The 72,089-nt window shown below is 41.7% G+C and overlaps 3 protein-coding genes across 6 annotated transcripts; all 3 read left to right on the forward strand.

Moving 5' to 3' along the window:
- Positions 1-15,920: 15,920 nt before the first annotated feature.
- Positions 15,921-47,180, forward strand: LOC110488020 (ubiquitin-conjugating enzyme E2 E2). Of its 2 annotated transcripts, XM_021559979.3 has the most exons (6): positions 15,921-16,285; positions 18,233-18,418; positions 20,590-20,640; positions 44,273-44,405; positions 45,798-45,945; positions 46,434-47,180. In XM_021559979.3, exons 2-6 carry the CDS (start codon positions 18,240-18,242, stop codon positions 46,529-46,531), a joined length of 609 nt encoding a protein of 202 aa, XP_021415654.1. In that variant the 5' UTR covers positions 15,921-16,285; positions 18,233-18,239; the 3' UTR covers positions 46,532-47,180. The 2 variants fall into 2 exon arrangements, with proteins under 2 accessions (XP_021415654.1, XP_021415660.1); XM_021559985.3 differs by lacking the exons at positions 15,921-16,285; positions 18,233-18,418; positions 20,590-20,640 and adding an exon at positions 26,609-26,860.
- Positions 47,181-47,426: 246 nt separating this feature from the next.
- Positions 47,427-54,294, forward strand: LOC110488035 (ubiquitin-conjugating enzyme E2 E1). Of its 3 annotated transcripts, none has more exons than XM_021560004.3 (6): positions 47,427-47,692; positions 49,407-49,584; positions 49,864-49,914; positions 51,414-51,546; positions 53,510-53,657; positions 54,073-54,294. In XM_021560004.3, the coding sequence occupies exons 2-6, from the start codon at positions 49,436-49,438 to the stop codon at positions 54,168-54,170; spliced, it is 579 nt and encodes a 192-aa protein (XP_021415679.1). In that variant the 5' UTR covers positions 47,427-47,692; positions 49,407-49,435; the 3' UTR covers positions 54,171-54,294. The 3 variants fall into 3 exon arrangements, with proteins under 3 accessions (XP_021415679.1, XP_021415671.1, XP_090054125.1); XM_021559996.3 differs by having other exon boundaries at positions 49,448-49,584; XM_090197999.1 differs by having other exon boundaries at positions 47,661-48,523; positions 49,448-49,584.
- A 3,304-nt stretch (positions 54,295-57,598) lies between these two features.
- LOC100135954 (nuclear receptor subfamily 1 group D member 2) lies at positions 57,599-66,434 on the forward strand. Its single transcript, XM_021560024.3, has 8 exons — positions 57,599-58,136; positions 62,192-62,419; positions 62,652-62,740; positions 62,904-63,048; positions 63,223-63,947; positions 64,206-64,382; positions 64,658-64,868; positions 65,291-66,434. Exons 1-8 carry the CDS (start codon positions 58,118-58,120, stop codon positions 65,485-65,487), a joined length of 1,791 nt encoding a protein of 596 aa, XP_021415699.2. The 5' UTR covers positions 57,599-58,117; the 3' UTR covers positions 65,488-66,434.
- The last annotated feature ends 5,655 nt before the right edge of the window (positions 66,435-72,089 follow it).

Genomic DNA, 72,089 nt, shown 5'->3' on the forward strand with positions numbered 1-72,089 from the left:
TACGAGGCTAAATCTCTTGCCAACGACATCACTTTGTTGACTATGATTATCATTTTGCAGCAGACATCCATTGTCAGATTCTCTAGCTATTATCCTTGAGGTAATGCTCTGCGAATCCTTTCTCAGACTCGTGCACTGCCATGCGGAGTACTTTGAAGTCATATTAAGTGACTTTATGAGAAGCCCTCGACTTCCAAGACAGACCAATAAAATCCAGCCAAAATGAGTGATGTATTTGGCCCCTTGCAATTCCAGGACTGTGACTGGCATTTAATTGGACGTCCTGCAAAGCTCTCTGCTATAGTTTGAACAGCTGTATGTCAGCCCATTGTTTATTAAAGTGATCCAACCCCCTTGGATAGCGTAGAGTACATCTCTAAGTATAGTGTCTGTACAGGCGCCTCCTCTTGTACCCTGTCTGGCAGGAACAATAAATCAAAATCACATTTTATTCGTCACGTGCTTCGTCAACAACCGGTGTGGACTAACAGTGAAATGATTACGGGGCATTCCCAACAATGTAGAGGGAAAGAAAATCCAGACATAATAGAAAAGTAATAATAGATACACAATGAGTAACGATAACTTGTTGTACTAGTTGTGCAGGGGTACGAGGTCATTGAGGTAGATATGTACATACAGCTAGTAATAAAGTGACAGATAAGAAACAGTAGGAGCAGCGTGTGTGATGAGTACAAAAAGTTTGTGTGAAAAGGTTCAATGCAAAAAGTGCATCCCCCAAAACACTCACCTCATCTGTCCCTAATGTGTTGTGTTGCTGTCATGCTACAGTACTTTCCTGTGTCTTAACTCTAATTAACACACTGACTCCCTCACACGCTGCATGATGATGTCCAGCAGTTCAATGTGAGAGTCGTTTTTAAGTCCATATAAACTTGTCATGAAAATGTCTGCTTTGTGTATAAATAAAAGAAAACACTATGTCACCGTTTTAAATACTGAAGTGAATAGTCAGCAAAGCCATTTCCTTCTCTTAGTGGACGTGTTAAAAAGTTTTGGGAGTGAGGTAAAAACTGAAGGGAAAAAAACGCTCCAGTCAATTCTGAATTGGCCCGCTCAGCAGTTCAAACCACACGGAGACATTATTGGAATTGTACAGAACTGTGAAATAAATGTCCCCACTTTGAACCAAATGAAAAAAAAAAAAATCTAATCCATTTTTCACTTGAGTGCAGATCTGCTGATAGCTTCCTTTTTGGAGACGGACTGCTCCTCAAGAAAAAAATACCTCATACCACTGTTTAAAAGTAAGGGGACATATTGCACTGAGAATGAGTATGTGTATGTGTGAAACCTTCCTTTTGCTAGTGAGGGAACATGAATCAAATAAAGCGTGTTATCGTAGACTGCAGTGCAGGTAAGGGAAGTCTTCTGAGCTTCCTTTTAACCACAAAAAGGCTAAACAAATTCAGGAGAATTTCAGGATAGAATAAGAAAAGTTTGATTAAATTGGAGCAAATGCCCTTCTTGATACATTATCAGTGTTTTTGCTCTTTGAGGGTATGGTATTTCAGAGCATGTTTCAGATTATGAACCAATGCCTAGCAGTATACTGGCCTATAGCCAAGTAAAACTCAACTCCACAATGTACTTCACATCCACGGAGTTGAGCGGCGACTAGTGTGGGCTGACTAGACCTCCGACATTGTTCCTTTTAATTGCGGGCTATTCTGTGGTTGCTGCTTTTTGATAAAAAAAAAAAAAAAAAAAAAACATTTTATGTGACGCTGGAGCTCCAGTTCCCCCACGCTAGTCGCCTCTGAACTCTGCTGATGTGAAGTACATCGTGGAGTTGAGTTTTACTTGGCTAACTTGCCTACCGTTATGTTACGAGCATGTTGTTGCTGTCATCTGCAGGTCACACATGGAACTGCATAAACCATCCTCTCCTCCCTCGTGTAATGATGTTTCCAGTGAACTATCAATTATGTCCCTGTAAAGCAGGGTTTCCTAAACTCGGCCCTCAGGACTCCAAGAGGTGCACGTTTTGGTTTTTGCCCTGGCACTACAAAGATTCAAATGGTCAACTAATCATCAAGCTTGGATCATTTGAATCAGCTGTGTAGTGTACGGGCAATAACCAACATATGCACCTCTTGGTTTGGGAAACCCTGCTATGAAGAGTATTTCTACTCTTATAGCAAATAACTTTGTGACAATGCATTTCAGCATCACACATTGAGAACAGCTTACAGTTGTCCTGCCTGCTGAGTGTTTCTCCATTGGGTTCTCCTAACGTGAGACATATCCCTGTGGGACACTGGGTACCTGGGGAGACAAGCTTAGGGACACACAACTGACATGAATACAGCCCTCTTTAGATCTTCTCTCATGTTGGGGGGGGGGGGGGGGGGGGGTTCATTCAAGTAGATTTTTTTTATGGTTATATAGTAAGGTGTATTTTAAGGTACAGTATGAAGTAATATATAATGTTTTAATTTAACCTGCTAGACATTTCTGGGCTACCAGTCTGCTAGACAGTGCCACTGACATATGGTGTTCTATTATAAATAGATTATAAAGACGTTGAGTGAATTATAGATGAAAATGTCATGTCATGAAAATATCATTTTGAAGAGAGTTGTGCAATAACTTACGGGGACTACAAAGAAAGAAGACTGCACAATCCATATCACTTCATTGGCAACCCTCACTTTAGTCACTTGAAACTTCTAAGGACTCTAAGGGGCGGGTTTGCAGACATAAATTGAGCCTAATCCTAGTCTAAATTACTCTTTAAACTGGACTAACTGAAATTGCATTTCTCAGACATGGTTTAAAATAGTTTCAGATTTGCCCTAGTCTTGACTTAAAAAGTCTGGTTTTGAGAAGGACGATTAGAGTTAATCTAGATCCACACTGAACAAAAATATAAACTCAACATGTAAAATGTTGGTCACATGTTTCATGAGCTGAAATAAAATATCCCAGAAATGTTACATACACACACAAAGCTTATTTCTCTCAAATATTGTGCACAAATTAGTTTACAACCCTTTTAGTGAGCATTTCTTCTTTGCCGAGATAATCCATCCACCTGACTGGTGCGGCATATTAAGAAGTTGACAATAAAGGGCCACTCTAAAATGTGCAGTTTTGTCACACAACATAATGCCACGGATGTCTGAAGTTGAGGGAGCGTGCAATTGGCATGCTGACTACAGGAATGTCCACCAGAGCTGTTGCCAGAGTAGTGCATGTTAATCTCTCTAACATAAGCCACCTCCAACGTAGTTTTAGAGAGTTTGGCAGTACATCCAACAGGCATCACAACCGTAGACAATGTGTATGGCGTCATGTGGGCGAGTGGTTTGCTGATGTCAACGTTGTGAGTAGAGTGCCCCATGGTGGCGGTGGGGTTATGGTATGGGCAGGCATAAGCTACTGACAACGAACACAATTGCATTTTATCGATGGCAATTTGAATGCCCAGAGATACCGTGACGAGATCCTGGGGCCCATTGTTGTGCCATTCATCTGCCCAGGTACCCTAGTGGTTTAGAGCGTCGGCCTAGTAACTGAAAGGTTGCAAGTTCAAATCCCCGAGCTGACAAGATACAAATCTGTCGTTCTGCAGTTAACCCACTGGCAGTTAACCTACTGTTCCTAGACCATCATTGTAAATAATAATTTGTTCTTAACTGACTTGCCTAGTCAAATACAGATAAAAAAGGTTTCAGCATGATAATGTGTGGCAAGGATCTGTACACAATTCCTGAAAGCTGAAAATGTCACTGTTCTTACATGGCCTTCATACTCACCAGGCATGTCACCGATTGAGCATTTTTGGGATGCTCTGAACCGACGTGTTCCAGTTCCCACCAATATCCAGCAACATCACACAGCCATTGAAGACTAGTGGGACAACATTCCACAGGCCACAATCAACAGCCTGATCAACTCTATTTGAAGGAGATGTGTCGTGATGCATGAGGTAAATGGTGGTCACACCAGATACTGACTGGTTTTCTGACCCATGCCCCTACTTTTTTTTAAAGGTGTCTGTGACCAACAGATGATTATCTGTATTCCCAATCATGTGAAATCCATAGATTATGGCTTAACGAATTCATTTAAGTTGACTGATTTCCTTATATGAACTGTAACTCAGTAAAATCTTAGAAATTGTTGCATGTTGCGTTTATATTTTTGTTCAGTTTAAGTGAAGGCTTAAATGAAACCTTGCCAGAGGCAGATTTAACTTCAGATTAAATGGATGTTGGTCCCCAGGTTGACCTTGGCAATGGAGGAAAATGGATTAGCTGGACTATTTCAACGATGATCAAAGAGCACCACCAAGGCCAGACAGAATGACAGTTATAGACAGGAGCAACCCACAGAATGATTTTGATTAAATCGATTTCCGTGACCATTTCTGTATGTACAAAGAAAATGCAGCTGACATTTTTTTGCTTGAGCCAAGGCTTTCATCTGAATCTCTTCGGGGAAGTCCCATCCCTCCTTCCCTACAAGTACTGATCACCTTGAGGTTTTTGGCATCTGGAACCTTCCATCGTGAAATAGAAAATGTGTGGTGTAAGTGAATCGACTCTATGCAGAATAGTCCAAAGTCTGCAACCCTATATGTGAACTAAAAGACAATAACATCAAGTTCCCTGATGCTGCTGCCCAAGCCAACTACAAGGTATAGATGGATGTCACATTCCCATCAAGTGTCCCTCGACAGCAGATGCTGAGGGGTACAGGAATCTTAAAAACTGGTTCTCAATAAATGTACAACGTGTGTGCACTTCCAATCCAATTTGCAGTTCTCCGACATTGCACATTGAAAAGGTGCATCCAATGACTCAAGGATCCTCTTTGTATGCTCAGCTTGAAGGAGGACAAGAGAGTTGAATCATACTTGGTGACAGTGGGTATGCACAAACCAACTATGTTCACACAAAAGGACCTGAGCAACAACAGTACATTCAAGCTCATATGCACACCAGAGACGTAGCGGAGCGCATGTTTGGTGTATGGAAGAGCCGTTTCCAGTATCTCAGAAACACATTTGCCCTTTCAACAAAGACGCTGCATTGTCATAATTGCAACAGCAGTGCTTCACAATTACCTCAAACATGGCTGCCCAGATTCTCGCATTGAAGATGAGGATGACCCAGATGTTCCAATAGTTGAGGCAGACAATAACAGAAATGGACAAGCCTACAGAGACGATTTTGCTATGCAGCACTTCTCACAACAAAGATAGCATGTGACTGAAGCAAACAACACCCATGTATTGGTAACAAAAATGTATTTAATTCACAAATGGAAATGTCGGGACCCCGAACTGGTGCTGAATCAAGAATAACATTGGTACTGCTGCTGCTTCCTGTTTCTCTCCTCCTCCTTCATAGCCGACTCAACATGAAGGGTTTGTATCTTCCTATCGTGCTCTTTTAAATACATAAGTTTGAGCTCATGAAATTCCATGGGCAGTTTCTCATGCATGCACAGCCTCTTTGTCTTTGTCCTCCGGCACCGGATTAGTGACACAATCTTCCCTCCTGGCTGCTGCAGATGTAGCGAACTCCATTCATTGTTTTGTTTAGGTGACTCGCTCCAATTCCACACAATGCTTATGTATTAGTGTCCCATCTCTGGTTTTTGAAGCATCCTCAGGTCAGCACCAAGTGCACATCGTTAATCTAATCAGGCTTCACAAAGATGAACTGGTTAGTCCTTAATTATCGTAGTCTGGGACGCCCTCGTCTAGAGCTAATTAATCTGAAGTTAAGCATAGTCTAATGAAGCCATTTTTAAAATCTGGATTTATTCAAGTAGAATTAGCCTAGTCCTGATTTAAATTAAACTCTGTGTGCAAAATCGTCTCATAATGCACAGCAAATGCAAAAAAATCATTACTCTGGACCCACAGAAAGTAGCATTATGCCCATAGACCAACACAAGTTTTTTATTTTCTAGAATTTTTTTATTTTTTATTTCACCTTTATTTAACCAGGTAGGCTAGTTGAGAACAAGTTCTCATTTGCAACTGCGACCTGGCCAAGATAAAGCATAGCAATTCGACACACATGGAGTTAACATGGAATGAACAAAACATACAGTCAATAATACAAAAGAAAACAAAAAGTCTATATACAGTGAGTGCAAATGAGGTAAGTTAAGGAAATAAATAGGCCATGGTGGCGAAGTAATTATAATATAGCAGTTAAACACTGGAATGGTAGATCGGCAGAAGATGAATGTGCAGGTAGAGATACTGGGGTGCAAAGGAGCAAAATAAATAAATAAATACCAGTATGGGGATGAGGTAGGTAGATAGATGGGCTGTTTACAGATAGGCTAAGTACAGGTGCAGTGATCTGTAAACTGCTCTGACAGCTGGTGCTTAAAGCTAGTGAGGGAGATGTGAGTCTCCAACTTCAATGATTTTTGCAGTTAGGGGTTCAAAGGTTAGGGGGTGGGATGACCTGAAATATTCTGCTTTTACAAACTGTTATGTTGTTTTCAAATGAAACACAATACCTTGCTCTTGTTAAAGCTTTTTAGAATGTATTAGTTTTTTAGGGATTTTACCTAGCAACGACTTATAGATGACCTGGAGCCAGTGGGTTTGGCGACGGATATGAAGCGAGGGCCAGCCAACGAGAGCATACAGGTCACAGTGGTGGGTAGTATATGGGGCTTTGGTGACAAAACGGATGGCACTGTGATAGACTGCATCCAATTTGCTGAGTAGAGTGTTGGAGGCTATTTTGTAAATGACATCGCCGAAGTCATGGATCAGTAGGATAGTCAGTTTTACTAGGGTATGTTTGGCAGCATGAGTGAAGGATGCTTTGTTGTGATATAGGAAGCCAATTCTCGATTTAATTTTGGATTGGAGATGCTTAATGTGAGTCTGGAAGGAGAGTTTACAGTCTAACCAGACACCTAGGTATTTGTAGTTGTCCACATATTCTAAGGTATAAGGTAGTTGTTATGAAATTGTTAGATTATTCGTGTGTGTGTATGTCCCAGGGAAAGGCTAGTGGAATGTAAATCCCTGTTTGGGGTTCTCTTTGGCAGATTCATCTTGGTAATTGTGGCTGACATGAACCTGGTAAACCCCAACCTGAGTATTATGGTATAGACAGGTATGCTCTCGGCATTTTATTTTCCAATATCTATGTCAAATTGAGAAGTTTATAAATACATGTTTTAAAAAAAAATCATATTGCCAATTGCATCTATGGACCAAAATTTTCAACAAATTAAAGCATAACTACTGTGCCTGATCCTGCCTGCCTCCTGCAACATTTCCACCCTTACGACTGCCACAAGGTCCGTATTTTATAGGCTGCTATGGGAAAACCAATACTCTGCTTTTCAAAGAATAGAGTTACTGTCCTATCGTGAGTTTGGATCATTTATTGAGAACTGATTCCATTATCAATACATACAGTAATATTTACGTTCTGTAACAAATCCATATTGATGCATCTTTACATTTGATACCCTGTTATCACTTAAAAGATTGTGGAACAGGTGTTCTATTTCAACATTTCTCTCTCCTTTCTTTGGAGGAACCGAAACCGTGTCAGTGCCAATGAGAACTTGAACTCTTTGGATTCTGACCAACATACACTGTACCAATCAGCTGTGATTGTATTAGTAATTTGTGTGGAGTTGTCATTCCAAAACAAAACACTGTTGGTTGTGTTTGAATAGTTAGTGATTGATATGTGACGACTGCCAAGTTGTGCATTATATGCTGCCAGCTGCTGACGTGGGCGCATAAAATAATGTTTTGCCCGCGCTTCAGACGGCTACATTGGTCCGCTAATACAGGACTAGTATAGGCCCAGTGCACTACCTTCTCCCCCGATTGCTCAGTTTGGCCGGGCGGCCAGCTCTAAGAAGAGTCTTGGTGGTTCCAAACTTCTTCCATTTAAGAATGATGGAGGCCACTGTGTTCTTGGGGACCTTCAACTCTGCAGAAATGTTTTGGTACCTTTCCCCAGATTTGTGCCTCGACACAATCCTGTCTCAGAGCTCTACGGACAATTCCTACAACCTCATGGCTTGGTTTTTGCTCTGAGATGCACTGTCAACTGTGGGACCTTATATAGACAGGTGTGTGCCTTTCCAAATCATGTCCAATCAATCAAATGTACCACAGGTGGACTCCAATCCAGTTGTAGAAACATCTCAAGGATGATCAATGGATACAGGATGCACCTGAGCTCAATTTCGGGTCTGAATACTTATGTAAATAAGGTATTTCTGTTTTAAATTTTTAATACATTTGCAATAATTTCTAAAACACTGTTTTCATGGGTATTGTGTGTAGATTGCTGAGGATAAGAAATAAATACATTTTAGAACAAGGCTGTAATGTAACAAAATGTGAAAAAGGTCAAGGGGTCTGAGTACTTTCCGAAGGCACTGTATGCTTTCATTTCCCAAAAATATACTCTTACCTTTCATTTGACACCCAATTTGATATACTATGTACTTCACATGTTGGTGCTCATGGGTCATTTTAGATGGAAATGTCCATACATAGATTTAGCTGCTCATTTAACATTCAATAATAATTGTGGATATCTAAAATCAAGATTATTGGACAGTTCAAAGTATGGATGCCTTGGATGCACATTTCTGTTGTGCTAAACCTAATTCGAGATAAGAAGTGTTTTATGGCATTCCCATGGTTGGATTGATGCTTAGATAATAGAAAATCAACCAAAAATATGTATTGGGTCAGATGCACAAGTATAAACCCCTGAAAATGTTTGTCGATTGTTTTTCTTCTTCTGAACAGAGGCAATCAGTCTTGAGAGCTGAGTGCAAAAGGAACAAACTGGCAGGTGTCCAGCTCCATTTTGTGGCTGAGAAGAGAATCGGTTTCACACAATTCGCCCTGAAATAGGACAAGACAACCACAAAAGAGCACTCTTGCACACTTGGCTGATTTCTACACAGTCCAAGGCCTTATGTGATTATTGGAAAAGTTTGTCTCTCTGTCTCGGAGAGGCTCTTCTTGGTTTCAGTGGGCTTGGGTGTGATAGCTAGGTGTGCTTGGTGAAAGTTTTTTTTAAAGGAATTCTTTGTGGCTCTCACAACAGGAGCAGCCAACTCTGAAATGAGAAGGCTGTGATGTCTGCAGGCTTACTGATCAGGTATAGGACTAAACCACCGGCTTCAGTCAATCTCCTGAACAAGGACGAGAATCTATCTACACTGACTTAATCAGGATCAGGATTAGTTCAAATGGGGTTATAGTGGTGCCTGATGTGAACAAAAGAGCTGAATCTGTAAGACCAATGTTGGCATTGTAATGCTATAGGAGAATTGATCAATCAACATGTGGATAATAGTCATGTCATTCCCTTCTTTAAGAGTTAAAGGAGACTCTCAAAACACTTTACTCTTGGTCTGGGTTCCCATAATAAGATAATAAGACTACATTTCATTGCCTTTGGATGGGCAAAACAGATGCCATTGAATTGATTTCTGGTGAAAAGTGTCAAAATTCAACCCCTGATTATAATCAATGAACAAAACACCAAAACACCTTGGTCTATCTGCTTACAGGTCCTTTGATAATAGAAACCCCTCGAAGCTCCTATTGATAGTCACCCTCTGAGTGAAGAAGATGATGTGTGCTTGAGTGACCTTGGCATGTCCCTGGCTTCCTGTCCCAGTGTTGCCCCTGTCCAATCAGTGTCTCTCAGCCTGAATTGCTGCCAGTCCCTGGGATGGAGGAGTAGCAGACAGACAGACAGACAGCCCCCTGGCCTCCTCTCCCCTTGTCCTCACCACATCACCATGACATTAAAATGACAGAAATGTCACGGATGTCAGTGTGGCATCAGACCACAGAATAACATGGGGATAGACAGGCATGAGGAGAACAGTACAAAAGACAGTGAGAAAGTGCAAGAGAGGAGAGTTGATTAGGCCCAAGTGGCAGGTGTCATAGCCAGTGTTCAACACCAGCAAAGGATTAATACACCCTGAATCTCAGGATGCTGAGCCATTTCAATGCCTTTTGTCAGACAGGATCTGATCACTGTGTCTGCCATGGGATAGGGCCTTCATATAGATTCAACATATAGATTCAACATTTAAATGTTGGATAACAACTGACGTGTGCACCATCAACATAAATCCTTTATAATACACCCATATGCATAGTGCTTAATTGAGCAGCTCTCAGGTCAAATCTTGGACAATTGATGACACAATACTTACTTATTCCTCATGCTTGGCTGCGGATGGTATTGAATATGCTGTAGCTAATACTATGTTGAATATGTTGTCGCTTTAATAACTCTCTATAAAGATGTTGTGTCGTTTTTATTTAATTAAGTGTTTGTGTTATCAGTGGACCTGTAGCCTATAACAAACTACAATTCAATATATCCCATTTTGATTCTACTTCTAAATAGGCCTAGCCTACATTTGCTCAACAGTTTTAGTCGTTAAATACTACTTACACCCCATCCAATCCACTGACACATTCGCCCAGATGGACCTAATTGAATGTGTTTCTCTCAAGCAGCACAACATCTGTGTTGAATTTGTTGAATCTAATGCCACTCCACTCCACTCAACTGCTCAACGCACCAGCCACGAACTCAAGAGCCAGTCAATCTGAAGACAAGCCTAGTAGGCCCTAACAGTGAACTGCCCCAGGAGCATTCAGCATTCCTTCTCCATTGGTTTCGGGGAGGAGAGGGGACCTGAGGAACATGGAAGACGAAGTTCCCACTTGTTCTGGGTTTAAACTTATACACTGCAATTTCCATCACAAAGGCCCTCAGCACAGTGCAGAGCTGACCTTGAGCCCTTTCAGGGGGAGACTCAGGAAGTGCTTGTGCTGCAGCCAACTCTATTCACACGCTGGCCCGTAGGTTGCTGTCAGGACCTTCCATGGCACGAAGGCTATTGTTATGTTGATCTAATGGCTGTGAAGGGTAATCCAAAAGGCCTTTATTAGAATGAGGATCAGAATTCATAAACATTCAATGAGGGAGGAACATGGAGGTGTTGCATGGGAGGACTGCCGTGAATTATTTGAATGAATAAGTTTGGATCACATGGGGAATGAATGCACAATCCATCCATCAGTGTGTCATCATGAAGTATTTCACATTCCATACAGGAGAAGCTCTACCCTGTATGACAGTGTGTGTTGTATTGGACTATTTTTGCATGGAAAGACTTTGCTTGAAATCAAACCTTAAACATTTGAATGAACATGGCCTTGCTTCTATTACAGCATATTGGACGACTGTCATTCATATTCCATTCACCCAGCTCAATGTAAAAATCGATAGGTTGAGGATACAACTTCCCTTGTACCCATCACAAGGTTGCTACAACCTAGCCTATGAATGACAATTTATAACGTAGGTGCACATGGAGAGATCATTCTTTGTAATCAAGTTGAGTGACACATTCGATAACACCTTGCACACTCTTGCCTCCATTTAGCTGATCTAGGGTATAATCATTAGTCCAACAATTGCAAACGAGAGTTTCTACTGGACAAATTCAGGTATGTTTATCCCTGTTTTGTTCAGTTTTCTTCCGTTTAAGATTTTTTTTCCCAACAGAATTGGCCCAATGAAACGTTTGACCCAAGTTAAACCATTTAAAGGCAATGCTACCAAATACTAATTGAGTATATGTAAACTTCTGACCCACTGGGAATGTGATGAAAGAAATAAAAGCTGAAATAAATCATTCTCTCTTCTATTCTCTCTGACATTTCACATTCTTAAAATAAAGTGGTGATCCTAGCTGACCTAAAACGGGGAATTTTTACTTGGATTAAATGTCAGGAATTGTGAAACACTGAGTTTAAATGTATTTGGCTAAGGTGTATGTAAACTTCTGACTTCAACTGTACATACACACATCAAATAGGCTACCTCACATGTATAAGACCCATTTAAGGGTTACCTCAGTAGTTGGATGAGCAAAAATGTCCCCTTCTTCTCCTTGACTGAATTAATTCTAAATGTAGTCTGTTGTTGCTATCCCAGTGAGGCAATCCAGGTGTGCATTGGTCAGTCTGTTTCTCTGTTTTTGTTTCACAATGTACATTGTTGAAAATGCTGATTCACATGAATACGTGCTGACAAAAAAGGATGTCACCTTTTGCACACACTGCTTCAGAAGTGGATACTCTGTGTCTGACACAAGGCTCCAGAAATAGGTAACACCTGATCTTAGTTCACCTTGCAATGTGTCATTTGCCTGCAGCTTCACTATCTCACTTTCTAATTCAGCACGGTCAGAGATGACACTGGCACATGAAAGGGGTTCTCAATGAAGTTGAAAATCTCCTTGTACTCCATGATATCCTTGAATCTTGACTCAAACTCCAACTTAAACTCTTCCAACACACGCACAAATGCATCATAGCTAAAATGTTGCAGTATGTCTGGGTTGGATGTGGTGACTGAGTTTTGGGAAATGAACAAACTGTCTATCAGGTATGAACAGTGTGGTGATTTTATTTTGAAATGCTGTGACCACACGCAGCATTTTGCCTGGAGTTTTAGCTTTCCCTTGGAGCTGGAGATTCACCGTGTTCGGGTGGCAGGTCACGTCAGTTAAAAAGCCAGTTTTAATATCCACTGTGGATCATCCAGCTCTGGCTCCTCTCTCCCCTTGCTTGCAACAAATTCAAGGATTTGAGGGAGGAGAGAAATCTGTCCAAACTCTGCCACAAGACAGCCACCTCACCTCATTGTGAAATATTAAGTCGCAGTATTCTGTCTGGTATTCCTCCAGCAATTCGCGGAATTGACGGTGATTCAGTGCTTCGCAATAATAATGTTCACCACGCGCATGACTTGCTGCATCACATTCTGTAAATTAGTCTTTGAGTTTAGTCACAAGTGCTTCCTGATTAATGATACAATGAAATGTAACAAATTCGGGAATATCCTGTCTCTTTCTAATCAGGCCTATGAATCCTCTCTCTTTCTCAACCGGCCTATGAGTCCCTTCTTCTTCCCTCGCATGTTTGGGGCGCCGTCAGTGCACACAGATGCCAGTCAATATAATTATCAGCAAAAAATTTAACAAGGACTTTCAGAAAATACTCTCCTCATGTTTGTCCCTGGAGGGGCAGTAAACATAAAAGTTCCTCTCTGAACGACTCGTTTTGAGGGAAGCGGACCCAAACATAAAATTGGGCAATGTCACTCACTTCAGTGCTTTTGTCAAGCGCAATAGTAAAACACGGCGCCACGTATATGTCAGTATTCAGTTGCTTACCGGTGTCCTCGCCAATGTCTTCTATGCGTTAATTTGCTTTAAAATAGCTTCCTTGTTTGTGAAATCAGCATACAATATTTCGGCAAAAAACATTATTTGACAATCTCCACATTTGTGAAGGCCTTCTTATTTCTCGCGAGTATCCAAGCAATCTCATATGTTGAAGGGTAATCCAAAAGGCCTCTCGTTTTCTCTGCAACAGTGCTAGATCTGTACATCATTTGTTGTTGTCCTATGAGCTGTCCTTTGAGTTGCGCTATTTTGTTGTTTCTGAAGTTGCTGTGTGGCAGATATGTTTAGTCAAAGTGGGCATGGTGTGACCGGAAATGTTGCTCTAAATTTGCTCGTTTAAAACAATTGACTGCCTTCTGGCAAATAAGACAAAGTGAGCTAGTCCCATCATGCAGTACAAAAAAATACTTGTCTGTCCATCTCTTGGAACGTTAGCTCGCTGTAGCTGAGCAGTTGCATTCTATTTTGGTAAATGTTCTATTTCGGCCTTTCTGTTCAACAGCTGCGCTATACTGCCATCTATCTGCCGTCCAGGGAACAATAGATATATTCAATAAAGTGATTCAGGCCTGCACTAGACACATTGAATTTAAATTGTGTTAGTAACCCAGCTACAACCATGCAGTACAGTGCAGTCAGCAGCAAGCAGTTTAGCAGTTACCCCAGCGGCAATACATTTATAAAAACAAAAGCTTACCTTGACTTGGAAGAGTTCCAATGTTGGATAGCCATAGATAACATAGGATCACTTTCTGTTTGAGTAGACTAAACTAACTAGCTGCATTCTACACTAGCTCAGTAAGTGAAAGTGATATACTACAAAATATAGTTAGCTCACTCTCTCTCTCGCTCACTCTCTCTCTTACTTCTCCTTAATTTTGGAAGAAATTAATTTGTTCAAAACTGTTCAACTATTGTAATTTCTTTCTTTGAGTCAACTACTCAGCACATTTGTTTTGCACTGCAGTGCTAGCTAGCTGTAGCTTATGCTTTCAGTACTAGATTCACTCTCTGATCCTTTGATTAAGTGGACAACATGTCAGTTCATGCTGTAAAAGCTCTGATAGGTTTGAGGACGTACTCCAGAAGTTGTCATAATTACTATGTAAATCTATGGAAGGGGGTGAGAACCATGAGCCTCCTAGGTTTTGTATTGAAGTCAATGTACCCAGAGGAGGACGGAAACTTGCTGTCCTCCGCCTACACCATGGTGCTACCCTACAGAGTGCTGCTGAAGCTACTGTTGACATTCATTGCAAAACAGTGTGTTTTAATAAATGATTTTGTGATGTGAATATATTTAGTATAGTTTTACTATTTATTTATTTTGAAATTCAATGAGGAGGATGGTCCTGCCCTTCCTCCTCTGAGGAGCCTCCACTGATATACACATACACTATTCATCCCATTACACTTAAGTTATGTTGCCCATGGACAACTATGCGTGGAGCAAGTCTGGGTTTCCCAAAAGCATCATAGCACTAAGATCAAATCAAATCAAATTTATTTATATGGCCCTTCAGCTGATATCCCAGAGTGCTGTTCAGAAACCCAGCCTAAAACCCCAAACAGCAAGCAATACAGGTGTAGAAGCACAGTGGCTAGGAAAAACTCCCTAGAAAGGCCAAAACCTAGGAAGAAACCTAGAGAGGAACCAGGCTATGTGGGGTGGCCAGTCCTCTTCTGGCTGTGCCGGGTGGAGATTATAACAGAACATGGCCAAGATGTTCAAATGTTCATAAATGACCAGCATGGTCCAATAATAATAAGGCAGAACAGTTGAAACTGGAGCAGCAGCACGGCCAGGTGGACTGGGGACAGCAAGGAGTCATCATGTCAGGTAGTCCTGAGGCATGTTCCTAGGTCTCAGGTCCTCCGAGAGAGAGAAAGAAAGAGAGAAAGAGAGAATTAGAGAGAGCACACTTAAATTCTCACAGGACACCGAATAGGACAGGAGAAGTACTCCAGATATAACAAACTGACCCTAGCCCCCCGACACATAAACTACTGCAGCATAAATACTGGAGGCTGAGACAGGAGGGGTCAGGAGACACTGTGGCCCCATCCGAGGACACCCCCGGACAGGACCAAACAGGAAGGATATAACCCCACCCACTTTGCCAAAGCACAGCCCCCACACCACTAGAGGGATATATTCAACCACCAACTTACCATCCTGAGACAAGGCTGAGTATAGCCCACAAAGATCTCCGCCACGGCACAACCCAAGGGGGGTGGGGGGGGGGGGGGCGCCAACCCAGACAGGATGATCACATCAGTGACTCAACCCACTCAGGTGACACACCCCTCCCAGGGACGGTATGAGAGAGCCCCAGTAAGCCAGTGACTCAGCCCCTGTAACAGGGTTAGAGGCAGAGAATCCCAGTGGAAAGAGGGGAACCGGCCAGGCAGAGACAGCAAGGGCGGTTCTTTGCTCCAGAGCCTTTCCGTTCACCTTCCCACTCCTGGGCCAGACTACACTCAATAATATGACCCACTGAAGAGACCCACTGATCATCTTTCGTCCATTTAGTTTCAATAGAATTAAGATGATCTTAGTGCTAAGATGCTTTTGGGAAACCCAGTCCAGGGTGTTATGCCATGCCTTGTTGAGTTTCCTTTACTACACTCACGTTGTCATAGCCTACCTTGCTCATTCGACCTGCAGGGTCCATAATTTTTAGATAGCCGACATCCAACATTGAGTAGTTTGACTAGTTCAATTCTACCTTTGCTGTTTTGAATATTACAACTGTTTTGTGATAAAGCATACAGATTTGTTTCATCTCGGGCGACTGGGACCGTCATACGTGCACGAGCGGCGCGCGCAATATGAGAGCGCGCGTGGAGGCGGTCCGGCTTCTTCAGTTTTCTGTAATCGTTTTTCGGTTGCTACCTTCAGTTAAATAGCAAGGACACGAGTGCGAGCAGACGGCCGAGTGTGTGGATATACTTTTCACCTGGGATTTTAATTCTAAATACAGCATCGACGGTCAGCTGCCAGGTAATATTTTTGCACGCATGTTACTGTCCATGGTATGTGTACAGAAACTAAGTAAATGTCCCGTGAAAGTGGCATTTTCCGATGAGGGGGTGTGGGACGTGCCTCCCTTTGTGCCTGAGCAGCTCAAAGCTTATTGTGGACACTTGAGAAACGTTGGATTCACACATTTCCAAGCTGTTCATTTGGCCCTCGCGTCGACTGGCCTTGACGAGCCCTTGATGCCATGTCGAAGAATCTCTAAAACGTGATGTACTCTGCATATTTTTCCGAGTTTTAAACGCGCAGGCCTCTTCATTTAAATTCCCCATGGCAGGACATGACACAGCGGGTGTTACTTTTTCCCTGCAGTGTTATTGATGTTTGTTATGCATTGTTTTTTTGACAGCCCTATTTGTGTCGCGGGCACATGCTATTTGTTTATTTTCTTTTCAGTCGACCGGGGGAGGCTTTCAAATTGTGTTGACCAATTGCTCAGCTGGGTCCGAAACAACGACAGAAGAAAGTGATACATTGTTGTGTCCTATTTATTGAGGCCCATAGTCAACATGCGCGTCATATTTGATGAATGTAACTATCAATTTTCAGAATTGGTATAATATCCCCAACGTTGCCAGCTCACACCTGTTTTGCAAGTTGATACATGTCTGGCGAGTGGATACACAAATAGCGTTGATGTCCTTATCATAACACCCCCGGGAAAGATAGTGGTAAAGCACTACTAACCGGTTGCATCTTTCACCGTAACGTTAAATCCTATTCCCCAGGCTTTTATTCGAAACAATATAAACCGATATCACTGACCGTGACAGATTTAAAAAAATTACCTCACATTATTGTCATCAAAGCCTAAGGCGATATCTCAGTCATCTGATGCCCTTTGTCGAGGCACAGGCCTACTGTTCTAGTGTCTCTTTAGCCTACTGAACTCAACTCCCTGATTAGTTGAGTTTTATCGGCTAGTGCTCTTTCGGTCTATGTTCAATCAATCGATGTGGTCAACTACTCAAAAGGTTCATGTGGTGATATTGAATTAATTGTTTTACATACGACTTTGTCAAACGTATGTTTTACATACGATATTGTCAGTAGGCCTGTGACACTTGACTCTTCAAGTCAAGACATCTTAAAAGCATTGTTCTTTCATACTCCAAAAATGTGTAGGTGGTTTGTTAACACAGTAATATTGGATCTTCATGAATGAGTTTGAGATCTTAGTAGTTTGTCAAAATATTGATGAACCGCAAATAGCTTCACCACCTTGCCTTCAACACATTAACCAGAAAAGTGAAACTTACATAATTACCCTGTTGTGAAAATAATGTCTGCCTGCTAGGACAATCAAGTATTCGGTTGTACTCAACCACGCTGTGGAGGCAGGTAACTGCTGTTGTGTGGTTAGAGAGATGAGCCAGAAACTGGAGGGTTGCCAGTTTGTATCTGGGGTCCAGCGGAAAGTGAGCTGGCAACTGGTGTGTTGCTGGTATCAAATCAAATCCTAGATGCCATTGCCTGCTGTTGTGCCCTTGAGCAAGGCATTTAACCCCCACAACAACAGCACCCTGGGCGCCCAGTGTGGCAGCCCCCCACACCTCTCCCCCCCCCCCCCCCCCCCAAAAAAAACAAAAAAACCTGTATGTGTGTCTTTCGGAGGGGTTGGGTTAAAAGCGGAAATCAAATTTCGGTTGGACCTTGTGTGCAATTGATCAATACAGTCAATTGACCAAAGTACCTTGCTCAAGGGCACAATGGCATCTTAATCTTAACATGCAAAACAGCACAATGACTAATAAAATGATAGACTGTGCAACCTTGGAACCCTGGCAGTCCCCCCAAAGTAATTTATTTGAAAAGGCCTGGGAAGGCTAACATACCATTACACCACTCATTTATTTAGCATAGAAAACATAATGAAAGATAAAGCTGTGCTGTTTGGTGTCTGTTTGCCAGGGCCAGGATGTCCAGTGAGGTGCAGAGACCAGACGACAGCCCCAGCACCAGTGGGGGGAGCTCGGATATCGAACAAAGAGAATCATCAGTACCCCCAGAACAGGAGCGGGAACAAGCACAGCCCAAAAAGAAGGAGACCAAGATCTCCAGTAAAACAGCTGCCAAACTCTCAACCAGTGCCAAGAGGTAAACCTTGAATCTGGCTCAGTTCAGTGGTATTTAAGTGGGGCAGGTTTGAGCACCTTCCTATCCTCAGGGTGGTGAGTTACACTGAGTGTACAAAACATTAATAACACCATCCTAATATTGAGTTCTAACCCTTTTGCCCCCAGAACAGCCTCAATTCGACAGGGCATGGACTGTACAAGGTGTGGAAAGCATTCCACAGGGATGCTGGCCCATGTTGACACCAGTGCTTCCCACAGTTGTCAAGCTGGATGTCCTTTGGATGGTGGACCATTCTTGATACACCTAAGAAACTGTTGAGTGTGAAAAACCCAGCAACGTTGCATTTCTTGATGCACTCAAGCCGGTGTGCCTGGCACCTACTACCATACCCCGTTCAAAGGCACTTAAAATCTTTTGTCTTGCCCATTCACTGTCTGAATGGTACACAATCCATGTCTCAATTGTCTCAAGGCTTAAAAATCGTTCTTTAACCGGTCTCCTCCCCTTCATCTATGCTGATTGAAGTGTATTTAACAAGTGACATCAATAAGGGATCATAGCTTTCACCTGGATTTACCTGGTCAGTCTGTCATGGACAGAGCAGGTGTTCCTAACGTTTTGTAGGCTCATTGTATATAACACTAACCGGTCCAATGGACATTAGTATTATAGTAACACATGCTATTAATATATCCATTAGATTTAATCCATACAACATATGTAATGAAAGGTCACCCTGTTGCATCTATCGCATCATGATACTGTAATGCCTGTCATTCATCTGACAGGCAGATTACTATGATGACTATACCCCTGAGTCTTTCCTGGCCGTGTGATGATAAGAGCTGACCAGGAAGCAGTCTGGACTTGCCCTGGTTATCCTTGGTTATAGCATTTTCATAGCGCTTTCCTTAGCAAGGTCAGGTGGCCTGAGCCGTAACGATGATGACCATACTTTCATTCATCACACATATCTGTGTGGTTAGTGTTGTCACAAACAGCATTCCCACTTCCGCCCACCTAGTCTTGCCAGTGGAAACACAGATTGATGCGAGGTGATGATAGAATTATGCAACCAGCTGAGCCAGGGATTGGCTGAGACTACAGCGCTTTTTTATAACTACCCCTGATATTTGGAACATCTTCCTGATGTGTAGCACACTTTTATAAGACAGTCCGCTGTGCTCAAACCCAGGGTTTTAGTATTACGACCGCAACACTGGACACCACAGGTCTCTGTTGATTAAATGGGCTGCAGTTATGTCAGTGATGGTATAATGTGTTTCCATGGCGTTTTCCCCCATGCCTGGTTCAACACAAATGGATGTGACACAACATTATGACTGATGGGTTAAATTGCACTGTTGTGTGTGTGAATCATTACATGTCATCCTTTTTATACGGAGATGTTTATATGATGTTATTAACCCTTCCCTCCGCAGGTGACTGCTGCAGGGTTGAATTTGTAAGAGTAATTGAGAGATGTTGACATTTGTACAGGCCTATTGTAATAACACACACACGCTGATAAACAGAGGTTGCCTCATCATGTTTGTAATGTGCCCGATGCTGCTTCCTCATGGAAAAGTCAGTTTAACAACAGTATGGCACTGTGTGACACCATTAGAGTTGGGTGATATTTGGGGAGACCTCTTCTACGATATGCTAATCTAAATATCGTGATATCTGATATAATAGTTTTGCGCCGTTAATTACTAAATCATTCCAGACTGTATAATGTTTGTGCATATTTATAATATAGTGGCATTCTCATTAAATAACCATTTTTTTGGGGGGGGCTTTGTTAATTTATTTAGACATTTTAAACACATTGATACAGCCAAACTGATATAACTGCACAGTTTTCAAGTCTTGCACATCACAATATATCGTCAATGTCAAATATCACTATTTTCGATTGAATCATATATCGGCCCAACCCTAGACATAATAAGCCTACAATGGATTGCCTTGACATTTGGTAAATTGAGATTTTTATATGTTAACTCATGACTGCAATTTGTGGTCTGGTCTACCTGTATCATCATGTTCTGTGGATTTATTAACAACATGATATTTGTGCATTTCATTATCACATGGGGTCAAATGCATTCTGGGAGCTTTTTCAGTTATGTGATTCGAGATATTCATTGCCGCAAAGATTAAAACAGAGTATCATTGTTTTTCAGGATTCAGAAAGAACTTGCAGAAATTACACTCGACCCACCTCCAAACTGCAGGTAAGGAAAGATTGCTCTCTACCAGCATTTATGTTTATTCACCTTGCTCATGTTGTGGCCTTGGGATTTCAGGATATACTGTATTTCTGTTAAGGATGGTTGGTTCTAAGAATGAAGGATGGACTTCAGTCTTTCTGGTTTTACATAGGCGGTCAGGTATTACAGTGGTATATCCTTGTTATGATAAAGATGTTAATCATACACGTAAGAGTGATTTACGCTAGTACTTTTCACAACATTTCTATAGTTTGTTCTCTTCTACCTAACACAAGATGTAGGCCTACTTATCTAACCGTATAGGAAACGTACCATTTTAGATCATACAATTTCAGTTTAAAGTTTAAAAGAGAACATGTGATTTTAAAAAGTTTTGATTGTCACAAACAGACAATGGTTATTGTGTTCTGCTGCCTGTCCTTAAAGGGAGAGATATGGTGGCCAGCTAGCGAGTGGCAGACCGACCACGTGCATCAGCCGCTGAATGACAAAAGGCATCCCTGGGGGATGTTGTGCAGAGGCCTTATTAACTTAAAGAACACAAAGTGACGTTGTCATTGATTATCCTCCCCTGTTTATAACAGCACAGTAATTACCTCAGTCTCAGCATTCAAATGCAAATTACCAGAGAAAATGGAGGCCAGGCACAAGGCAACTGCTGCTTTTTGGCCATTTTAGATTGGTTGTGTTCATTTTATATGCACCTGATAAACGGCAAAGAGAGATGGCCCTGACTGACTCATCCAGTGCTAAACAGACAGTTGTATGTGTGGTACTGTGAACTTATCACTTTAACTGAGTTTCATGTAACACCCTTGCTGAAATGGTGAATATATATATAGGTAACCTTTTCATTCTAATTCAAAATGTAGTCACTGAAGGGTAAATGAGATATTGAGTATTGGCTCTTTACTCAAGGACTTCAAATAATTTGTTAAAATGGACTCTGAAAAATGAGGTTGTCACGTTGGAAATTATTTTGCTTGAGGCTACACAGGCAGAGTGATTAAAGGCGGCATAATTTTAAAGTAAAATAATCACTAACAGAAATGTACACAGCCATAAAAATAACTAGTTGTCTGGAAAACCATTAGGTGTTTTAAAGATTATCCTCTCTGTGTATCCCGGGGCTGCATATTCATGCTAATCCCATAACAACTAGGGCCGGGACGATACCAGTATAGCAATATGTTTTTCTGTACACAAAAATGAAAAAACGAAGCAGACCAGACTCTTTGGTCCTTTTTTAAAAACCTGCTGTATGTAAAATATTATGTGCTATAGCTTGAAAGTAAATACATGTGACTAAATGACAACATCATGTTTGTTTTCAACATCAGGGCTGTTTTCCTAAAGAAGTTAAATCCCATTTGTGTTTTGTTTCCTTGCCACGATACTAATGAGTATCGCGATACTGGTATCGTCCCAGCCCCAATAACAACTAAAATAAAATGGCTTTTATAACACATCCTAATTAAAAATGTTCTTCCACTGTTATAATGGTCTGATTAGGGTTATAGAATATGTATAACAGACAATTTCGATAATCCTTAAGTCTATTGATGCACCCGTGCGTAAGTAACAAAATACAAAAATCGGTCACTGTAAACTAGATATGTTTTTTTTATTTTTTTACATGGGCTGCGTCTCAATCCGCATCTGCCTATGTCGGTCTTCCGTATCTGCAGTACAGGGTGGCCGAGCTATAGCACTGTTTGTCAGACCATGAGGCATCCAGAAAATCAGTCTTCTCACGAAAGCGGTTTTGTTCTACGGAGGTTTGGTTCTATCATGGGACTTGTTTGACGCTAACCCATACAAATGAATGGAGGTAGTTTAGTGACAACAAAAATAAGGGGTTAAATATGTGTCAAACTAAAATATTTCCTGAGCTTTCTTATATCTCCTAGATATAGGACAGACACTTGAACCTTATTCTGTAAGATTTTTTTTACTGTCTTTTTTGCCATTTATGAATGTGTTATACAGTGCATTTCTATGGTTTATGGTAGTTAAGGCCAAATTCAATATATTATCAAATAATTTTTAGAGATATTTTTGGTGCCTAAAAGGTTCCTAAAATTACAAATCAAATAGCTAAATGATCCATGGTATGACCATCTTAAAATTATTCCATATTTAAGCTTAGTAGATCACTCCCACACACCCCTTTTTTAAAGTGAATGTCGATAAGGGCTAAAAAAAAAACATTTGCTTTGCATGAAAAAGAGGCTTGACAAAGTCAATGTCATCATTTATGCCTTATGCTCACTACCGACCAAGTTAGTCTCAAAGGTTATTCATTTTATTTCACACTGCAAGTGGTGTCACTGTCTATTGGCCCCTTCAGAAGACAGTGTGTGTTGTATTGAAAAGATCACCTCGCTCGGCACATTACACACAGAGCCGGGGCCGGCAGATTTATTTCCTCTCGTCGCTCACCCCACTGAGAGGCCTGCAGTCAGACATCCTCTTTGTTTAAGCAGGGGAGAGTCTCCCAGCCTTATCATCCTGTAAAAGAACATCTCTGGAGATGGCCTGCAAATTGAATCATGAGGTGATCGTAGAATGTTGAAAGTAATGGTTGATGTGTCGTTGGCTACTGTCTAATTACTTTCTAGTGCTCTGCTTTATAACAGTCCTAAGCATCCATGATATGACATTGTCTTTCATCAGTGCTGTTACTAAATATTTGTTAGAAATTGCATTTGTTCCAAGCGTTTTGGAGCCTGTTTTTTGTGTTTTTTCAGCATGTGAACACGAGGGCAGTAAGATGTCATTCCCAGCTCCAGTTTACTGTCATTATTGTGACAGCTCTCTCACCTTGTCATTGTCACTCATCAAACAATTTTTTTTATTTTTTAAATTTATTTAACCAGGTAGGCTAGTTGAGAACAAATTCTCATTTACAACTGCGACCTGGCCAAGATAAAGCAAAGCAGTGTGACACAGACAACAACAATGAGTTACACATGGAATAACATGGAATAAACAATGAACAAGCCAATAACACAAACAAGTCAATGACACAGTAGAAAAAAATTAAGTATATATACAGTGTGTCCAAAAAGCATGAGGAGGTAGGCAATAAATAGGCCATAGTAGCGAAGAATTACAATTTAGCAGATTAACACTGGAGTGATAAATGATGATGTGTGATGTGCAAGTAGAGATACTGGTGTGCAAAAGAGCAGAAAAGTAAATAAAAACAGTATGGGGATGAGAGAGGTAGATTCGGTGGGCTATTTACAGATGGACTATGTACAGCTGCAGTGATCGATTAGCTGCTCAAGATAGCTGATGTTTAAAGTTGGTGAGGGAAATATAAGTCTCCAGCTTCAGCTGCAATTCGTTCCAGTCACTGACAGCAGAGAACTGGAAGAAAAGGTGGCCAAATGAGGTGTTTGCTTTGGGGATGATCAGTGAGATATACCTGCTGGAACGTGTGCTACGGGTGGGTGTTGTTATCGTGACCAGTGAACTGAGATAAGACGGAACTTTACCTAGCATAGACTTATAGATGACCTGGAGCCAGTGGGTCTGGCGACGAATATGTAGCGAGGGCCAGCTGACTAGAGCATACAGGTCACAGTGGTGGGTGATATAAGGTGATTCGGTAACAAAACGGATAGCACTGTGATAGACTGCATCCAGTTTGCCGAGTAGAGTATTGGAAGCTATTTTGTAGATGACATCACCGAAGTCAGATCTGTAGGATAGTCAGTTTTACTAGGGTAAGTTTGGCGGCGTGAGTGAAGGAGGCTTTGTTGCGAAATAGAAAGCCGATTCTAGATTTGATTTTGGATTGGAGATGTTTGATATGAGTCTGGAAGGAGAGTTTACAGTCTAGCCAGGCACCTAGGTATTTATAGTTGTCCACATATTCTAGGTCAGAACCGTCCAGGGTGGTGATGTGAAACCAGTTTTTAACCAAATAGGCTTTGGGCATTGTGATTTCTCTAACTGTCAGATATTTCAAGTATTGCTGTAGATATTTCAAGTATTGCAAACAGCAATGTTTATGTGATGAAACAATGAAAGGGGTCTGGAACAGAATAGCATTTATTCTGACTGAATGTTGCCATTGATGTATAGCCTACTGTAGCACTGGACATGTCTCTCTTGAGGCCAGATGCACACTAATTTGGTTGATTAACACTGTCAGTCTTCAGCACAAATAGCTTCTGCTGGCCTCTGAATCCAAATGGCATAATGTAATGCCCTTAAGATGCCCAAACCAAACCGTGTCACTTTTTGATGATGTCAGGCAGACAGGCCCAATAGGAAGTGTCTGCACTCAGCAGGATTTATAACATGACATTGTTGATCAATAATACCCCCACTGATCTCCATCCCCCTTTAATCGATGAGATCATCTCCACTACTGTGACTGAGTGACTGCTGCTTATTACTGTTGCGTTGGGTCCCTCTGGGGTTCTGTGGGAGTGACAAACTCGGAGCCATTTTTCACAGGCTTTACCAGGGGACTTAATGTCTACAAGGCTACAGCAGTGAAGTTATCAATATTCATGAGGGGGAGGGAATGTACGCCACAGTCGCCTCTGTGAAATATACTTGATCATTGTCATTTGCGGCTGAACTTTCAAGAATTTCAGCGCATATATCCAAGATTCGTGAGAAAGACTCTGGAACAGAACATTTATTTGAAAACTAATTTGTGTAGATCGTTGATGGTTTACGACATTTGTTCTCATGCAGCCTGTTCATGACCTTCTGATAATGGTTGTTTCCCAGTGGTGCAAAATACTGTATGTTTACAGATTAGGGTTTAATAACGGGAACCAAGTTATCAGGATTTCCCATTCAAACCCAGTCCCATTTCCCGGGATAAATAACTGCGAGAAAGTGGTAAATTATAATGAATGAACAGCATGATGTGAAATAGAACTGTTAAATTATACAGAGTGGTTATGGATACAGAGTTTCTGTATCCCAATTTGCCCAGGCTAAAAATACAGATATTTCTGCCCATGTGCAAGATCATTTTCAATGTAGCCACTCCGCTTCCTACGTAGTTGCTGTGCTGGGTGCTCCGCTGCCGCTCCCCCCCCCCTTGATCGCCTTTGTCTGGTCACTGGTGTAGCCTACAAACTTCATGTTGTACACAACTGTCAGGATAGCGCGACACCAACAGTCAGGCTAGCCAGTTATCTGCTGAGTTGCATGCAGCTAGTTAGTCACTCCATGATATCGGCATAAACAAACTCGCCCATTGTCAGACTATTTTCACCGGTCCAGATACATGCTCGGCTGCCCAGAGGTGGAACGCAGCAAGACACCGACACGCAGTCTAATTAGCAATTTCATGTTATTTTTTCATCATCATAGTGAATATTGGCTAAGCTGCAGTGTTTCCTCTGCAAAAATGCGAAGTGGGGGGGAAATGTTGTGAGGGAATGTCCATATTATCAGGTATGCTATTAGCAAAAAGCATTATCACCATTATCACACAAAGTCACTCCCCAAACATTATTATTATTATTACCCGAGTTACATTTAGCATTCATGTGCTGAACTTTTTAAAATGGTGCAGTTCGCATATTTAGAAGTTGCAAAATACAAGTAGGAATGGAAGGCTGGGATCCCCCTCTATTTAACAAATGCCATTAAAGCTGCTGTTTTACCAGCTATTGCAAGAATTGTTGTGCATTGACTACTTGTCAAAATGCATGTTTCCCCATGTTCCCATAATTTTAATGTGCCTCGAGAGGAATATTTATCTTGCATAGAACACACAACAACAAGCCGACTAGGTAAATAGAAACCATTCTACTATGGGGTTGTCTGAAATGTTTTATTCATTACATTTTTTGTTTGCAGAGGACTGTTCTATCATGTTCAAAGTGCACCTCGGTAGAATCTTTTTTTCATGTTCCATATTTCTTTGCTGTGGCCTCAGCGCCACAGCTTAATGACTGCAGTGGAAACAATGCTAAACTCACCAGGAGGCAGACAGGAACTACAATATGGCAGCAGTTAAAGATTAGCCATCGTCACACACAGCGCTGATTGTTTTTTTCCAAAGTGTAGGGACTGCTTCCTGCTTGTGCAACTGCAATATCCGTTCTGACAGACAGAGAAGGTTATAGCCTTCATCATATATGTTTTCGAATGTTTGTTCAAATTGCAGCAGGGTTTTTATTTCAACTGTTCAGAAATATGAGGTAGAGACGGGCTACATCAACATGGATGTAAGAAGAGGGTGAGTAAAGAGCGAAACATCAAGAGAGGGGGTAGTGTGAGCAGCTACGTTAGAAAAATGAATATTTGCGTAAAATAACACATGCGCAAAACATGATCAGGCTCCTTAGCTTTGAGAAAGAGGGTTTGCTGGAGCGGGGCATGGGCGAAGACTCCGTATTCATAGCTACGGCCTAAAAGCTCATTTATGCTTGATCCGAAAATGTGGTCGGAGACGCCATATGGATGGTGTGACGCAATTGCGGAGCCTCCGAGGCATGCCAGAGGCCATTGAGCTCCTTACTGCATCGCTGTGCGCCCGGCCAAATGTTGTAACAATGCGAAGGGCTCCGTATAGCTCTGCATTGACATGGTTGGTTGGCGGGAGGTCCTGCAATAACACAAACTCACTTTCTTCACAACAGCTCTGCGCTGCTCTACGAAGCGCAAGAAGTATGAATGCCTGACTTCTGCATAGGACTTATCACCCTAAATGCTGCACGGCCAGACATCAGATGCAGCTCCTTTAAATTATATGCTTTCTCTGTTCTGCTATCTGCATGATCAATCGTCAATGCTCAGGGTAGGGACAGACCATGCGTCTCATACATAACCTGTTCTACAGTAAATATTAGAACTAATATCTGAATGTCTAATCTCCATCGGGCTTTTGGGGGTCACTTATTTTTTTATTGTAAAGATTAATAGCCTATCGTTGCTTTAAATCAGTGTGCATGCAAGCACTCTCTCTCTTCATCAATTCCATTCAAATGGAATCCAACATAAATAATCCTGTTCTCGATTGATATCTACAGTGAGCTCCAAAAGTATTGGGACAATAGCTGGGTTTCTTTCCAATTGGTGACAAGTTTTCATGCAAATATTCAAAAGAAAATCATAAAAGCAATATGTGCAATTTCTCACCAGAGATTTCCATCAAATTGACTTATTTCAGATTAAAGGCTGTGCATAGTGACGTAGTGCACATAAAAAAAAAAACATTTTACGGTGAAATTCCCATGTACCAAAAAATAATAATAATTGCATTTAACTTTGATGGTTTTCTCTAGAGGTGCGCTCTAGCCCCCCTCATCAATCTACACACAATACCCCATAATGACGAAGCAAAAAAAAAAACAATTTTGCAAGTGTGTGTGTGTATATAATATAAATAATCACTGCCAAATGTGCTTCAACAACGTACTGAGTAAAGGGGCAGAATACTTCTGTAAATGTGCAGGTTTTCATCAAGGATCGCTCTGTACTTAGCTCTGTTCATCTTTCCCTCGCTTGACTTGTCTCCCAGTCCCTGGCACTGAAAAACATCCCCGCAGCATTATGCTGCTGCCACCAGCAAGCTTTACTGTAGGGCTGGTGCCAGGTTTCCTCCAGATGTGACGCTTGGCATTCAGGCCAAGAGTTCAATCTTGGTTTCTTCAATCCAGTGAATCTGGTCTGAGAGGGTCTTTTAGGTGCCTTTTTGGCAAACTCCAAGCGGGCTGTTATCTGCCTTTTACGGAGGAGTGGCATCCGTCTGGCCACTCTACCATATAGGCTTGATTGGTGGAGTGCTGCAGAGATGGTTTTCCTTCTGGAAGGTTCTATCTGCACAGAGGAACTATGGAGCTCTGTCAGAGTGACAATCGGGTCCTTGGTCACCTCCCTGGCCTAGGCCCTTCTCCCCCGACTCCTCAGTTTGGCAGGGAGGCCAGCTCTAGGAAGAGTCTTGGTGGTTCCAAACATCTTCCATTTAAGAATGGTGGAGGCCACTGTGTTCTTGGGGACCTTCAATGCTGCAGACATTTTTTGGTACCCTTCCCCAGATCTGTGCCTCGAGGGGGGGGGGGGGGGGGGGGGGTGGAATGGAATATTTTATCAGTTTTAGTATAAGGCGCTAACATAAAAAAGTGAAGGGGTCTGAATAGTTTCCGAACGCACTATATAGACTACATGGTGAGATTATTATAGACAAAGGGGCAAGATAATTTTTATTTAACAAACCGCAGCCAAGCAGTGATCATCATGTCACCAGAATAAGACCCTAGACGTTTATTGGAAAGGATCATCAAGCTCATCACCTTGCACTTTCACCACCATGTGAAGTTCATCATAATTTATTTCATCAGCCATCAGTAGCCTAATAAATTGCATGCTTTCCCGACAAGTCGTAGTGGGAGTAACACACGTCATCGCATTACTCCAAGTTTACGTCGATATGAAGGTTTATATCAATTTTTGAGTAGAAAAGCATTTCCACCGACATTTGCCGCACAATTAATTTTACAGACACAAAAGATCTCACCTTGTCTAGCGTATTTGGTTTTGTCACTGAAAAATGTCATGACATATTATTATTTTTTTTACCTGGTGTACAAAAAGTGCTGTAGTTTCTAAATGGTTCACCCAATATGAATGAAAATACCCTCAAATTAAAGCTGACAGTCTGCATTTTAACCTCATAGTCATTGTTAATTTCAAATAGAGAGTGCTGGAGTAATGAGGCAAAGCAAAACAAAAATGTCACTCTTACAATACTTTGAGATCACTTTATATTCAGTGGCTTGGGAAAGTATTCACCTCCTTGGCATTTTCCTATGTTGTTGCCTTACAAGTCCATTGGGGTATGTCTCTATAAACTTGGCACATCTAGCCACTGGGATCAAATCAAAACTGCTCCAGCCTCTTCAAGTTGGATTTGTTCCGCTGGTGTACAGCAATCTTTAAGTCACACCACAGATTCTCTCAATTGGATTGAGGTCTGGGCTTTGACTAGGCCATTCCAAGACATTTAAATGTTTCCCCTTAAACCACTCAAGTGTTGCTTTAGCAGTATGCTTAGGGTAATTGTCCTGCTGGAAGGTGAACCTCCATCCCAGTCTCAAATCTCTGGAAGACTGAAACCGGTTTCCCTCAAGAATTTCCCTGTATTTAGGGCCATCCATTCCTTCAATTCTGACCAGTTTCCCAGTCCCTACTCATGAAAAACATCCCTACAACATGCTATCACCACCATGCTTCACTGTGGGGATGTGTTCTCAGGGTTGATGGGAGGTGTTGGGTTTGTGCCAGACATAGTGTTTTCCTTGATGGCCAAAAAGCTCAATTTTAGTCTCATCTGACCAGAGCACCTTTTTCCATATGTTTGGAGAGTCTCCCACATGCCTTTTGACACACACCAAACGTGTTTGCTTATTTTTTTCTTTAAGCAATGGCTTAAGCCCAGCTCTGTAGAGTGTATGCCTTAAAGTGGTCCTATGGACAGATACTCCAATCGCCGCTGTCGAGCTTTGCAGATCCTTTAAGGTTATCTTTGGTCTTTTTGTTGCCTCTGATTAATGCCCTGCTTGCCTGGTCTGTGAGTTTTGGTGGGTGGCCCTCTCTTGGCAGGTTTGTTGTGGTGCCATATTCTTTCCATTTTTTAAAATAATGGATTTAATGGTGCTCAGTGGAATGTTCAAAGTTTCATATTTTTTTATAACCCCACCCTGACCTGTTTGGAGAGCTCCTTGGGCTTTGTGGTGCCCCCTGCTTAGTGGTGTTGCAGACTCTGGGGCCTAATCTGTTCTGAAAGGTGTGTGTGTGTGTATTTATACTTAGATTGCACACAGGTGGACTTTAACTAATTATGTGACTTCTGAAGGTAGTTGTTTGCACCAGGTCTTATTTAGGGGCTTCATTTCAAATGGGGTGAATACATATGCAGGCACCTCTTTTTTTCTGTTTTTATTTTTTTTAACTTCACCAATTTGGACTATTTTGTGTATGTCCATGAAATACAAATAAAATCCATTTAAATTACAGGTTGTAATTTTGCAAGGCACTGTATATGATGTCCTAGCCTGCCTCTTTTAGGCAATACATTCAATGGAGTATTAGCTCTCCAATGGCTTCTCCTTAGCTCTTGTGGAGCCCCAGGAAAAGCTAGACTAGAATAGCTTGTTGGACATTTGTTTTGTGCAGTTCTAATGGATCATTCGAAGAGGGATGCAGGCTTGCTCTTATTTGCTGAAAGTTAAATACAGCAGCCAAAATAACTTCTGGGGAGTTTGAAAGGAGAACGAGCACTCTTGATGGCGATAGGCTTTAGCGGTTATTTCTTCATAACCATTCTATGTTTGTGAAGAGAAGCGAACGCCGTCTGCATCTTAGTCATTGTTCAAGCATGTCATTACAATGATGATGATGAGGGGAGAACCAAGCGTATTTCATTTAACTGTTGAGAGCGACGAAGGAATAAAGGAACAATTGAGCGTGAAAGAGAAGGTAATACAGCGTTAGGGGAAATATTATGAAAGGTAGGCTAATGCATCAGCCTACAAATGATCAGTGCTTGACTTGGGCTGGAGCTGTACGGAGCAATGTACACGCACCTGTCATTTTTGGGGGAATTGCATACCAGCTCCTCTTTAAAACAAAGTATCCTATCGCTGGCCCAGATTCACACATCGAGGCTAATCAAAGTGGAATGACGGCGGGATCTGCATTGAATAGCAATGGAGAATGGACATTCCTTTCTGATTCTGCTTTGTTCAAGTTTATTTGCTGCTTGTCTGTGAATATCTGGGTGACAGTGGGCTGTTTTGAGATTGCGCCGATTGAAAATGCGCCGACATAAATGCACATGCGCTGCTCCAAATGATCAAATGAGGGTTTGTAAGGTCATCAAAATTTGTTCCAGAATGTTTTGTTAATGTAATTCCTCAAGGCACACGTTTAAATATTATCAATCACTCACTTAAAAATTTACATATCAACCATCATTGGAATGACCCTTCAGTGCGTGTCTGTGTGTATGCCAGTGCGAGGGGGCCGTTTCCCAAGGATAGAGATTTCAGCAGCAGGTATAAAATGACAGACAACAGACATACTACATAACTTGTAGCCAATTTAAAACATAACTGCTATCTCGCTAGTTAACTAACTAAGCTTTATTGTCATTGTTCCCTTTCCACAGGCACTGTGGATAGCCTAAAATAAATCTGCTGGAATTGCCCTCTATTTAACAGTAGCCATATAATTGCGACAAATAATGTGCATCTATCTCCCCTGAAACATGAATATTTTAGCCGAATATAAACATGTCTAGTTAGATGACAAAGGTATTGGTTTGTAATGTTGAAATAGTGGCAACCATCCTCCAGGATAGCTACTGGGTGTGCAGGCTTTTGTTCAAGCCCTGGCCTAACCGCCACATTGACTGCTCAACATGATCTTGATAAGTAGACTTGGGTGGTTCAGGGCTGAATCAAAAGCCAAGCCTGCACACCCAGGAGCTCTCCAGAAGAAAGGTTGACCACGTGTTGACAACTTGACTGACAGTGGAGTTCTACTTTGTGGGGGGTTAAGCGCCTTGATCATGGGCACAACGGCAGGATATGGTAGGTCTACATGGGATCAGACACGGCAGCCTTCCAGTCAATAATGCTTACTTTTTCATGTAGGCTATAGTAATGGAAATTTGGTTAAAAGTGTATAAACCCTTAACAGAGAACAATCGGAGGTCTCAATAGCATAATGTCATTTTGTGATTTTAGATGAGAAACGTCTAATGGACCAACTTGGGAAAAGACAGCGCCTGCATTCTTTCATCCCAGTCAAGCACGGCTAATTATACAAATTGTAAATGGACCCTATTATATTTCAAAATCAAAATCCTTTTAGTGTAAAACTGGCATGTCCTGATGGCCCAACATCCGTAGGATTACAACATAAACATCAATGATCAAATTCCCTATCATAATGTCTGGGTTTGGTTTTTACAATGTGGGTGTGGCCTGTTGTGTATTGGTGGTTTAGTGATAAACATCCATGGCATTACAACATAAACACATCGCTGATCAGTTTCACTATCATAACCAATGTCTGGGGTGGGATTTGTTTTATTTTATTTTGGGGTTTCTGCGTGCATGTCTTCCACCAGCATTACGTGTTCTCTCCCAGCTTCATGGTTCGAACGAGGTGCATAGTTCCAGTCCATATAATACAGTACAATAATACAGTACAGTAATACAGTCCAAGATTACTGGAGCTTGTTTAATTTATTTACCCAAGAGAGCAAACATCTATGGGCTTTTCTGTTTTTCTGTCGTGCGATAGCCTATCATATGTATACCTATTGGATAACGGCACAATCATTGGTGCTTTTTGGGGTTAGGGCTCCTAAAATGTGTTTAATGTAGAGCTCATCATCTGGCTCAGGTAGCATCAGGTTTGAATTTTCATGCTTTAAGCTTTAATCAAATCCAGACATATTTATATGCTTTATAATGACACTTCTGATTTTGGCGGGAAATTCCGGGTTACTTGGGAGAAAAGTGATTTAATCTTGGGATGGAACATTTTGTAAAATACAGGGAACATATTAAACCCTAGTACGAATACAGGATCTTAATTTGATCAGTCTTTTGTTGCTGAGAATTGATTTACATAAACGAACACATGGTTATATTAACAGTATTGCACTTTTCATGTAGCCTACTTTTGGCCAGCTAATAGCCTAACCACTCATCAAGCAACATTATGTACTAAAAGTTAAAATCCTTTTGCAGCAGGATTATTTTGCTGTGACAATATAGGTCAAACTGAGATCCTACACTTGTACATGCAGTACATGATTTCAAATGTTTCACCTCATCTGCTATTGACAATAGTATAGCATCTGTTGAACTAGGCATGTTCTAATGAAGTGGGGTCATTTTGTTTTGTGACTAAAGGTAGCATGCTCTGTTCCAGACCTCAGACATCATCTCACGTTAATGTATCCTTATTGCCCTTCACCAAGGCACTTGTTTGAAAACTAACTCCGCCTGCCTTGATTCATGCGTATCATTGGATTCTCAATGTCCTCGTTTGTGCAGCGCTTCCCACAAACATTTGTCCCAAATGTTATTAATGTTTTCTAGGGGACACCAAGTGTAACACATCACGTGGCCACTCTATGGTGAAGTCTAGCCATTACACAATTGGTTCACCGAAGCTGTTCAGGACATTGAGACGGACAGGATGGTAATCCACAGTAAGCAAACAGTGAAATCTTGACAAAGGAACAAATAACTCCAAAGTAAAGAGTTGCTCTTCGATTCCATTACCATTTTGGCAGGGATACCATCTCAAAGTTGAATGGGTTTCAACGAATTACAAACAATAGACCGTTCGTTCCAAGAGGAATTAGGCTCTATTTTACCATCTCAGTTATTTCTATTGTACAGACACAAATATACAATGTGTTCATCATAATCGACAGAGATTTCTGGTGGTGACAACTTGTAAATTAAGTGTCATTATTAGATGAGTAATAACCTGAGAATGTATGTAAATGAATAATAACTTCTGCCATGTTGGCACAGAAATGTGGCTTAGGCCTAAAATATTTAATCAGTTGGACAAACTTTTTAATGAGGTAATACCGGATACAGATAGGGCTGTGACAGTCATGGAATTTTGGATGCTGGTAATTGGCCAGCCAAATGACGCGGTCTCTGTAATAAAACAAAAATAAATGTACATATTTGTTTGGGGGGGGGCACATTTTTCCTTTCCACATTTTCTCCTTTCCCAGCTCCGGACTGCATGTGCTGCCATAGAAATAGAATGAATAGAACAGGCATCCCCATTCAAATCAATGATCGCATGGGAAGACTGGCGGCCATTGCAAGTGTACCCATAGGGTAAAAGCAGGAATTGAACACTTTAGGGATGTTAACTGTTAGTTGGCTAACTGCCGGAAAATACATTTGACCTGTCATGCTTATTGGTCTATAGGTGAATTTGCATAATTTTGTGGAATTTTAATTGGTGCGTGTGTATTTTCGTAAATCGTCATGCAGTTTATCACACGCGCACAGCATACAGAGCCTAGTTTGAGGAGTGGAATAGCCAACCACCTATCAGACAGCGCAAGAGTTTCTCCTCAAAAGCCTGTAGGCTACTGGAGTGAAACCTGCTTTTGTAAGCTCAGTCATTGCGGCACAAATAACAATTCTAAATGCAATCGCGTGATAACTTTGGTGGCCACGATTAATTGAAAAGTAGCTATTTTTATTTGTCAATCTCAACTCGCGCCCTCCCAATCGCCATTCGGACGCATATGCTATAGCCTGCCTACCGTTGACTATCAAAGGTCACCCACTACTTTGCCATGTGAGCTTGAGGTGGTATAATTGTTTGAAACCTGAACGTTTTACATTACTTCAAATAATGAGGCACGTCTTACCTTGCTTCAAAGTAGCCATGCGAAAATCAAGCCGTGGAGGCAATTATTTTATAGATTTCCTCATGCCATTAACCAGCATTTATCTCTTGTTCTATTGGTTTTCATATAAACTTTCTATCGTTGTGCAGAAGCCAAAAGCACAATCCTAGTCATTTTAGCAACCCATCATAGTAGTTGCTATTAGATTCCCCCTCTTTCTAAGTTTCTACCTGATATTTTCATCTCTGTCACATATGGAACTGCTCGCATTAAGTGCACAGTTTAGAACTGTTTTCCGCTAATTGCAGTTGGGCAAATGTTTGAAAAGGATGTTTTGTTAGCTGCTTCATTACATGAGTTGCATGTTCAATAATAGGCTATATATAGCCTTCGGCTTGCTATTCCTGCATGTTTCCATGCACTTAATGAAAAATGTTCGGTCCTTGTATGCTTACATAGTATCAGAGAGGAAGAGGCGAAGTGAGAGGTTTTACTCTCGCCAAGATCTGTCCAAAATAAGCCCAATGCGTTTCTATGGGCTTATTTTGGGCCTAAGCTAGTCGCCTGCCTTCCCGCCTTGGGTCGACTACCATTGTTAGGGCGGAAACATAAGCATCTCGTCATTGTATACAGATCTCTGATAATATTTTCTGTTGGTCAGTCATTTTATTGTTTGTGAAAAAAATGTAACCGGTTGTTGACTGGTTTAATGAGGGTCAGTTTGAATCCCTAGAACCCATCAAGATGTGCTGTGATTTATTGATTTAACTCAACTGAGAGAACCAAAATTACATTCCAATGCATGAGCATCGTCATTTGAATGAACATTCTACATTACTATGGAAATTATTGCATCACAACACCAGACGGCCATTACGAGTGTACCCATGAATTTACCAGTCAAATTACCAGCCCATTCTATTCATGTTTAAGCAAAGGGCAACACCGTTTCATCACATCACCTAAATTCACTACAATAGGCAAGGCCTAATATGTAGACTAGCATACAAATGGTAGATTAATGCCTAGTGGTGTAAAGTAATTAAGGAAAAATACTTTAAAGTACTACTAAAGTAACTTAAGTATCTCTACTTTAGTTTACTATTTACATTTCTGACAGCTTTTACTTTTATTTCAAGAAAATAATGTATTTTTTCTCCATACATTTTCCCTGACACCCAAAAGTACTCGTTACATTTTTGAATGCTTAGCAGGACAGGAAAATTTGTCAAATCCATGCACTTATCAAGAGAGCATCCCTAGTCATCACTACTGCCTCTGATCTGACGGACTCACTGCACACACAAGCTTTGTTTGTAAATGATGTCTGGGTGTTGTAGTTTGTCGTCGTCGTCCCCCCGCCCCGGCTATCAGTGGCGCCAATGGTGGCGTCTGGTTTGCTCAAAATAAGGAATAAAACATTATGAATACTTTTTATTTTTGATGCTTAAGTATATTTGAAACCCAATACTTTTAGATTTGTACTCAAGTAGTGTTTTACTTCAAGTAGTGTTTTACTTGGTGACTTTTACTTGAGTCATTTTCTATTAAGGTATCTTTACGTTTACTCAAGTATGACAATTGGGTACTTTTTCCCACACCACTGTTAATGCCCCAGCCTGTGAATTAACTTCTAACTTCTCTGTCTTCACTGTTCAATTTTTGCGCAATGCATGCATCTCTGTTGGCATCTCCACTGGCCTCTCTTTTCCATCCACTCTGTATGTCTCTTAATACTCCTGAACCAGTAGCCTAGCCTGATGCGTTTTCCAGAAGTAGAAATATATTTTGGTAACTTATTTTGAGTAATTAAAAAACATACTTCACAAAAATATAAACGCAACATGTAAAGTGTTGGTTCCATGTTTCATGAGCTCAAATGAAAGATCCCAGGAATGTTTCATGCGTACTAAAAACATGTTTCTCCCAAATTTTGTGCACAAATGTGTTTATATCCCTGTTAGTGAGCATTTCTCCTTGCCAAGATAATCCATTGACCTTATAGGTGTGGCATATCAAGAAGTTGATTGAACAAAATTATCATTACACAGGTGCACCTTGTACTGGAGACTATAAAAGGCCACTCTAAAATGTGCAGTTTTGTCGCACAACACAATGCCACAGATGCATGCAATTGGCATGCTGACTGCAGGAATGTCAACCAGAGCTGTTGCCAGAGAATTTAATGTTAATTTCTCTACCATAAGTTGCCTCAATGTCATTTTTGAGAATATGTCCAACTGCCTCACAACAACCGCAGACCACGTGTAACCACGCCAGCCCAGGACCTCCACATTCAGCTTCTTTACCTGCTGGATGGTCTGAGGCGAATCACCTTGGACAGTGATGAAACTGTGGGGTTGCACAACCAAACCATTTCTGCAGTAACTTTCAGAAACCACCTAGGGAAGCTCATTTGTGTGCTCGTCGTCCTCAACAGGGTCTTGACCTGACTGCAGTTCGGTGTCGTAACCGACTTCAGTGGGCAAATGCTCACATTCGATGGCCACTGGCATGTTGAAAAAGTGTGCTCTTCATGGATGAATCCCGGTTTCAACTGTACCGGTCTTATGGGTGAGTGATTTGCTGATGTCCGCATTGTGAATAGAATGCCCCATGGTGGCTGTGGGGTTATGGTATGGACAGTCATAAACTACAGACAACGAACACAATTACATTTTATCGATTGCAATTTGAATGCATAGAGATACTGTGATGAGATCCTGATGCCCATTGTTGTGCCATTCATCCGCTGCCGTTTGAGCATGATAATGTATGACCCGATGTTGCAAAGATCTGTATACAATTCCTGGAAGCTGAAAATGACCCAGTTCTTCCATGGCCTGCATACCCACCAGTAATGGCACCCATAGAGCATGTTTGGGATGCTCTGGATCAACGTGTACGACAGCGTGTTCCAGTTACTGCCAATATCCAGCAACTTCGCACAGCCATTGATGGGGAGTGGGACAACATTCCACAGGCCACAATCAACAGCCTGATCAAGTCTATGCGAAGGAGAAATGGGAAATAATGGTTACACCAGATACTGACTGGTTTTATGATCCACGCCCCTACTTTTTTTTTTTTTTTAAGGTATCTGTGACCAACATGTGAAATCCATAGATTAGGGCCTAATTAATTTATATTGACTGATTTCCTTACTATAACTCAGTAAAATCTTTGAAATTGTTGCATGTTGTGTTTGTGTTGTTGTTCAGCTTCTCTGATGTTATGTGATCACATTGGCTGGTGGTAAAAATGCATTAAATGGGGAATCCTCTGTTCTTCCAACACCCAATGTTTATGTTTACAATGAAATGTATTACATCAGAATACCCAATGTTAGAGTGTTTCCAATCAAATTTATGAAGTAAATTGGAACCTTTTGCTATCAGTTGCATTTGCATAAACGCTGTGATTGGATGATAGCTGTGAGGGTTAACGAATCCGGATCAAATCCTTTGATCTTCTCAAGCTCTTTAACGATAGAATTGCCGAAGGAGTGGAATGTAATAGCTGAATAGAGATGGGAGCCAGGCTACATATCGTGCTTCACCAACGAATAACACCGCACCACTCATCTCTGCCAGTAACCTTCTGGTAACGAGTCCATTTCCTTGGCCACAAGGCCAAGCAACTGCCCCGGGCGCTGAAGCTTTGTGGGGGGGTTATGTGTACTGAAAAATACTCTGGTCGTGGCTGAATGGTTAAGGGTTTGGAGTGAGAGCAGCAGTGCTTTTCTGATGTAGCTACTTCAAGTATGGCCTCTTTTGTTTGTTGTGACATACTTCAGTACACACAAACTCTGTGGATTAAGTGATAAAAAAAAAACAACATTTTAATGACTCATCATTTTTGAGTCATTAATGTATGCGAAGCCTGTGTATTATGATAATGATATATGCTCTACATTATTTATTGAGTCCTGAGACAAACATTTGCAATGCATAAGAAGCTTGCTTCAGGGACCCACCAGCAATGCTGAGAGGAGATAATGTTTACCTACCAAAGTCCCTGTTTTTCAGAACAATCTTCAGAAATTAGAATGGAGGAATGGGAATAGAACATATTTGATTAACTATTGATGTCATAAAAGTATCTGAAGTACCTTCCGAAGTACACATTCTCATCAAGACCAAATGGAAGGTAGTTTTAAATTGATTGAACCAGCATGTGAAATGGGGTAAATATTGGTATGTGGTTCACTTGGACTCGAGGAAACCGTGCACATATTCAACCATTTCTGCCATAAATGCTTGTTTCAGGATAAATCACAGGCAAATAATTACAGTATTCATAGTAAGGATGAACAATAAAAAGGCTTGATTTAAAAACAAACCATGTCATTTGTGCAAATAAAGACGAAAGGCCGCGGAGGGAGGTGTCACCTCTGCTGCTGAGCTACATGGTAATTGGTTGTCGGGGCTTTGCTTTCACGGTCAGGGGAAACGAAGATTGCTTCATTAAGTTCCCTTTCTGATAACCGCCACAGCCGCCGCGCCAATGGAACAGAAGATCTTAACTGAATGGCTATGCCATTAGTAAAGAAAAGTGGTTAAAGGGAATGAACTGGAATGGTGAATAATTAAGATAATAGCTCTATTTGCACATGGCAGCAATTAAAAAGACTGAATCACATTCAATTACGGGTTCCGTTAGTCTTTTATATAACACCTTTGCTGTGGCGGTCAATTTTGAGACCATTTTTATACAGCAACATCCTGAACAGCTTGAGGTGTGAAAGGTTTTTGCTCAATTATTTTAAGGAATTGTAGTTCTGGAGGATTGGGCCACTTGCACCAAGCACATGTTCAATTGGTACTGTAAAAGAAGGTACATTCTCTAAACTCTACATCCATAAGGTTCCCTGGCCTTGTATGTTAACAACTCAACACATGAACATTTTCCCAAATGCCTTTTCATTTTTGATTTTAATATGGTTGTTGGTAATTTGGCTTCTGGCAACATATATTTGAATTATTATTTTGTACTCATTGACAGTTTGTTTGACCTTGAACTGAACCACAAATGCTGGCATAGTTTCTGTCTCTGTGCTCGGTTCTGTCTGTCTTCTGCAGTTATTAGCTTGTTGTGTCAACAAGCTAATAAGATGAGGAATAAATTACACTCCCATAACCTTTTGTGCTCTCTTGTCTCTGGCTGCACAGCGGATGTCAAAGGTGGAATAGAGAGAACATTTTAGACATTCTGCTGAACAGACACACTCCTACACACAGCGAGTGCTTGCCAGAAAACACCCCACTAAATTCCATAAATATTGAAAGTGAACGGCATGGGCCCTCCCAGAATGGTCTGACTTGAGGGATTTTGTCGCGCGCACACGCAATCAAACAATGTTCCCTGTAACTGAGGTCCGCAGCGGTAGAACACTGTCATGGGCTTGTCTCTGTCATCATGAGTAAGATAAATGACGCAGGCTGATCACCTGTCTGCATCAGCTTGTCAACTCAACCTCTTCCCTAATGTCAGGGAGAATCACCAGAGCTGTTGATACTACCAGAGCTGTAGATAGCCCGGGGAGGGAAGGTCGCCAATTTGCCAGAGATTACTGTAATCGCCATACCATATGATAAAGGTTATGGCATGTTGGCACAATCTCTAGATTGTCTGGAATCATGTAATATTGACCATGGTAAATGGGGCACAGGGTGCACTAGTCTCTCACAGCCACTGCAAGGAAAGGTTATTCAATAATATATGGAAATTATGTCTGGTCTCTGTTACTTTGTGGATCACAGCTTGTTACATGGATAGTTTCTAGTAACTACAACTTTGGTGTGCGTGTGTGTGTGTGTAACGGTGTATACATTGAGAAGGCGTGCAGTACACGGCCGCCATAAAAATGACATTTTCTAAGAGTTTCTTTGTGTCAGCCAGCCTAGCATATTTTATATTGTAATGGTGTCATTTGTATTTATTATGGATCCCCATTAGCTGCTGCCTTGGCAGCAGGTACTCTTTCTGGGGTTGAACAAAATGAAGGCAGTAATGAGACGTATTTCAGAATAGATTCTTTGTCCTCTGTGCATGTAAGAGCATACATGAAATGAACATGGTTCATTATGACATGTATGTGGTTTGTCCATGTCGTCGTTCAACATCATGTAGATGATCTTGTCAGTGGTTTGGTGTCTGCGGTCATATGAATAGCCATCTTCCGTGAATTGACAGTTTCCATATGTATGCCAGATTTACCAGTGTATTATTCCATTTAGAATATTGCATGATCAAAGGATAAAACATCAGATACGTGTTGTATCATGTTAAAAAGGAATTGACCATGCCTAGCTAACTGACGAGCATGACATGTTTTAGCTTGGCATTGTTTTTTTATTTGGATTCGATCAAGATAAGTGAGTTCCACCGCGGTTTGAAAGCAGAGTAAATCGGGCCTGAAGGGTTTTATTTGGGGATTCTGTTTGGTTGCATTCTGTTGCAGAGGCAGCACTCCAGCTGTTGGAGCCATTCCCACATGAGTGTAATCGCAGAGGATGGCTAGTGGTAGATTCTCACGGACACCCGCACACTAATGTATCCCAGATTCTTGGAAGAAATGACCCAAATACTCAGTGACTCAAAGAAATCTACCGATGTACAACAGATTTATTATAACTCTCAAGTCACACAGAGGATATTATTGCAAACCGTAGCGAATTCATGTTTAATGTCATGTGTATTGAACTTAACTAGATATGTCTGCATTAATGGATAAGAGTTTTCCCATAGTAGAGCGAGGAGAGCTCTATTACAGTTGCGAAATCGCAGTATTCAGCTATAGGCCTAGGTGTAGTGAAAGTACTGTCTGGGGTTAGATTATGCCACATGACAAAAACAGATATTTTAGTGCACTGTCAGTCTTCTAACGTCTAGCGACTTGACGTAAGATTTTGAGCAGGCACTTTATTTTCCTATAAATGTTTAAGCATCCTAAATTGCAATCCTCTGACTAGCATTAAAATCATTGTGCATTTTAAAGTTGCTCAGTAATGATCATACCCCTTGCTAGGTGAATAGGATCTGCTATAAAACATCCCTATTCATCCCATGACCAAAGCAGGATGTAAGGATGAGCAGTATCTCCCTTTCTCTCTCAGCCATTCAGGATGCTGATTCAGTCGATATCCTAAACCTAGACAGCCTCTCTCCGTCTCAGTCCGATGCTGTGGCCTCGACCGTGCTCCCCTGCTCTCCCACTCCACTAGTCTAATGAGAGACTGTCAGTCAAGTCTTGAATGCCCAGCCAGCGCTCAGGCAGCCGTCACAAAGCACCACAACCCCTGCTGCTGGTGGGGTGGGGGTTGCCGGGCAACCTCCAGTCGTGGCATGTACTTTAAACTATTGACTTAGCCTTTACCCAGAGGTCCGTGTGTTGTCAGATCTACACAGAGATTGTGTAGAGTGGATCCTCTGCCATGCCGTCTCATCTATCTCTTCTGAGCTCAAAAGTGATTGGCCTCAAAGGACATGAAAGAGTCCCTGTATCTGTGCAGCTTTGAAAAGGATCACACATCTGGCACAGTGGGAGGAAAAATATATATTTTTATATTGCATCAAGCTACATTGAGTTTTTCACCTTGAATCATGTTGAATGTAGACGCTTGATTAAATTAGCATTTTTCCGTAAGTATTGAAAAGGAAATTGCCTACAGCCAAAGTGTGGTGTTCAAAATGGCACACTGTGGCAAAACCATTTTCAATGGAAAGTGAAAACAAGGAGTTCTCATTGGATAATTTCGCATACAACCTTCCCATTTTACTAATCTTTCTTCCGTTTCGGGCCTTATGAACATGACACATTAATTCTGCAGATTACCTCTGGTGCAGGGATGTGTTGATGAGTAAATAACTTATTTCCCCCACCCACATAAAAACAGTTCTCCCTGTGTCTGGTTGCAACTCATTTTCTCCATGAACAGTGCAGGGGTTACCTCACCCACCTAAGCAACATCAGAATATTTCTCAGATTCATTACAGCTAGCTATTAATAGGCCACATCTGGCCTGTTGCAATGCACTGACAATGAATATTGCCCAACATGGTCTCCAGATGCTATGCTTAGGTAATTTCCAAATCATACCAGTATAAAACAGATTTCCTTTGTGCCTCATCAAGATAAGTCCAGATTCGCATTGCTCTTATGGGCACAACACAGCTATTGAAAAATATTCAAGTCCCTGGGGAAGAATGGATCATAATGAACTAATTAAAGAAGGCTTCGAACAAGATAAGTGAAATCTGCATGTGTTGACACTACAGGAAAGAGGAAGTGTCTAGTCCTTTCATTCTATTTGTGGAGACTGATCCATTCTCATGGGCATGCATTGAGCCAGACACATGTTTGATACTCAAGTCGTGCTATTTGAGATTATTATGTTGCGGAGAAAGCATAACTTGCTTGTCATTTCATTCTGACATAGCCATTTGGAAACATCAGTCACAGATTATTGGAGCTTGTCAACATGAGCAAAGCTATTGGTGACTTTGATAGTCAAGCATTTTCTGTGCTACTGCAATCCTGCTCCCAATCTCTAAGTATGTGTAAGTGTCTGTGAGCAGTCGTCTGTGTGTGTGTGTGTAGTCATTTGTGTGCGCCTGTGGGTTTAGTCGATGTTAAAGTTCATGTACAGAAATGCCATGAAATCTGAGGAATTCCTCATTGTCCTGGGCTTTCAGATCTGGTCGGTGTTCCAGACAGTCTTCTGTTGGGGGAGGGTGGAGACTTAATATGGAAATTACATTAATTACCAGACTATCCAACAGATGTGACCCTCACCCCATTCAACATAACTACTCATCTAATAAAGGACCTTCAAGAGACAATTATATTTTTGTGTATGAATTGACCATTTGTTTTATTGTTCTCTATTTGTGAAATGAGATTCCTCAATCCAACTGACAAACTGTTTATTTCAATGGATGGATGGTGATATTAGCCATTGAATGTTGCACATTTTGGGGGGGTTTAATAATGTTTCAGATTTGCTTTGGCAGCACAACCTAGATGGCTTGAGTGATAATCATTGAACAGAACTAAACCTCGGGCTAAAAAGAGCAGACTGAGAATCTCCAATCTCTGCTTCTTTAACTTGTCAGAAACAAGCATTTCCTCCTCACTCTCTTGCTCACTTGGACTCAGACTTTGTCTACTTTAGGCTACCCTGTCAGTAGCCGGTTGTCGATCCCAATGCCCCTAAACATATTGACATGTTTCTGTTTCAGCGCCGGCCCCAAAGGAGACAACATCTACGAGTGGAGGTCAACCATCCTGGGACCACCGGGCTCTGTTTACGAGGGAGGGGTCTTTTTCCTCGACATCGCCTTCACACCCGACTACCCCTTCAAACCACCCAAGGTCAGCACCCCTTGCCACACTGACCACAAATGTTTTATAGCTTTAGTGCCATTGTGCTGCTTTCTTCCTCTGTGGAAAACTCTTGCTTTAATGTAATTTCAACAGCTAACATGATTTTCTGGAAATCTGGTGTGCTCCTTCAAGCCTTTACCAGTTCACTGTCCATATTTTAAATTCATTCTTTATTAGCCTTTTCATGAAATGTACCCTGTGGAGTATTTTCGGTTGTTGAGTGGATGTCATTATCAAGTGTATGAAATGTGCTTTTGGATATCTCTTTGTGCTTCTTAGAACCCAATTTTCCTCTCACTTGCTTTCATTTTGAGTTCTGACTCTCTCTCTCTCTCTCTCTCTCTCTCTCTCTCTCATTTTGTCTGTTTCCTCCCCCCATTCTTTCATTCTCTCTTTTTGTCTCTGTTTCTCTCTGAGCTGTGTAAGAACCGGCTCTACTGTTTGACAGCAGACTCAAACAAATCCACAGGCTCAAGCTCTGCTCAGTGTAGCCAGAGGGCTCAAGTGTTTTGTCCCACTGTGATCTGTAGCCAGTTCTTCCGTCACTGTAGCGCACAATACATGCTCCATTGGACTTTTGCTGTATACTATAGACTCTTACCAGAGCTTTTTTCAAGCCCCTAACTGAAACTCCAGTTTGACAAGCTTGTTGGACAGATTGGAAGTATACGATTTGGTTGTTAGGGTTAGTGGGGCAGAGAGTGCACCATTGTGGGGTTATTTATCATGTCTTATTCTTGGTGTGTTCAAAATGCCAAGGCTCATTAGAAGTTTCCTCTGCAAGGTCAGGGTCAGTCTGTCCAGATGTTGGTGATTGGAGTACTGGGCCGGTGTCAGGTGTCAGGCCTAAACAGATGTCAGACTCACTGTCAATCAGAAACACGGTAGTAAACTTAACAGGGACTTTTGTGTGGATGTTTGTTGTACAAAGGTTTGACCTAAGCACATATGAAACCAAATAAAGTAATTTTGACCCATTATTTGATTCCCTGTTAAAGTCTTATAGGAATTATTGTTTTCCTCTCAAACTAATATGTAACGGTTATAGTGAGATTAGAGATAGGCATGGGTTTTTTTTCTGGGGAATTTCATGACAATTATAAAGGTTTTCTGCATATTGGTAAATGCACCATGCTGCACCCTGTTGGCCATATCAAAGCCTAAGGAAATTAGAAGGCAAATTAAAATTCTGGTATTTTTTATGGTATATCAAAACTCTGCAGCTGTGTTGTAAGGGTTGTCACCATCTTCTCAACAAAGAAATTACATAATTCTGTTTCTTACATTTTTATTTTGTCAAATTTAGACTATTCCACTGCCAGTATTGCCGCTGAAGCATGTTTCTAAACTATAAATGCTTTATTTTCCTATAATCGCCAGGTAACATTTCGGACGAGGATCTACCACTGTAACATCAACAGTCAGGGGGTGATCTGTCTGGACATCCTGAAGGACAACTGGAGCCCTGCCCTCACCATCTCCAAGGTGCTGCTGTCCATCTGCTCTCTGCTCACAGACTGTAACCCAGGTAAGAGACCTGTCAATGTCCACATCATGAGCTGCAGTGTTCTCATTTCAGTTGGTAATTCATGACTGATTTTAAATTACATTTGAGTTGACACTATCTACACACACAGATGGCGGTAGTGTAAACTCACCACATGACGAATTATCACCATCTCTGTGTAGATAATGTAGACTCACAGCATGAAGGATTATCACCATCTCTGTGTGTAGATAATGTAAACTCTCAGCAGGAAACATCTACACACAGAGATGGTGATAATGTTTCATACTTTGATAACTGTCTGCAGCTCTTCTAGTGGTGTTCCAGCATTCCCTTCCCCAGGGACAGTAGCTCTGTTGCTGTTGAACCTGTTGATGGAATTTAAATGATCTTATTCATATTTTAATACAATGTAATAATATGCTCTAAACTCCAAAAAACCATACACCGGTGAAATGCTATTCATTAATGCATGCTCTGATCTGCATCCTTTTTTTTTGTCATTGCAGCGGACCCTCTGGTGGGGAGCATTGCCACACAATACCTGACAAACAGAACGGAACATGACAGAATAGCCAAGCAGTGGACGAAGAGATACGCCACATAGAGCCCCCTGTCTGACTTTTCCACTGTCACCCCCCCCCACCCCACCCCCACTGTACTTCTCTACCTCTCTCCCCAGCCTTTCAAAGCACACTCACTAAGTGCAATGTTATACCTGTAATCCCCCCCACCCAAAACTTTGTATCTACCTTTTCTTTGTAAAGAACTGTCCTTTGTTCCTTGTTGACTTGAAAGCTTCTTTTTTTATACAAAGAGTAGATTGGGATTTTATTTTCCAATATCTGAATGTTGGAATTAATGTATTGAAAAAAGACAATTATTCTAATAAGCATTGTCCCTCAACTATACAGTATGTATCCTTGTTTTCATAGTGGCTCCAGGAACAAAATGCAGATTATATACTCTTTTTACTTTAGGTTCTTGTGTATTTTTTAATTTCCTATTCCAGTCATCAATGGTATCTGCATGGAACAGAAGGAAGATTTGCATCAAATGACTTGTCTTCTACGCTTTCTGGTTTTGTTTGTACTGTATGTATTTTTTCAAACGCTTTTGAGGCAGACCACAGAAATATAGGTCTGCTTGTGAAAGAGGCAGGACTTGTACATTTACCGGCTACTCTGGCATGGCAGGGTGGTTTGTTGTGCACTTGTATTAATGAAGCACCCAATAAAACACTGGTTGGCTTGTGAGATACTCTTCTGTAACTGTGAACCCTCTGTGACAGGTCCAGAGATTAACATCTTAACACCTATCAGCCTTCTGCCTCATGACTGACACACACACACACACCTGTGCCTGAGCATATAATGAACTGGGAAACCCAGGGAATCAGTGAAACCAGGGTCAAATAGACTACAGCAGAAGAAACTGCATCACAGGTCTAGGTTAGGGGTGGGCATGAACCATAGACCATATATGAACCTCTCTTTCACCTTGACTTGGTTACACCATATTCAGTGATGCTCCAAATTTTATTTTGGCCCTCATTCGACATGTGCTTTTTCGTGCATCTTTTGTTTAATGTGTGATATCAAAATGTCAGATCAGTCTACGAAGACCTAATGTTGAATGATCCTTGTGCGCCGATTTGCCTTCATTATTGTGAGTGCGCGATATGAATCCACTGCACCCGCGGCACTTCCGTTCCACAGAAGGCGATTTGCACGAGCACAGGCAGTGGAGAGATCCAGACACAAAGGAGGTGATTTGCTACTTGGCTGACGTTACTTTTAATATTGAATATGCCTCATGAGTTATAAAATATATTGAAGTTCTCTGAGTGTATTCAACTTGTTTTGTATTGGAAAAGACGGCTAGTTAACGACTCAACAGACACATTTGTGGTGACACTGCCTGGCTCAGGAAATAAATATTAACGTTAGCTAGCTCAAGCTAGTAACGTTAGTAACTAAACTAGTTTCACTATGGTGTAACCTTGTTTGCCAACTAACGTTAGCTAAGTTAAATATCTCAGAATGTTGAAAGGTTGAGGTGGGCGTAAACGTTGATGTAACTACAGTATTTTTCCGAACTTTCTAGCTTAACGTTGGCTAAGGTCTGGGCAGTCAAACGGTCGGCTAATAACGGGGGGCGAGAAAATCAGCAGGTCGGACGTTTGTGACTAGCGTTAACTAGCTAGCTAGATGGTTATGCTAGCCAGCTGTTAATGTCCACTTAGTTAACCAAACCTAGTCCAACCAGATTGACTTGTCACAAGCAATTGCAAACGTAAACTACTGTAGGCGAACTCGCTAGCAAACTGCTATAGCCTCTTTGCTCCAGGAGACCTGTAATTTACACACAAATGAATGTGTTAGATCATTGTCTTAACGTTTCAGGACTCCAGGAGCGAAGAGGCCATAGCAAGTAACTCCAGACCAGAGATATTAGCTAGCAAGCTAACATTAATTACTGTGAAGAAGGCCCGAGAATGTTCCCATCAAATGGTTGGCCACAAAGACTAACTAACTAGCTGTTGTTCACCACCATGGATCCATTTGTTCCTTCTGGGCGCCTTTAGTATTAGCTGACGGTAAGTTAGCTACAATTTCATAATATTCATGATCTATTACATTTGGGGAATAATGGAGGCTTGCCATATCAGGGCTGTCAAACATTGTTTGCTCAACCATCCATAATCACATTATTGCCAGAGGAGGGATGGGGGTGGCAGCTAGCCAATTACCTTTATTTCAACTGAGCACTAGCCAAGCAGCAAGCTGTATCGGACTCCCTAACCCAGTGGTTTCCAACCAGGGATACTTGGCCTATCCACAGAGGGTACTTGAAGACTCATGAGACCATAGGCCTACTGGTGAAATGTACATGAGGGGGTACTCTGGGCAAAGCAAAATTCCGTCGGTGGTACAGTAACTGAAAATTGTTGGAAACCTCTGCCATAACCTAACGTAGCAGGTGTAAAAAACGCCTGAGTGCACTTCCCACATCTAGTTTTCAGCAGAAAAGGAAGCTAGTTTGAATAAGCTGTATCCCCGTAAACCAGATGCATCAGGTTGTTGGCATCGCCGCTAAGCCTAGGGACTCCCTAAAAACATGCCACTTCGACACTGCTACGACCGGAAGTAACTCTTCCTAGCAAGTTAGGAGAGCATTTTCACTAAACCTTTTCCTAACCTTAACCTAATTCTCCTAACCAGATATGTTAATTATCCTAACCTACTGTGTACCTTCTCCTAACCTACTACGAAAAGTCACTTCCAGTCATAGCTGTGTTGAAGTGGCTTGTTTTTTGTTAATCTCACCAAGCTATGTTGAGGTAGCCATATTTCCTAGAATGTTGAAGGTGCTCTGTCATAACTGTAACATTACTTAATTTTGCAATGGCTTGAAAGCAATTTCATTTGTCAAAGCTACTGCTTTTTTTCTTCAACTGCTGCATCACAATCACATTGTAGGTTCCTTCTAATTTCTTGTCCAAACCGGTATGTCGGATAAGGATTCGTGTGTCAGCACCAGCTCTTCGTCTTCTTCCTCCTCCAATCAAAACAAACCGAAAGACACACCTTGCAAGAAACGGGAGAGCAAAGCCAGTATGAGCAAGACCTCCAAGCTGCTATCCACCAGCGCAAAGAGGTAACACACCCAAACCTCATTAAATATTGGCTGGTTGTCACACAACACCAACAATGTGACATTTAGTCAGAGGGGTGGGTTAATCTCCTAGATGATTGTAGCTAGCACTAAAATGTTCTCTGTACTTTATTTGTTTAAAAATATTCTAGCCTCACTGTATTGGACCAAAATATCTGTGCCATTTCTTTACCTTTGGAAGTTCATGGCTGAGAAAACAAAGATGTGTAAGGTATGGCTGGGCAATCAGTGATTGATCTGAAGGCATGTTTGTTTCTGTAGGATTCAGAAAGAGCTGGCAGATATCACGCTGGACCCTCCGCCAAACTGCAGGTTGGTTTTATTTGAGCTCATCTTCTCTTTTCCAATCCGCCCCCAGTGTTTTGCGTATTGCCATGGTCAATACCTACAGGCGACTCTCCAAACAATAATTATTTTACCACTTATTCATAAAGGATTGCGTTACTTTCTGATTTCTCATGTTGTCCCATATGCTGACAAAATAAAGCTGCACCTATTTTGATCAAAATGTTTTGACTGCTGGTGGTGTTTAGAAATCTACATGAAGGGGGGCCTCCCGGGTGGTTAAGGGCGCTGTACTGCAGCGCCAGCTGTGCCATCAGAGTCCCTAGGTTCGCGCCCAGGCTCTGTCGTAACCGGCCGCGACCGGGAGGTCCGTGGGGCGACGCATAATTGGCCTAGCGTCGTCCGGGTTAGGGAGGGATTGGTCGGTAGGGATCTCCTTGTCTCATCGCGCACCAGCGACTCCAGGTGCACGGTGTTGCCTCCGACACATTGGTGCGGCTGGCTTCCGGGTTGGATGCGCGTTAAGAAGCAGTACGGCTGGTTGGGTTGTGTATCGGAGGACGCATGACATTCAGCCTTCGTCTCTCCCGAGCCCGTACTGGAGTTGTAGCAATGAGACAAGATAGTAGCTACTACAACAATTGGATACCATGAAATTGGGGAGAGAAAGGGGTAAAAATTTTTAAAAAATTAAAAAATCTACATGAAGCATAATTTTACGTCTCCAACATTGTTGGATCAACCTTGTAGTCATCACTCTAGCATGTACCAAGGATGAAGGCTGATCTGCTCTGAGGAAGTCAATATGGGTCGTGATACAGAGGCACGTATCACGGGATTGGTTGCGAATGGAGGCTTCTTTGAAGCTTGAGAGAGAATGTACTGTTCTCTCAAGCAATATAAAGCTGTGTGTTCACCACGTGGGTACCAACCCAAGGGATAATAGGCTCTAAACAGTTTCAGACAAGTTTTTTGCAAGTGCAGTAAGCTTTAAAGGAACAATCGATTCATCCATTTTGGGACTTCTAAATTAAATAAATGTACCCATAACTTATTCTATAACCTTATGAGCTTAGTTCAACTGTTGTACCTCATCATAACCCCCCCCCCCCCCCCAAAAAAAAAATAATAATATATAAGCTTGTTTCTCTCCGTTTGTAAACAAAGTAAATGTTAACAAGTACTATATAGCCTCAAAACATGGTTAAAACAATTTTTTTTAAATCATGGATGGTCTATGAATTTAAGTGGTTACATTTCTCTAGCCCTATCCCTCAGCTTTTTGCGTAAATGGGTGAGGAGAATGCTTTAAGGTATTTGTCCCTTGTGGCAATGAGACGAAGTACACACACAAGTGACCTGAGCCATAACAATAACAAAGAACGTGGTCCAGTTAACACCAATTAGGGAGACTGTTCTCCTTTGGTTTTCCAGGTGGGTAACGACAAAGGAGTTGGCTAAAGTACAGATCTGTGGCCAGGCTAATAGTATAACATAATCTGTAATTTTATCTCATTTAATTCCAGCGCTGGTCCAAAAGGAGACAACATTTACGAGTGGAGGTCAACCATCCTGGGACCACCGGGCTCTGTTTACGAGGGAGGGGTCTTTTTCCTCGACATCGCCTTCACACCCGACTACCCCTTCAAACCACCCAAGGTACTGGGCAATCGTCAGCTACCAGTCACTTTTTACCCTCTACACTATAAAACGGTCATCTTGGTTTAGTCCCACGCAATAAATGGCACAGATTTACTTAGTGTTCATTTTCGTGTTCTTCAGGGTATACACAGCGAAAAATGCGACCGGCGATGATCACAGTGTTTGTCATATTGTGCTGCTGCTAAATTGTTGCCACCACCGCAAAAAAGAAAACAAAAAACGAGACTCGCTTTCCAGATGCTAGAGAGCTATTTACATGTGTGCCTCTGTTTTGTGTGTGTGCGCGAGTCGGGTCATTGCCAGAGAAGGTAGCCTATGCAATTTCATCCATAACAACACTAACTAAATATCAAATTTGAAACACAGCTTGTAGCTTGGCTAGTTAGCTCACTTGTTAGTGTGCTAGTTTAATTCCATGTGCTAAAAACAAATCCAAACGTTTCATAAAAATGTGCTCAAATGAAATTCTATTATATTTGGATTGTTTTGTCACATTTGACAATTTCATTACAATATGGAATTTCTTTTTGAGAATGGTGAAATGAGGATGACTGAATTTCCTCCAGTTTCTAGAACACAGCAGGCAGCATATGTACAGTACTTACAATCCCTGCGTTTTGCCAGGATTTCCCTGTTAACATGTTGAAGTACTCTCATTAACCAACAGAGGGCATTTGACACCTCCACTTGGCTCATCGCACTCTAGCAATTCCTTGTGGCAGGCAGTGCGCCTGCAGGCTGACACTCAGTTGTCAGTTGAATGGCGTTTCCTTCCGACACATTGGTGCGTCTGGCTTCCCAGTTAAGTAGGCGGGTGTTAAGAAGCGAGGTTTGGTGGGTCATGTTTCGGAGGACGCATGACTCGACCTTCACCTCTCCCGAGCCCGTTAGAGAGTTGCAGCGATGAGGCAAGATCGTAATATCTTGATTACAAACAGAAAATGTAACCAATAAACCTGCTGTATGTAAAATGTTGTGTGATATAGCATGGAAAATAAATAAATGTGACTCTGGAGGACAACATAATGTTTGTTTCCAACATTAGAGCTGTTTTCCTCAAGAAGTAAAAATCTTCTTTGTGTTTTGTTTCCTTGCCACGATACTAACAAGTATTGCAATACCGGTATCATCCCGGCCCTACATGCTTTGTCTTCTGCCCCAATAAATGTTCATCCACTTTAATAAATAGTTATACTGAACAAAAATATAAACTCAACATGCAACAACTCCAATGATTTTACTGAGTTACAGTTCATATAAGGAAATCAGTCAATTGAAATAAAATCATTAGACCTTAAATCTATGAATTTCACATGACCTGGCAGGGGCGCAGCCAATCAGAGTAAGTTTTTCCCCACAAAGGGCCTCATTAGAGATACTTCTCAGTTTCATCAGCTGTCCTGGTGGCTAGTCTCAGATGATCCCACAGGGCTCCCGAGTGGTTAAATACATGTTTTATTTTTAAGAAGCAGGATGTGGTGGCCCTGGGCTGGCATGGTTACATGTGGTTGTGAGGCCCGGTTGGACGTACTGCCAAATTCTCTAAAACGACATTGGAGACAGTTTATGGTAGAGAAATGAACATTCAATTCTCTGGCAACAGCTCTGGTGAACATTCCTGCAGTCAGCATGCCAATTGCACACTCCCTCAAAACGTATTTGTGGTATTGTGACAACTGCACATTTTAGAAGCCTTTTATTGTCCCCAGCACAAGGTGCACCTGTGTAATAATGATCATGCTGTTTAGTCAGCTTCTTGATATGCCACACCTGTCAGGTGGATTGATTATCAACAAAATAAGCTTTTGTGCCTGTGGAGAATGTCTGGGATCTTTTATTTCACCCCTTACATGTTGCGTTTATATTTATGTTCAGTATAGATGTTGATATAGAGTCTCTAGCCTTGTTATGTTAAATATGCCTATAGCATGTATATTTTCTACTTTTGTTTTTCCTCAAGGTAACGTTTCGGACGAGGATCTACCACTGTAACATCAACAGTCAAGGGGTGATCTGTCTGGACATCCTGAAGGACAACTGGAGCCCCGCCCTCACCATCTCCAAGGTGCTGCTGTCCATCTGCTCTCTGCTCACAGACTGTAACCCAGGTAAGATATCCATCAGGGAGCCTAACTGGCTTCTTTGTCCCCTTTTACTTGTTTCTCTTCAGATCTGCACCTGTCCCAGACTGGAAATATGATACCAGAACAAATATTAGTATTCCTGACTCCTGAGAAGGGTCAAATTAAATCTGCAGGTAACATGGTAAATACCAAATACCGGTCCATTTCTTTGGTGTAATTTTGTGCTCAGATGTGGATTACTTTTTATTATGGGTATCACTTTGAGGCCCACACACAATGCCTTTTATATTGCATTTATAATTCCTTATGATACCACTAAGTTGGCATAACTCATAAGTAGTTATAAAAGGCTTAGAATTCATCACTTGAAGCAGAGTAATTGTTTCAAAATTCACCACCCTCTAACTGTTAATTCTCTCATGTTGATTTTCACTTTCAGCTGATCCCCTGGTTGGAAGCATCGCCACCCAGTACACGACAAACAGAGCCGAGCATGATAGAACAGCCAAACAGTGGACGAAGCGGTACGCCACATAGGCCCATAGAGCACAGCCGTGTGGGGGGGGGTTTCTATTTCAGATTTTTAGTACTTTATTGTCTGGTATATTTTTGGGGTTCCTGATTAAGTTATCTGTGAAAATAAAGAAAAACAATGAAACAATATGTAATGTCATATATTTTATTACTCTGTAGGATTCTCCACTGCTTAGCTAATCTCCTGAAATTTAGTAGGCTATCCCTCAAATATAATGCATAAACAGTGCCATAAAAACATGGATTTCACCTTTTGCCAATTCAACTTTTAATATGGAACTACAGTACAGTTGTACCACAATAGCTACAAATCTAAGTACTTTTTTACACAGTTCTGTTGTCCATGCTTATACTTTGAATAGCGTTTACCATGTTATTTTGCAATAACTAATCTCTCATTTGAAAAACCAATGGAATTTGGTGCTAAAGGAACAGTGCAAGCGCATATACATATCAAGGGTGCTTGGTTATGGTCAGATGAAGGATTAGTGATAAATTGCCTCTACTACAGTGCATTCAGAAAGTATTCAGACCCCCTTGACTTTTCCCCCATTTTGTTACGTTACAGCCTTATTCTAAAATGGATTACAATGTTTTTTTCCCACCCTCATCGATCGATACATAATACCCCATATTGTCAAAGTAAAAACAGGTTTCTAGACATTTCTAAAACTTTTAAAAAATAAATCCCATTTATATCAGTATTCAGACCCTTTACTCAGTACTTTGTTGAAGTACCTTTTGGAAGTGATTACAGCCTCGGTTCTTCTTGGGTATGATGCTACACGCTTGGCACATGTTTATGGGGAGTTTCTCCCATTCTCTGCAGATCCTCTCAAGCTCAGTCAGATTGGATGGGGAGCATCACTGCACAGCTATTTTCAGGTCTCCAGAGATGTTCGATCGGGTTCAAGTCCGGGCTCTGGCTGGGCAACTGAAGGACATTCAGAGACTTGTCCCGAAGCCACTCCTGCATTGTCTTGGCTGTGTGCTTAGGGTTGTCCTGTTAGGGGAACTTTCAACCCAGTGTGAGGTCCTGAGCAGGTTTTCATCAAGGACCTCTCTACTTTGCGCCGCTCATCTTTCCCTCAATCCTGACTAGTCTCCTAGTCCTTGCCCCTGAAAAACATCCCCACAGCATGATGCTCCCACCACCATGCTTCACCATAGGGAGCCAGGTTTCCTCCGGATGTAAAGCTTGGCATTCAGGCCAAAGAGTTCAATCTTGGTTTCATCAGACCAGAAAATCTTGTTTGTCATGGTCTGAGAGTCCTTCAGGATCCTTTTGGCATACTCCAAGCGGGCTGTTATGTGCCTTACTCAGGAGTGGTTTCTGTCTGGCCACTCTACCATAAAGGCCTTATTGGTGGAGTGCTGCAGAGATGGGAGAACATTCCAGAAGAACAACCAGCTCCACAGAGGATCTCTGGAACTTTGTCATAGTGACAATCAGGCTCTTGGTCACCTACCTGACCAAGACCCTTCTCCCCAGATTGCTCAGTTTGACCGGGCGGGCCAGCTCTAGGAAGAGTCTTGGTGCTTCCAAACTTCTTACATTTAAGGATGATGGAGTCCACTGTGTTCTTGGGGACCTTCGATGCTGCAGACATTTTTTGGTACCCTTCCCTAGATCTGTGCCTCGACACAATCCTGTCTCGGACCTCGTCAGACAATTCCTTCGACCTCATGGCTTGGTTTTTGCTCTGACATGCACTGTCAACTGTGGGATCTTTTGTATAGACAGGTGTGTGCCTTTCCAAATCATGTCCAATCAATTGAATTTATTACAGGTGGACTCACTTCTATAACCTGTATCTCAAGGATGATCAATGGAAACAGGATGCACTTGAGTCATAGAAAAGGGACTGAATACTTAGGTATTTCAGTTTTTTCTTTTGTATAAATTTGCAAAAATGTCTAACAACCTGTTTTCACATTGTCATTATGGGGTATTGTGTGTAGATTTGAGGATAAAAAAAAAAAAAAATCCATTATAGAATAAGGCTGTAATGTAACATAATGTTGAAAAAGTAAAGTGGTCTGAAATACTTTCCGAATGCACTGTATGTACAACATGCCAATGTGGCTTTGCAGCAGTCCAATAATTGTCTGTTTTACCCTTTACAAAGAACAGCTGTTCTAAATGGACGTGAAATGATTTGAATGAAACTACAGTAACTTGGGCCCTGAGGTTTAAACCATGAAATGAATAACAGGTATGGCAATATCTGATTAGGAATAACTAGGTTTTGTATTTATTATTTTTGTTGAAAATGGACGTAATAATTTTAGAAGCAATCTCTGTTGGACAGTGTTTTAGATGCTCTTTTGGACAATGATTTTAAGCTGCATGAATATACATAAAAATGTATATTTACCAAAATATTACTACTTATGCAAGTAATTCCAATAATAACAACATATATATTTCCGTCTCACATGGACCCTAGACAGTCATTTAAAGTCCAAGTACACTCACTCATCAGTAGTATAAGCCGCATGACTTTTAATCAAATGAACTCTTGCCTGTCAAAATACATCTGGCATTTGAGGTTGACAGACTTTTACCTGCAGTGTGGTACTTAACTACTAGAGCAGTAGGTCTATGATAGGAATGATACAGGCTTTTTAATGTTAATGACGTCAGTGCTCAAATTTGTACACACACAGATTGTAACTTTCCAGTAGGGACAAAGCTTTCTAGCATATTGTTAATTATTGACATAAGACCTTAATAGTAGACCCTCTATGTACCGTTATGAGTTTGTGTAGCGTTTCAGTTATATTTCTGAACTACATGTTGCATTACTTCTGTACAACCTCAATGTAATCCAATGGATATATCACAATGCACTGCCTATGGATTCACGTTATTGCGAGGCAGTCAATGTGAGAGCAGTCCAGAGATTGGCTTGGAGCAGTCACGATTAGGTTTATCATTGTGTTAAAGGTCCAATGCAGCCATTATTTGTTTGTCTCTATCAAATCATTTCTGGTTAACAATTAAGTACCTTACTGTGATTGTTTTTGTCCATTACAAATGAAAAACAAACAACTTCTCAGAAAATCGCAATTTCTCAAGCAGTAATTTTGCTAGGACTGTTTGGGTGTGGTCTAAGTGGGGAGATGAAAATGGAAAACTAGTTGTTATTGGCGAGGTTTGAAACTCTTATTTGTATATTAACTAATTTACCGCCTGGTGATGTCACCAGGCAGGCCAAAAGTCTATCCCACCAAAACAGGCTGAAATGTCAGGTGGTCTTTTCAAACAGCTCTTACACTAAAAGAGCATTATCATTTTCACAGTATTATTCCATGCTCATAGTGTGGATATACAGTGTTTGTGTGTATAACAGGCAATTCACGTTTTTGATTGCACTGAGCCTTTAAGTCTGCCTCTGGTCTGTAAAAGTGTGTCACTGGGTTAAAGTGACTTTCAAGCGCCCACGCAAGTGGGAGTGGCTGACAACTGGATCACATGGTTAACACACTATTTAGAACATTGAGTACAGAAGAGTCATCGTACAGAAGAGTCATCCAACAAGGGAGTTCGTCCAGCGTTTCTCCTCTTGTTAGAGATCTTTAAATATACAAAAACTATTCGGGTTGTAATAGATGCCATTGAAAAGTCGCGGGAACATTTTGGCTGAAAGAAGAGCAGAATTTGTTTTGTTCAGGATACTGACAGTGGAGTGCAGATAATTATATTAATGCCACTAATATTTACTACAGTAATGTAGTTGAGATTAAAATAAGAAACAGTGTTGAGTTTTAGATGATCGACGCTTTGAATTTGAGTTTAACCGCTGTGCTACTAAGGATAATAGCACCTTGCAATCCTTACAGAAAACATCCAGTTGACATTGTGAAACAGGCGAGTTATTGACAAGACATTTAGTCAGCATAGGTTGCTTTCTCTAAAGATTTTCAGAATCGAGGTGCCTGCAGACATGGGCTCAATCAAGCCTGGTAAGACCGGCTTTATTATCCGTGCTATTACAATGTTACAATGTATCTTGTCATGTAATTTAAAGTGTCCACCTCTCGCTACATTGACCAGTTACTTTCTTGCAAATGTGTTACTTTGTTACAAATCTGGTGTTACTGTTGCTGTCAAGAATGAATGTGTCGTTCTAAGCATCTGTTCTAGAAAAAGCTAGTAAAATCTGGCTATTATCTGTTCACATTTTATTTAGTTGTGTGATTTTTACAAGTTATATATGGACCACAATTAGAAACCTAATGGATTATTTAGATTTTCTGGTCTGCTTATTGTCAAGCCATGTATGTTGATTAGGAATGCCACTGTGCTACGTTTTTTTTTGTTTTGACACTACAATGTTCTGCTTTGCTTCACCTCACATGGACCAAGCTGCCTAGCCATGTGCCAATGCTTCTCGACTCTCACTGATCATTGGCCGAGAACAAGCTGTGACGCAATCATTGCATAATTCTGCTCTGGGTCCAAGCTCGAGGGCTGTATGCAGGTCCACGTGAAACTGAAGGAGACCATTTTGGTGACCTAGATTTGCTCTCTTAGACATGACAGGTCCACATGTGGGTGGGTTTTGGAAGCAAATTGTCATAGCTGGTTAGGTAATCATGGCCATGTCTTCGAGAGCATTAACTACATTTAGGGCTACATAGTATAGTACAATATATTAATTTATGTTGATTTTGTGTCTGAGCCTCCTGTACACCAAGCAACAGGTGAATTATTTTCCTAGCTGGGTTAATTTAGCCCATATTTAAGCATTTGGTTTAATAATGTCAACATGCTTATGGAATAATGTGATTTAACACCAAATGACTACAAGAATAACTTTGCTTTTGACAGAAACTAAAAGACGATATTATTCTGCCCTTTCAAGCAAAAGAGCAGTAACTGCTCATAAATGGAAACTTTGAAAAATGACTTCAGCGTTTAATTGTCGAGCCAAATTAATTGTAGTCAGATCAATGGAGATGTTTATTTTGTATTCACCTCAATCACATTTATTTATAAAGCCCTTCTTACGTCAGCTGATGTCACGAAGTGCAGAACAGAAACCCAGCCTGTCACGTTCATCGTAAAGAGGAGGTCAAGGCGCAGCGTGATATGAATACATCTTCTATATTTAATGAAGAACACTTAAACAAACGATACAAAATAACAAAACGACAGTGACGCTATACTATAAATGTGCATACACAGGCAACTAGACATAGACAATAACCCACGAAATACCCAAAGAAGATGGCTGCCTAAATATGGTTCCCAATTAGAGACAACGATAAACAGCTGCCTCTAATTGAGAACGAATCTAGGCAACCATAGACATACATAAACACCTAGATAGTAAACGACCCCATAAACCTACAAAACCCCTAGACAGTACAAAAACACATACATCACCCATGTCACACCCTGACTTAACCAAAACAATAAAGAAAACAAATAATACTAAGGTCAGGGCGTGACACAGCCTAAAACCCCAAACAGCAAGCAATGCAGGTGTAGAAGCACGGTGGCTAGGAAAAACTCCCTAGAAAGGCCGGAACCCAGGAAGAAACCTAGAGAGGATTCAGGTGTGGCTAGTCCTCTTCTGGCTGTGCCGGGTGGAGATTATAACAGAACATGGCCAAGATGTTCAAATGCTCATAGATGACCAGCAGGGTCAAATAATAATAATCACAGTGGTTGTAGAGGGTGCAACAAGTCAGCACCTCAGGAGTAAATGTCAGTTGGCTTTTCATAGCCAATCATTCAGAGTATCTCTACCAATCCTGCTGTCTCTAGTGAGTTGAAAACAGCAGGTCTGGGACAAGGTAGCACGTCCGGTGAACAGGTCAAGGTTCCATAGCCGCAGGCAGAACAGTTGAAACTGGAGCAGCAGCACAACCAAGTGGACTGGGGACAGCAAGGAGTCATCTGGCCAGGTAGCCCTGAGGCATGGTCCTAGGGTTCAAGTCCTCCAAGAGAAAGAAAGAAAGAAAGAGAGAGAGAATTAGAGAGAGTATATTAAATTCTCACAGGACATCGGATAAGACAGGAGAAATACTCCAGATATACAGACTGACCCTAGCCCCCCGACACAAACTATTGCAGCAGAAATACTGGAGGCTGAGACAGGAGGGGTCGGGAGACACTGTGGCCCCGTTCGACGATACCCCCGGACAAGGCCAAACAGGCAGGATGTAACCCCACCCACTTTGCCAAAGCACAGCCCCCACACCACTAGAGGGATATCTTCAACCACCAACTTACTATCCTGAGACAAGGCCGAGTATAGCCCACAAAGATCTCCACGGCACGAACCCAAGAGGGGCCACCAACCTGTACAGGAAGATCACGTCAGTGACTCAACCCACTCAAGTGACGCACTCCTCCTAGGGACGGCATGGAAGAGGACCAGTAAGCCAGTGACTCAGCCCCTGTAATAGAGTTAGAGGCAGATAATCCCAGTGGAGAGAGGGGAACCGGCCAGGCAGAGACAGCAAGGGTGGTTCATTGCTCCAGTGCCTTTCTGTTCACCTTCACACTCCTGGGCCAAACTACACTCAATCATAGGACCTACTGAAGAGATGCGTCTTCAATAAAGACTTAAAGGTCGAGACCGAGTCTGCGTCTTTCACATGGATAGGCAGACCATTCCATAAAAATGGACCTCTAAAGGAGAAAGCCCTGCCTCTGTTTGCTTAGAAATTCTAGGGACAGTAAGGAGGCCTGCGTCTTGTGACCGTAGCATATGTGTAGGTATGTACGGCAGGACCAAATCGGAAAGATAGGTACGAGCAAGCCCATGAAATGCGTTGTAGGTTAGCAGTAAAACCTTGAAATCAGCCCTATCTTGAAATTGACCCTGACGGCAGTTACTGCCTTCTTGCTTGGTACTCCCACTGGAATTACCGTTTCTTTTTAACACAAACTTGTGTTCACACATTTATTTGTATGTGGCTGTCAGTGTCATATAGTTTGATACTTGTTTCAACAAACAACAATAAATAATGCCATGTTAAACCACAGTAACTGCAGCCCAAAGCTTAGTGATTCAAGGTAAAAAGCAATAACTGAGGTGAGCGATTGCATTTACTGCTTTTTTCCTTGGTTTCACTAACTTTTTCCAGCTACTGCAAACATGACATCCCATTTTACCTGAAACACATTTTGTCCAAATGATAAATCATGTATTTAATGTATAAAAAATGTCAACACATTTTTGACCAAGAGTGCAGTTACTGCTCTTTTGTTTTGTAGATGGCAGTATTATTTAACATAATATAGTATAGAAGAACTGAGAAACCCAACCCCAACCTAGATGGAAAATAAATGTTAAAGTGCATACAAATGATTCCAGAAACACATTCGTTTTCACATTACACTGCAAAGTGTCATGTTTTGAAGGTACACCATTAAGTAATTTAGGTCAAATGGAAGATATTTGCGATTTTGATTAGGTTTCGGGGTATCATGTAACACACCTTATTACCCTGTGCCCAAAAGTCTTTAAATCAAGTATTTTTGTGATTATTAGTGTTTTGGTTCAAACATTTTCTTCAACAGTGGTGACATGTATGACCCTGACTTGGACTGCAGGCTTTGCTGTACTTTTTGATATAACTGTACACACCCATTGAGCCAACTTGTTATGTAACAGTGGTGTTATTCAAATGCCACCTGAATGAGGTAGTAAAAACAGGTCAAACACCAGGATGAATGAACGAAGGGGGGAAACGGTCTGGCATAAGTCCTGCTCTATATTGGGTGTGGCAAGGGCAAACGGGCAGATGTTTTATCAGATTGTATGGCTTATATTATGTTTATATATGGTTTATTATTTACTTTTGACCTAGTTTCCATCACTATTATAACCTTACCCTGACTTACAATGGGGTAAAAACTTATAATATTATTTTGTGTCCCTCTTAGTTGTAACAAAATATTACGACATCAAGATTATGACGTCAATATTATGTTTTTGATATGAAGTATATTTGACTTATATTCCACTAACCTTTTGTCTTTTTCCCCCTTCTCCCCTCAGGTGGTGTCATAGCCTACATCTCTTCTGGCTCCGCCTCCAGCCCGGAGTGCTGTTTGAGTGACAGCTGCAGCAGCGGCTACCTGTGCTCCTCTCCGCCTCATCCCTCACTGCCAAGCCGGGCAGTAGGAATCATGGTGGACATCGCCAGCCCTACCACAGCCAAGCACCCACGTAGCCACAGCACAGACAAGACTGGGCGATCCACCTCCACCAAGAGCAGCATCACCAGTGAGTGCATTTCAGCCCTAGAAATACATTCAGTATGGCAAGGATACTAGATTTATTCAGAATGACAAAGGATAGGAAATGCATTGTATGAGTTGCCACACTAATAATCCAGGTAATAGGTGCATTTCGTATTCTCAAGTCTACATGAGTCATCATCGTGTACAGGTGGAATAGCACATTGGTTAGAGAGGTGTGAATTAGTAGTAACATTGCTGTGCGTTTCTCCTTACAGAGATCAACGGCATGGTGTTGTTGTGTAAGGTGTGCGGCGACGTGGCCTCGGGGTTCCACTATGGCGTCCACGCCTGCGAGGGCTGCAAGGTAAGACTAGTCCTGACTGCTTCTCACGGAATGCCACACTGCCAGTCCAAGGTTTCATTCATGTTGTTCAATGGCTCTGTGTCGTAAGTGTTTTGACAGTGTCGTTCGCGTTTTAACTAGGTAATAACCGCGCACAAACAATGTTCTCTGTGATTGTTCTCAGGGTTTCTTCAGGAGGAGCATCCAGCATAGCATCCGGTATAAGAAGTGCCTGAAGATGGAGAACTGCACCGTCATAAGGATCAACAGGAACCGCTGTCAGCAGTGCCGCTTCAAGAAGTGTCTGGCTGTGGGCATGTCTAGAGACTGTGAGTCTTCACTTTTAAATAATAACGGCATTTTTTCCCATAGGGAAATACAATGGTTAATGGTGTGAGGGGTTTCCTTTTACAAGTTGGATGGATTGACTGACTGTAGGGATATCTGAGCCCTTATTAGTGATATATGTACTCATGTGTGTTATATTGGATTTCCTTCTCCAGCTGTTAGGTTTGGCCGCATCCCAAAAAGAGAGAAGCAGCGCATGCTGCTGGAGATGCAGAACGCCATGAACAACATGATGATGAACAACAACAGCCAGCACCACAGTATGCTCCACGGCACCCAGAGTCCACCCTGCCCCATGGAAGGGCTCCCCAATGACGGCAGCTCCTCTTCATCTGCCTCTTCTTCCTCCTCTATCTCGTCTTCATCAGGCTCCAACCCTTCCTCACCCTGTTCCGCTCAAGACTCCATGGAGACCAGCTCTAGCTCCGCCTCTTCCTGTTCATCGGATAGCGGCGATGACGAGGTTCCTCCTTCCAGGGTGTGTCACCAGGGCACATTCACGTACCGCCGTGAGCAGCAACAGTCCATCAAAGAGGAACCGGAGGAGTCACCTTCGCCGGTCGCCAGGGAAACTGTAAAAGACAGGAGAGACAGCCGCATGGAGGAACTGCAGGAGAGCTGGAAACGCTGCGACCAAGACACCAGGGGTTACCAACCTAGTTGCAACAGCCATCAACACGTCACCAACGGTCCCTACCGGGAAGAGAGAGTTGTTTACCAGCAGCAGCCTGCGCAGCTAAACGGCGCCCCCAGTGGTAGAATGCCAGAAGATTCCTACAGCCTCCATCACAGGAGCCACAACATAATGCACAACATACAGACCGTCTCCAATGGTTACAGTAGACCATCATACAGCCTACAGGACCACAAGACAAACATGGTGAGTGTCCGTTTATCATTTAATTAGCCTTCGTTGAAACATTGAAGAGATTGAAGGTCTCTTTACAAAATGTTACAGTAGAAATACATTGTATACTGCACACCTGAAATGACCCCATAACCATGCCTAAAGGACACATGGAAAAGACCTAAAAAGGCCTATCCTCTAAATCCCCTCCATTTTGTTTCTTCTGCATTATTACTCCAGTATTCTGTTTTCCATAACTGAGGGCCCTGTTCTCGACTCTTGTCACCCCAGGTCACTCCTAGTCTCTATGTGGACCCCAGCCAGCGCAGCCAGGAGATCTGGGAGGAGTTCTCCCTGAGTTTCATCCCGGCCGTGCGCGAGGTGGTGGGGTTTGCCAAGAGGATCCCGGGCTTCCGCGACCTCTCCGAGTACGACCAAGTCAGCCTGCTCAAAAACGGAACATTTGAGGTAAGAATCCCTGGACTCTCTGATTTCAAAAATAGATATTTCCCAACTCTGGCTGTCGTGTTCCAACTGAACATTGCACTCTCTTTAACTCTGAGTGTTGAATTGGCTAAATATATTACAATCTGTAGATATGTTATGACAGAGTATCAGTGTATTTGAACTCAACATTGAATTCTCTGCATTATCACTGTTGAATTCTGCCAGTGTGTTGCCCGGTGCTAGTCACCATAAACCCCTGTTCTAACACACCCTCTCTCCCACCTCTCTCTCTCCAGGTGCTTATGGTGTGCTTCGCTTCTCTGTTCGACGTGGCCGAGCGCACCGTGACCTTCCTGACGGGGAAGTGTTACAGCTTGGAGCTGCTGCACTCGCTGCGGGCCGGGCAGCTGCTCACCTCCATGTGTGACTTCAGCGAGAAGCTGGCCGCTCTGCAGCTGGACAAGGATGAGATGAGCCTCTTCATTGCTGTCGTCCTCGTCTCCGCCGGTAAATAACACTGTCCCTGTAAACAGTGTCCTTGTAAAACACAGTGTCCTTGTAAAACACAGTGTCCTTGTAAAACACAGTGTCCTTGTAAAACACAGTGTCCTTTTTAACACACTGTAATTGTAAACACACTGGTTGGCTGGCTGGCTGTCCTCTAGCTGACTGGTTGGCTGGCTGTCCTCTAGCTGGCTGGCTGTCCTCTGTCTGACTGGTTGGCTGGTTGGCTGACTGTATTATGGTTCTGTGTCTAAAATGGCACCCTATTCCCTATATAGTGCACTACTTTGGTCAAAAGTGCCATTTAAATCGCAGTCCTGTACATACCATTCAGCCACTGGTGTTAACACACAATACTTATGTGTACGATTAAAATTAAAGCCTTCTTTGATACTCACTGTTTTTATGCTCTGTTCTGTGATCAGATCGTTCGGGGATCCAGGACTTGAAGTCAGTGGAGGCGCTGCAGGACACGCTGATCCGAGCGCTGCGGAGTCTGATCATGACGAACCACGCCAACGAGACTACCACCTTCACCAAGCTCCTGCTGAAGCTGCCCGAGCTGCGCTCCCTCAACAACATACACTCTGAAGAACTGCTAGCCTTCAAAGTGCACTCGTAATGGGGAACTCACAATAGGGCTCATCTGACTCCTAATACCCTCCTTCCACACTTTAAAACCAGGACTGACTTCCTCTGCCACTCCTATACCAGGACCAAGGGGAGACCTTGGTCCTGGAAATGATGAAGTGCAGAACTACTTGGTTTTGTTTGTTAAAGCCGTTTAATTCCAAAGTGTATTGCTCACGAGCAATGTGAATGTGATGATTATGCTATCTTTTGGATGTTTCAAACGACGCGCAATATCAATTGGTCACTGTTTTCGACCCAATATGTTTGATAAAAGCCCTCAAGACCCAATGTAAACATCTATATCAAAAATAATGCTTGATTAATCAGATAATTGCTGCAATTGCATGGCTATCCTTAGGTGAACAACTTGACGTTGTCGCTCCCAACCCTCCGAGGAAGGAGTCATTTCTTTATTTTTGAATTGTTCAACTGCATTGTCATGTTTACTGTCCTTTGTGTACATAGGGTATTTCATTTGTCTGAATATTTTGAATATTTAATTTTTTGCCTGTCTTTGTCTCAGCTGCCTCTACCACGCCTCCTTCTGGGGACTTGTTGATAGTGCACTTTTTCAGCAACACAACTTTGCACATTGTGTTGTGGACCGTCAACCTCCAAAATCTCACATGCCACCACAGACCCACATCATGTGCGCATGATGTGAACACGATGATACTAAAGTGTTCCTTCACTGATTCCCCACCTTCCTCACAGTGAGGAGTTACTGGGTGGTTTTGACTTTACCTCCTGGCATTTCAGCACAGCACTGACTTTTAAAACTGATATTGTTTCCCATCTGTTGTTTTTTGGGGAATGTCTGTATTTGTCTCCTTTTACGGACAAGATTGCAGTTTGTAAATAAATAGTTATGCTATATCTATCATATATATATATATATATATATATAAGTAGTATAAATAAATACAAGTGAAATTATTTACGGTCTTGAGTTTTTTGTGTGCAATATGTTTGAACTCATTTGGTGAGATAATATGAGCGTCTATGAGGGGTAAAGCATTAAGAACTGTAGGTTTGTGGTTAGTTACATTGCGATATCATTTGTAGGGGGTACTGTATTGTGCAGTGATTTTCCTTATTACAAACCAGGTCCAATTAAGTGGCTTAAAGCACAGGTGTCAAACTCATTCCAAGGAGGGCCGAGTGTCTGCGGGTGATTAATGAATTAAGGTCACTAATTAGTAAGGAACTCTACACATCTATTTGTCTAGGGCTTAATTGAAAGGAAGAACCAACAACCTGCAGACACTAGGCCCTCCATGGAATGAGTTTAACAACCCTCGCTTAAAGTGACCACCCAACTCTGTAACCAAAATGTAGACCTGAAATGCAATGACTAAGGTTCCTCCACAAGGGTGCCCTGTCCACATTTTTATGTCGTACCACTATTTCCATGGTGGAAACTGATTTTAATACAGTGTAGAAATGTGCAGATGTTTATTTCAGCAGAGGAGCTGCCCAGTGACCGACAGAAGTGGAGTCTTTGTAGCTGGTTTATATGCTAGCCAGGTTAACGAATGCCTGAGGGTAAGTAGCAAAGTACACTCAATTCAATACAGTTCTGAATTATGAATAAGTTATAGCTTGTATCTTAATGGATGTAAGACTGTGCATTAAAATGCCCCGAAGAAGCAATAATGAGCACAAATCTTTTTTTTACATTTAATATTTGTATAGTTTTATGGACAGTGATAGTTAGAATGTAGAAGGGAGACAGGAAGAGCTGAGATGGGATTCATACCCAAGTCGCCAGGGAAATATGTGTTTCGGAGTCTGGGAGGCCAACCATTACGCCAGACTCCGGCACAATGAGCATCAATTCCTTCCTAGAATAACACATTTCATTTCAGTGCTCAGAGAATTATGTTTAACACATAGTAAGTATCAACAGGGATTGTGCCCTCCCACACACACACACACCATCAGTCAGTCTGCCACCGTAAGTACGAATGTGTACTTAATTGACTTGCCTTATCAAATAAAGATTAAACCAACACTGTCTCATCAAACAAAAGGCAAGTGCTGAAAGACTCCATACAGTTTTTAGTGTAAAGGTCTATCAAATTCTAGAGCCCTATTGGTTGACTTTGGTTTTTCCTTTGTTTGGTGTCCTGAATAGTTGTCCAGTACCAGCTAGCTAGATCATGGACATACAGGCCTTCCTAGAGTTTCCCCTCACCACTGTTGAATTAAAGGGATACTTAAAGAAAAACAAATACCGGCATTGGCATTATTGGGTGAAAACAATGGATGTTACAACCTCAAAGCATCTTGAAACATTGTAGTTGCATGGTCAAGTGCCACAAAGAAGAACACAGGCAAATTACAGTTGACCTAGAACAGAGCAGCACGACTGGCCCTGAAATGTACAAGGCTAAATATCAATAACATGCATGTCAATCTCTCCCGGCTCAAAGTAGAGGAGAGATTGACTGCATCACGACTTGTCTTTGTGAGAGGCATTGACATGTTGAAAGCACATGTTCAAACAGCTAACACACAGCTCAGACACCCATACATACCCCACAAGACATGCCACCAGGGGTCTCTTCACAGCCCCCCAAGTCCAAAAAAGACTCCGGGAAACACACAGTACTACATAGAGCCATGACTACATGGAACTCTCTTCCACATAAAGTAACTCAAGTGAGCAGTAAAAACAGATCAAACAACACCTCACAGCACAACGTGGACTGTGAAGAGACACACACAAACGCACTCACACTCTAACATGCATTCTATTGTGGTATTGTGGATTTTATATTGTAAATGTGAAATAAGAGAGTAATACTGTATTGTATGATGTATTGTTTTATATATGGCGGTTGTTGTGTTTTGTTGAGCTGTAACTGTTTTAACCCTGTGGGATCCCAGGAAGGTCAGCTGCTGCCTTGGCGGCAGCTAATGGAGATCCTACTAAATACTAAATGAACAAAGTTCTTAATAGAACCTTTAAAAAAAAGGTTATACGTAGCACAAAAAAAGGATCTGCTTTGGCTACAAGCCAAATAACCCTTATTTGGCACTGTATAGAATTCTGGTTTTCAAAGAACTCTTCTAAGAACCCATTTTGGTGCTATATGGAAAACAAATTCAAGGTTCTATAAAGTACCATATTCATCAGATTCTCAATGGAACCTGTATGGTGCTATAAAGAACCTGTTCCTATGGTTCTATAAAGAAACATAAAAAAGGTTCTTTAAAGCACCAAAAAAGGGTTCCGCTATGGGTCTAACCCTTTTTGGGGCTACAGTTGAAGTCAGAAGTTTACAAACACTTACAGTGCCTTGCGAAAGTATTCGGCCCCCTTGAACTTTGCGACCTTTTGCCACATTTCAGGCTTCAAACATAAAGATATAAAACTGTATTTTTTTGTGAAGAATCAACAACAAGTGGGACACAATCATGAAGTGGAACGACATTTATTGGATATTTCAAACTTTTTTAACAAATCAAAAACTGAAAAATTGGGCGTGCAAAATTATTCAGCACCTTTACTTTCAGTGCAGCAAACTCTCTCCAGAAGTTCAGTGAGGATCTCTGAATGATCCAATGTTGACCTAAATGACTAATGATGATAAATACAATCCACCTGTGTGTAATCAAGTCTCCGTATAAATGCACCTGCACTGTGATAGTCTCAGAGGTCCGTCAAAAGCGCAGAGAGCATCATGAAGAACAAGGAACACACCAGGCAGGTCCGAGATACTGTTGTGAAGAAGTTTAAAGCCGGATTTGGATACAAAAAGATTTCTCAAGCTTTAAACATCCCAAGGAGCACTGTGCAAGCGATAATATTGAAATGGAAGGAGTATCAGACCACTGCAAATCTACCAAGACCTGGCCGTCCCTCTAAACTTTCAGCTCATACAAGGAGAAGACTGATCAGAGATGCAGCCAAGAGGCCCATGATCACTCTGGATGAACTGCAGAGATCTACAGCTGAGGTGGGAGACTCTGTCCATAGGACAACAATCAGTCGTATATTGCACAAATCTGGCCTTTATGGAAGAGTGGCAAGAAAAAAGCAATTTCTTAAAGATATCCATAAAAAGTGTTGTTTAAAGTTTGCCACAAGCCACCTGGGAGACACACCAAACATGTGGAAGAAGGTGCTCTGGTCAGATGAAACCAAAATTGAACTTTTTGGCAACAATGCAAAACGTTATGTTTGGCGTAAAAGCAACACAGCTCATCACCCTGAACACACCATCCCCACTGTCAAACATGGTGGTGGCAGCATCATGGTTTGGGCCTGCTTTTCTTCAGCAGGGACAGGGAAGATGGTTAAAATTGATGGGAAGATGGATGGAGCCAAATACAGGACCATTCTGGAAGAAAACCTGACGGAGTCTGCAAAAGACCTGAGACTGGGATGGAGATTTATCTTCCAACAAGACAATGATCCAAAACATAAAGCAAAATCTACAATGGAAGGGTTCAAAAATAAACATATCCAGGTGTTAGAATGGCCAAGTCAAAGTCCAGACCTGAATCCAATCGAGAATCTGTGGAAAGAACTGAAAACTGCTGTTCACAAATGCTCTCCCTCCAACCTCACTGAGCTCGAGTTGTTTTGCAAGGAGAAATGGGAAAAAATGTCAGTCTCTCGATGGGAAAACTGATAGAGACATACCCCAAGCGACTTACAGCTGTAATCGCAGCAAAAGGTGGCGCTACAAAGTATTAAGTTAAGGGGGCTGAATAATTTTGCACGCCCAATTTTTCAGTTTTTGATTTGTTAAAAAAGTTTGAAATATCCAATAAATGTCATTCCTATTCATGATTGTGTCCCACTTGTTGTTGATTCTTCACAAAAAAATACAGTTTTATATCTTTATGTTTGAAGCCTGAAATGTGGCAAAAGGTCGCAAAGTTCAAGGGGGCCGAATACTTTCGCAAGGCACTGTAGGTTGGAGTCATTAAAACTCGTTTTTCAACCACTCCACAAATTTCTTGTTAACGAACTATAGTTTTGGCAAGTCATTTAAGACATCTATTGTGTTCATGACACATGTAGTTTTTCCAACAATTGTTTACAGACAGATTATTTCACTTATAATTCACTGTATCACAATTCCAGTGGGTCAGAAGTTTACATACACTAAGTTGACTGTGCCTTTAAACAGCTTGGAAAATTCCAGAAAATTATATCATGGCTTTAGAAGCTTCTGATAGGCTAATTGACATAATTTGAGTCAATTGGAGGTGTACTTGTGGATGTATTTCAAGGCCTACCTTCAAACTCAGTGCCTCTTTGCTTGACATCATGGGAAAATCCAAATAAATCAGCCAAGATCTCAGAAAAGAAATAGTAGACCTCCACAAGTCTGGTTCATCCTTGGGAGCAATTTCCAAACGCCTGAAGGTACCACATTCATCTGCACAAACAATAGTACACAAGTATAAACACCATGGGACCACGCAGCCATCATACCGCTCAGGAAGGAGATGCAGTCGGTCTCCTAGAGATGAACGTACTTTGGTGCGAAAAGTACAAATCAATCCCAGAACAACAGCAAAGCCTTGTGAAGATGCTGGAGGAAACAGGTACAAAAGTATCTATATCCACAGTAAAACGAGTCCTATTGCAACATAACCTGAAGGACCGCTCAGCAAGGAAGAAGCCACTACTCCAAAACCGCCATAAAAAGCCAGACTACGGTTTGCAACTGCACACGGGACAAAGATCGTACTTTTTGGAGAAATGTCCTCTGGTCTGATGAAACAAAATAGAACTGTTTGACCATAATGTCCATCATTATGTTTGGAGGAAAAAGGGGGAGGCTTGCAAGCCGAAGAACACCATCCCAACCGTGAAGCACAGGGGTGGCAGCATCATGTTGTGGGGGTGCTTTGCTGCAGGAGGGACTGGTGCACTTCACAAAATAGATGGCATCATGAGGGGGGGAAGGTATGTGGATATATTGAAACAACATCTCAAATGTGTCTTCCAAATGGACAATGACCCCAAGGATACTTCCAAAGTTGTGGCAAAATGGCTTAAGGACAACAAAGTCAAGGTATTGGAGTGGCCATCACAAAGCCCTGACCTCAATCCTATAGAAATGTTGTGGGCAGAACTGAAAAAGCGTGTGCGAGCAAGGAGGCCTACAAAACGGACTCAGTTACACCAGCTCTGTCAGGAGGAATGGGCCATAATTCACCCAACTTATTGTGGGAAGCTTGTAGAAGGCTACCCGAAACGTTTGACCCAGGTTAAACAATTTAAAGGCAATGCTACCAAATACTAATTGAGTGTATGTAAACTTCCGACCCACTAGGAATGTGATGAAAGAAATTAAAGCTGAAATAAATTATTCTCTCTCCTATTATTCTGACATTTCACATTCTTAAAATAAAGTGGTGATCCTAACTGACCTTAAACAGGGAATTTGTACTAGGATTAAATGTCGGGAATTGTGAAAAACTGAGTTTACATGCATTTGGCTAAGGTGTATGTAAACTTCTGACTTCAACTATATATAGAACCCTTTTTATGGATATTTATAGAACCTTTATGGAGATTGGTTCTTTATAGAACCAATCTCAAATTCAAAGGTTCTTTGTAGA

Source organism: Oncorhynchus mykiss, chromosome 2 (assembly GCF_057628025.1).
Source record: "Oncorhynchus mykiss isolate SJ-2025 chromosome 2, ASM5762802v1, whole genome shotgun sequence".
Classification (NCBI taxonomy): domain Eukaryota; kingdom Metazoa; phylum Chordata; class Actinopteri; order Salmoniformes; family Salmonidae; genus Oncorhynchus; species Oncorhynchus mykiss.

Bases quoted from the DNA above. Each gene is read 5' to 3' on its own strand.
- LOC110488035 (XM_021559996.3), top strand. From the start codon at position 47,606: ATGAATCCACTGCACCCGCGGCACTTCCGTTCCACAGAAGGCGATTTG. The intron at 49,915-51,413 runs GTTGGTTTTATT...ATTTAATTCCAG, and splicing joins GACCCTCCGCCAAACTGCAG to CGCTGGTCCAAAAGGAGACA. The intron at 51,547-53,509 runs GTACTGGGCAAT...TTTTTCCTCAAG, and splicing joins ACCCCTTCAAACCACCCAAG to GTAACGTTTCGGACGAGGAT.
- LOC110488020 (XM_021559979.3), top strand. From the start codon at position 18,240: ATGTCCAGTGAGGTGCAGAGACCAGACGACAGCCCCAGCACCAGTGGG. The intron at 20,641-44,272 runs GTAAGGAAAGAT...TTTCTGTTTCAG, and splicing joins GACCCACCTCCAAACTGCAG to CGCCGGCCCCAAAGGAGACA. The intron at 44,406-45,797 runs GTCAGCACCCCT...TATAATCGCCAG, and splicing joins ACCCCTTCAAACCACCCAAG to GTAACATTTCGGACGAGGAT.
- LOC100135954 (XM_021560024.3), top strand. The intron at 62,420-62,651 runs GTGAGTGCATTT...TTCTCCTTACAG, and splicing joins CACCAAGAGCAGCATCACCA to AGATCAACGGCATGGTGTTG. The intron at 64,383-64,657 runs GTAAGAATCCCT...CTCTCTCTCCAG, and splicing joins TCAAAAACGGAACATTTGAG to GTGCTTATGGTGTGCTTCGC.